This window comes from Gavia stellata, chromosome 22, assembly GCF_030936135.1.
Source record: "Gavia stellata isolate bGavSte3 chromosome 22, bGavSte3.hap2, whole genome shotgun sequence".
Lineage (NCBI taxonomy): Eukaryota > Metazoa > Chordata > Aves > Gaviiformes > Gaviidae > Gavia > Gavia stellata.
Window position 1 is genome coordinate 3,726,720 of NC_082615.1, and position 70,751 is coordinate 3,797,470.

General features: G+C 51.8%; 1 protein-coding gene across 1 annotated transcript; it reads left to right on the forward strand.

The window, feature by feature from the left end:
• Positions 1 to 10,007: 10,007 nt before the first annotated feature.
• Positions 10,008 to 46,016, forward strand: HS3ST3A1 (heparan sulfate-glucosamine 3-sulfotransferase 3A1). The gene is made up of 2 exons (XM_059828238.1): positions 10,008 to 10,579; positions 45,383 to 46,016. Exons 1-2 carry the CDS (start codon positions 10,008 to 10,010, stop codon positions 45,999 to 46,001), a joined length of 1,191 nt encoding a protein of 396 aa, XP_059684221.1. The 3' UTR covers positions 46,002 to 46,016.
• The last annotated feature ends 24,735 nt before the right edge of the window (positions 46,017 to 70,751 follow it).

Here is a 70,751-nt window from a genome sequence, read left to right on the forward strand (position 1 = left end):
GGAAACGGGGCTGATGGGAGAAGAAATCTGGTAGTGACACGGATGCACGATGATGCTCTGTCTTCTCTGCTGTTTTTCATCGTGGCTCTGTAACTACAGAGTTACTGCTGTCTGTCAGCATGGGATGCCCGTCCGGACATCGATGTGTCTTCAAAAATGTGTACGAGGCCCTTTTGCTGTGAACATCTATGCAGAGAAACCTATGAAGACACACAACCCTCAGTGAAAAATATGCATGACACGCAGATGCATAGAGCTTGCACATTGCAAACGTGCAGATGCCCCCCACAACCGTATGCATGCCCATACCTCCCTCTGCTCTCCTGCGCGTGCGTGCAATGCAAATGCTTATACACAGACCAGAGCATCCCTTTGCGCACACACACACTGGATTCTGAGCTTGACTTTTCCCTTCTTTATCTGTCTGGATACCTCTGAGCTGGGACACAAGCTCACAAAATGAAGGGGAACCTCAAGGCTGAGCTTTTCTCACCTTCAGCAGTGACTGAGCCCTCCCAGCATATGGCTGAAGGTGCCTCCGAGAGCTCCCCGGAGGGAGGGGAGGGCTCAGGGGTGAACATGGAGACCAGGAAGGGTGCAGAGAGAGTGGGAAGGGGGAGCCTGAGGACTGGGGGGGCTGAGAAATGGCAGATCTGGTTAATGCGTGGCAGATGTGGAGGCCAAGAAGAGCTGCTGTTGGTTATCAACATGTTCAGACTAACCTGACCTTGTCTCAGCCCTCTTCCCTGTGTAGAGGAGGTGACCACATCTCCCTGGGTTTGTCCAACTCAGGCTGGCCAGGTGGACCTGGCTAATCTCTACCCAACCCCACCGCTTCTCTTAGCTGAACCTCACACGTAGCTGCGTTGAGGGAACGGTGTCTGCTTATGTTTCGTGAAGCACTAAAGAGCATGTTTTGAAACAGCCGAGCTGATGACTGCCTGCGCAGCTCAGTAATTACACACTCGGTGCTGTGCTCTACATGCAAATTAGACCTAAAATGACACCGGGATGTTGTGCTCCCAGGTTGTCAAAAGCTCAGTCCTGGGATTGCCTCCAAAACCCCCCAATGCCTGGGATGCGCTCGCCGGCCAGGCGGTCCCCGGGGGGCTGTCTCTCAGGACCGTGAGTCGCACCCCACTCCGGCCATATCCAAACGTCATCCCAGCAGGGAGATGGGCTTATCTGTGAGCTGGCATGCGGGTGTGAATCCCAATAAACACGCCGGCCACACCGGCAGGTGGTTGTGGGCACAACGGGGCAGGTTCCCCCTCCCTGGGATTTTTCTGGTGGGTTTAGCGTGGCAGTTGCCGCTGCTCGGCCATCGCCCAGCCCTATCTCAAAGCCTCAGCGAGTTATCCAGGCGTGACTTCACCCACCGCTGAAGCAGAGCCATCTCAGAGCTGGCAGTGTTTTTTAGCATTGCCTAGCAGGAGCGCGGGCTGTCTGAGGATGGGATGCTAAGAATACAGTATTCAGCCCAAACTCCTGGGGTGATGCAAGCAGGCCAAATTTCCCATACAAGGCAGGAATGTGCGTCTCTCGTTCCCCCTTCCAGCAGGAACTAATGCTATGTTACTGCTTTGCTTCCTTTTAAAGTGCTCTCTTCAGCCCAGCAAAGCCAATAAGCGGAGCTGTCACCAGCTCCGCTCAGCCAGGACGGAGCGGGAGCGGGAACGCAGGGTCTCCCAGGGAGGGGGGCAAAGCCCGCACCCTTCCCCTTGGCAGCCCCCGGGGTTTTGCCAGCTCTGAGGCTGGTTTGCTGGGGGTGCATCATTGCCCCTCTCTGCCTGCTAGTTACACCTCAGGGCTCGGTGTTTTCCGGGAGTTGCAAACACCCCGGGAGCACCGTGGGGCTCTGGGTTCAGGTCCTGTTGCCGGACCAGTTGTTCCCAGCTGTGGTTTCAGCCCTCCTGAGGTGGGGGGGTGGGATATTTCAAAAGGATCGCATGGGAAGAGTAAGCCATGAGGCTAAAATCAGCGCCTCCCCTTTCAACCCCAACTTCTACCATCGCTGTACAAAGGACAAGTTATTCCTTAAAACCTGTTGTGAAGGCAGAAGCTCATAGGCTTTACACCCAGCCCTTCGTCAGCAGACCTCTGGCTCTTCTGTCCAGCACGGCTGCCCTGTCCCAGCCCTTCTGGAGCCTGATTCAGCCCTCGACGCTGTCCGAGCATTGCTTGATATGCCATAAAGTCAATGAAAAGACTGCCCTTAACTTCAGAGCCCCTGGTTAAGCGTTTGGAAAGAGCCAGGGCTTTGTATGCTCTCTCACGAGTTGCAAAGCAAACCAGGACGTGAGCACGAGCAGCTCCCATCTCGGCGTAGGGTGCACCTTGTCTCCAGACCGGTCCTTGGGATTGTTTTCCCCAGCTGGCATGTCAATCGTGGACCGGGGAAACCTTACCAAGTGTATCTTCATCAAAGCCAACCTTTCCCCACGAAACACGCCACTTTCCCCAAAAGCACATTTTTAACAGGAAAAAAAAAGTTTTATCAACAGTTTGAAACCAGCCTTCCCTGTGTGCTTAATATAGAACCATAAATGCAGATTTAGGGTTTAATTTTCCCTGTATTGTTTTCATTGTCTGGCTTGGCATTTTTTTTTAAAGTGGAGGATAATATTAAAAAGCACAAAAGGCCTGGAAGGTATTTATTGTTGTTCCAACCCGTAGCCCGTCACAACTGTATCAAACCCAGCACAATGAAGCATACAGCGCACAAATAAAACGAGGCACAAACAAAGGTAATAAAAGAGACAAGTATCTGTTTCAAAAGCACTGGAAGAGCAGCAGGAGTGTAACTACTTCATGTTCCAGCTAATATAGCTGTCTGGAGTGATCCTCAGAAAGCTATACCAGGGAGCAGTTTATGGGTTTCCCTTGGAGAGCTCTTGTAAATATTTGCCTGCAGTGGCTGAGGACCGTTGGGAATGCTGGGGAGGTGTTCATCATTTCGGTTTGCCAGCCCAGCTAACAAACCCACTGTTCGGGGTGCCTGCACAGCGCAGCCTGCACCGTGGGCTGTAGGCATGGACGTGTAGACAGGTCATCACGTCGTTATTCTTAGGATGTGCCCGATGCTGGGTTACTCTGCGAGTGATTTTTGCATGGATGAGAGCTGCTGATGCATAAGTGCACTTGGGTGTAACAGCTCGCTTCAGGCGTGCAGCTCCCCTGTGTGCAGAATTGTACTGAGCACAGCGCATCCCCATCTCTGCCGCCTGCCCCAGCTCTCCAGGTGGAAATCCATCACTTCCCGCAGCCCCTTGCTAGCTGGGGAGGGGTGGGTGTCATTCAAGCCAGTCCAGAATGACATAATGCCTTTCCCCACCTGATAAAAGCCAAGATGAGAGCTGGGCTCAGCACCCAGATCCCTCGACGTAGCACCTAGACCTCTCAATGTAGTTCTCAGACCCCTCACTGCAGCACCCAGACCCCTCATTGTTGCTCCCAGACCCCTCAATGTACCACCCAGACCCCTCAATGTACCACCCAGACCTCTCCATGCACTTGCTCTTCAGGCTCACAGCCCTTTGCAGCCAAGCGACTCCCACCATGGCCCCACAGTACTGGCCTGTCTGGTGTAAAGGGGTCCTTGCCTGCTCTTGGGGTGCACCGGGGACCCGCAGCCATTCTCATGGTGCAAATGAGTGTGTACCTGCAACAGCCTCCCATATGCGGCCAGGATGGGTGGTTGCTTGCCCGTGGAGTATGTTGCCCATGAGTAGCAACATACCCCACGTGCCTTGTGTGTTTTAGGTGGCTGAGGAGTCTAACAGATGCGGTGCCAGTCCCCGGAGGATGCTGGTTGCAGTGAGTGCCACTAGCTGAGGTCCGTGGGGCTGTTCCTCTGCCCAACCCGCCTGTGGCTGAGCACCAGAGGCGAGCTCGGTGCACCAGTGAGGCCCCTGCTCCCTTCATGGGCTGCAGAAGGAGCTGGGGTGATCAGGCACCTATCTGAGCATCTCAGTGAAGCACCAAGGCTGCCGAATTAGCCCTGCCTGGCTCTGCTGTCTCCCAGCCTGTCCCACCATCACAGCAGCCCGAAGCAGTGGTTGGCCACTGAAAACTCAACTGGGAGTTGTGGCTTCAGTAAACAGGGGAGAGGCGTCATTGGTCCCGCTGGCCCTGGAAGGGTCTATAGCCCACTCCGGTCTTTGGGAAACACTGATGCAGCTGTTTTCATGGGAGGCTGAGCCGTTAACGAGCTGCGGAGCCCTCCCGATAAATCATCAGCCCGTATATCTCAGGGAAGGACAAACAGGGGTCATTTAAACGTCAGCCCTTTTGCCCCCTAGATTATATTGCGCATGACGAAGCGCCCCGCTCCAGGCCATGCAGGCCATGCGCCCCTCCGTTATGGCAGAGGCATCACCCTGAGTGTGATGGCTGCGTTGGGAAGGGCAGGACCACAAATCGGGACCCTGCCCACAGCAGCCGGGCAGCCGCAGCTGGTAGCCCCGAGCTCCCGTCGGGGCTCTGAATCCCATGCAGTCTCCTCCTCTTACTGGTTCTTATTAATTCATGCTCCCGATCCAAGGCCTCCCAGATGTCCTCACATCTTGTGCCAGCTCTCTAATCAAGTTGGCCTGTTCTCCATCCCCACTGGGCAGGAGGTATCAGATACACGGTGGACACAGTGCCATGGCCACGGCATCAGGTACAGAGATACGTTGCCTCCTGCCTCAGCTAAAGCAGGACTAATATTTCATCTGCTTTCTGCTCACAGGTCTGTTTGCTTTCTGGGTACAGGCATTGCATACTCTGCAACAGGCCAAGTCATTTTGTCAGGTTAAGTGGGCGCAGGATGAAAATACTCCCTCCAAACTTTTTTTTTCTTTTTTTTTTTTTTTTCTGGTCTAGATGATATTTCCTGTGGACACTCTTGTCCTTCCAAAAAAAAAAAAAAAACCCAAAAGAAAAATTGCATCCCTACATTTTTAGTGTCTATGGCTCAATATTTCAGGATACCTTTTCAACAAAACCCCCAGCACTGGAGATGCTGCTGAGCTCTCCAACACGTCTCCAGCACCTGCCCCTACCCGCTTGGTCCCCGTGGTGATGCTCCGTGGGGATGCAGCTCCCATTCCCAGTGTTCGCATGGCTCTGCCGCTGCCCTGTGCACCCTCTGCACATGCTGCGCCTAATGAGGGCTCTGCAGATCCCGTAAGAGAAAGACCACAGTTCCTTTTGTAATAATACAGAAGCGTTCGGCTGGGACCTCGCTGCTCCAGGCTCTGTACATCCATGCGTAATCAGCCCCAAAAAGCTCGGTAGAGCCAGAACCCACCCGGGAGCCATAGAGCGCCGGGATGAGGCCAGCAGCCACGGTCCTTCTGCCACCACTGCCAGCCTGGGGCTGGACACATCCCAGGGCTGCCCGGGTGACAGCAGCGGCTCATCCCTGGCACCCCAGCCCCACCCCGGGGCACTTCCCACCAGCCTGCCCCACGGCACACCTCGCTGGCTGCCCTCCCGCCGGCTCTCGAGGACAATGCATGTCCCTACAATCCAAAGGCAAAAAGTCCTTGAACTTTCTGTGTGATTTCAAGGGGGGGAAAGCCCAGGAGATTACCGTGATCAATAGAGGATTTGGGTAAAACAGGACCCGCCATTGACTCCTCCCTCTCCTCCCGGCTCTCAAATCCCGGGCTGCTGCTGGCCTGTCCCCATTAGCTATTGTTCCCATTCATTTTAGATGAAGGGGCTTTTGTTGTAGGAGCCCATGCGGGGTCACATCGCCCCTCGGTTATCAATCTGTTTCTCGCTCCTCTGTCCCATACTCCATCTCCCTGGTACAATGGGATGTTTTCTTCGGCAGCAGCTTCCTGACAGCAGCGGTTCCCTTTGCCTTCAGACCTTATAATCACTTGTTAAGCCATGCTAGCCTCGGGCTCCCGGGTCCCTTTTCCACCATACTCCCAGTTTAACCCCTGATCCCATCTATGCTACGGGTCACCGGGAAAGAGGAAAAAATACAGCCATCCCAGTGGGGCTGGCGTGGGCTGAGCATGCACGAGGCAGCTAGGCTGGAAGCCTTCCACTTTCCCAATTGTACGGGAGCACCTGGAAGTCTCACATGGTGGAAGCGAAGTCTTTGGCTCTTGTTTGCCAAAGTGACAGAGGATTTGGGTTGGTGAGTTTAAGCCTTTGCAGACTCGCTTGCCAAAGGGCTCTCCTGGTAAGCAGGTCTCTTTCCTTGATGCTCCATGAAGGGACCTCAAAAGAAGGACATCCCATACCAGCCCATTTGGAGTAAGAACCCTTGTTCATGGGCTGCTGATGGCGGTGGAGGGGGATTTTGGCACCCGCCGTGCTGGGAGAAGAGCCCCGCTCACTCTCAGAAGTATCACCAGAAATGACTTGTGCAGCGGAGTGTTCCTCGGGGGGGGAGGCAGGAGGGGAGCAAGCAATACAATAATAAATAGATAAAAGGAGAAAGGAACAAGCGAGCAAGGTAAGGAACGAGTGCAAACAGGACCACGGAGGAGAGCCTGCCAGGACCATCCCCAGGCTGAGCCCACGCCAGCAGCGGGGCCGGTGCCAGGGAGCCGTGAGGGACGGGTACGATGCGCAGCCCTGTGAGCTGGGATGGCCGCGCTCGGCTCTGCCCCGACAGCTCACCGGGGAGGGTGATCGCACACCCACACACCCGCCACGGCACGTGGCACTCCCCTGGACCCCGGGGGATCCTGGCACCCCGCGGCACCCCGCTGCTGCCAGGCTTCGGGAAAGGCACGCTGGTGTCTGTGATGGGGTGTAGTGAAAGGCTTTGAAACAGGTAGATCGATCAATGCGGCCAAAATTTAAGGGGAAAAGAAAGAGGCTGCACTGGAAATTTTAAGTCAGTTGTGTAAGAGGCTGAGTAAAATGGAAAGTGCCTTTTGCTCCAAGCCTCTAAGTCATTAAAAAAACCCCACGTTGTCCCTGAGAAGGGTTATTTTTGCATTAGGGCTAAAACAGATAAGAGGTGTAAATTCTCAGAACTGGCTGTCATGACGTCAGCCACCCAATTTTTCTGGCTTTATAGTACAGCGTTCACCAAACTGTCTTTGTACCGAGAGAAACTCATCTAGAAATAAGGACAAAACCTGTCAGCTAATAAACCTCTATGGAATCTCATATTTGCAGCTGTACTAGCAGAGTCGGCAGCGATATGGGCTATAGACGGGTGAAATGATTCGCTATTTCATTTCCCTGTATTGCCCTTTCTACCAGGTAAGACGCCTTCCTTCTCAGCGAGCTGGTGCTGGCCGCCGGAGCCACCCGTGCCTTCAGCCCCAGCAGGCAGAAACGATGAGTCAGGTTCTGAAAAAAATCACAAGATTGCCTTAAATATCGTAAGGCTGTTTTAAATACAGCTATATTTGGCTTATTGCTTTCTAGACACCGAAACTTTTTAAATAGACTCTGGTCATATTTTCCCTAGGCAACTAGTGACTTTTTAAAGGAAAGCTGAGATTCTCACCAGTATTTCCAGGAAAAAAGCAACAAACGTGAGTCCTGCGGTATCATCACTGCAGGTACACACACATCATCCCTCTTCATTTCTCTGTTCTTCTTTTCTCTGCTTGAAATGCCCATTTATTCAAACAGAAAATGTAGCATTGTTCTAAGCGTCTAGGAAAAAAGTATCATAATAACCAGCATAAAGAAGTCAAACCACTTTGCATTGATCGCGCTCCTTCTGCAGGGCCCACTCCAAAGCCCATTGATGTCAGCAAAGTCTTTTCATTGACTTCAATGAGCTTCGGATCACAGCGCAGATTTATAAAGGCATTGAGGTTCCTAATGATGTAAGTAGTTGCCTAGAGGTGTTAGGGGCCTAACCTGCTTATAGCCTTTTGTAAATCACACCAGGCATCTACTTACATGTTGAAGCAGTGAAATACCTGAAACGCTACAGTATCCTGAAGTCACCAAACATACCGAGTTGGAATCACGCTCACTAATTTTAGATAAAGTGATCTGGCTGCGTTGCAGCTGGGGTGGGTACGGATTTGGAAATCCATGTATTCAAGATAAGTTTCTTTGTCAGAGAGGAAAAATATCATAAAGTTGGGAGAGGATCTAATAGAATAATTCATTGCAAATAACATTTGTTATTAATTCTTGGCCTGTTTACTATTTGGAAACACATTTTTATTAGCCAGCTCTGCAGATGGCTGATTATTATTCATTGCAATTTTTTCTCCCCTTTTCACTTAATGATTTGTGCATACACCAGCTTTATTTCCAAGTAGTTCAAGTTTAATTCCTCAGCTAGGTCCACACCAAACAGAGGGGGAGAAAAAAAAAAGATCTAAGTCAAGTGTTTCATGTGCAAGTTTGTTTAAAAATTCTGTAATCTATGACAAACATTTCAAATTAAAAGGACATTCCCACAGGCAATGAAATAATGAAGCCCTTAGAATCAGGCAGCCGAGGCATGAAGCTGATAGCTATTTCCACATTTTATGTACTCTCAAAGGAGAAGAGCAAATTCTGAGAGCAATATCGTGTTGTGTTTGTAGATGTTTCTTACCAACCGCGGGCCAGACTCTGCCGCCAGCCCAGGGGTAATTTGTCCAAGTGAGTGGGAAAAGTCTGATTTCAGGTCTTGCTGTGCTGTGTTCAGTACAGTGCTTAGTGCAACCGCGGGCTGCAATCCTGCAAATGTATTTGACACGTATGTCAGTGGTTTCACTGATTGTAAGGGGGACTGTTCTTCCATGTAAAGGTATTTTGTGTATGTAGGGGTGGATATGATCCTTGGGCAAATAAGGAATTTGTGCTCAGGTACCAAAGGGTTGGGGGGGGGTCGTTAAAAAATCTGAGTGGACGGACAGATAGGTGGCCAGAGTGCAGTCAGAGGGACATCACGGCCTCATCACGCTTAAGGGAAAAGTCCTGCCGAGTTCAGCTGACAAACGAGCCTGTCTGCGGGCAGAGGGGTGGATTTTCCTACCGCGGCTCCTGCGGCCGGCTGGAAAGTAAGTCAGCAGCTGGAGAGAAGCTGGGGAGAACTGGGAGCTCCTCTCTGCCCTGCGGGCCAGCCCCGCACCCCCCGGGACAGCCTCCCGGGTATCCCCCGGGACAGCCTCCTGGGCAACCTCCGGGACAGCCCCCAGGGCACCTCCGCACCCCCCGGGACAGCCTCCCGCGCACCCCAGGACAGCCCCCGGGGCTCCCCCGCACCCCCCGGGACAGCCTCCCGGACACCCCCCGGGACAGCCCCCAGGGCACCCCGCACCCCCCGGGACAGCGTCCCGGGTATCCCCCGGGACAGCCTCCTGGGCACCCTCCGGGACAGCCCCCGGGGCACCTCCCGGGACAGCCTCCCGGGCACCTCCACATCCCCCAGGACAGCCTCCCGGGTATCCCCCGGAACAGCCCCCAGGGCACCCCCGCACCCCCCGGGACAGCCTCCCGCGCGCCGCCGGGGCACCCCCGCACCCCCCGGGACAGCCTCCCGGACACCCCCCGGGACAGCCCCCGGGCCCCCCCCGCACCCCCCGGGACAGCCTCCCGCGCACCCCCGCGCCCCGCTCCACCCGAAGGAGCTCGGAAGCGGCTTCCCCGCGGGGGCCGCACCCCCACCCGCTCCCCGCGTCCCCGCCGGGGCCGGACCGGGGGCGGCTCTGCCCCCCGCCCCCGCCGCGCCATTGGCCCGCCGCGCCCGCCCCGCTCCGCCCCGCGCCCGGCGATGTCTCCGCCGAAGTTTGCCGCGGCGGGCGCCGCACGTGGGAGCCCCGCGCCGAGCCCGCAGCACCGGCGGGCTCCCGGCACCGCTTCGCCGCCCGGCCCCGGAGCGGCAGCGGGGGCGGCGGCTCCCCCCCCCCCCCCCCCCCCCCCCGCCCCGCCCGCGGGGGATGCCCCCCTGAAGCGCCGCCGCGGCCTGGCCCCCGCGCTGGGGATGCGGCAGCGCGCAGCCCCCCGCCACCGCTGAGCGCTGCGCGGAGGGGCCGCGCCGGGGGGCGGCCGCGGAGCATGGCCAAGGCGCCCGGCCGCCGCCTCGGGGTAGCATGGCCGTGAGCGCGGCGGCCGCCCCCGCCGCCGAGCCGCTGCCCCGCAGCATCTTCAAGAAGTTCCTGGTGATGCTCTGCTCCCTCCTCATGTCCCTCTACGTCTTCTACTGCCTGGCCGACCGCTGCCAGACCCTGCCCGGGCCCATCATCGCCGCCGGCGCCGCCTCGGAGGAGGAGGAGGGCGGCGGCGGCGGGTACCTGGGGGGCTCGGCCGAGCTGCCCCCCTGGCAGGCGGCGGCGGCGCGGCGGAAGCGGCTGCTGCAGCGGCTCAAGCAGCGGCGGCGGCGGCAGGAGGCGGCGCCGGGCGAGGAGGTGCCGGCCGGGGGCGGCGGGAGCCGGGCCGGCGGCTCGGGCGGCGGCGGGGGCAGCGCGGCGGGCACGCCCGGCACCCTGACGCTGCTGCTGGGCGAGGGCAGCAAGCGGCTGCCGCAGGCCATCATCATCGGCGTGAAGAAGGGGGGGACGCGGGCGCTGCTGGAGTTCCTGCGGGTGCACCCCGACGTCCGCGCGGTCGGCGCCGAGCCCCACTTCTTCGACCGCAACTACGAGCGGGGACTCGCCTGGTACAGGTACGGGACGGGCTGGGGCGGGCGGCGGCTCCGCGGCGGGGCCGGGGCCGGGGCCGGGGCCGGGGCCGTGGCCGAGCCGGCAGTGCCCCCCGCTGGCCGCGGAGCCCCGCCGCCGCCCGCCCGCGTCTCCCCGACCCGCTGCCCCAAGCCCGCCTCCCCCGGCCCCATCGCTGCTCCCCGCTGCCCGGACCCACCCGCCCATCCTCCTCTCGCTCCCCACATCCCCCAGCCTCGCTTCCCCCAGCCCCCGTCTCCGGTTCCCAATTCCCCAGGCACTCTTCCCCCCTCCCCATCCCCTCTCTCCACCCGTTCTCCCGTCCCTGCTCCCAAATCCCCCAGCCCCTCTCCCGCCCCACATCCCATTCCCGGTCCCTGGTCCCCCACCCCTCCTCTCCCCCGCTGCCCGCCGCATCCCCCGGCCCTCCTGCCCCGCTGCCGGCTCCCCCCGGGGGTGCCTCCCTGCAGCCCGGGGTGCCCCCTCCAGCTGGGGGGGAACAATGGGAAGAGCAATGGGTGCCCCATCGCCCTGGGGACTGCACGGGGCTGCTGAGGCAGAGCTAAGCCCCCCCCAAGGAGCACAGGCCCCCCAACATCTTGCTGCTCCCCAGCTTTTCTCAAGGGGGGAACGTGTTTTGCAAAACCTGTGGCTCATCCTAGCACCCAGCCAAGTCACCCGCAGCCCCGGCTGCCTCCCCTTGTAAAGAAAGCATCGTATCATCACCTCCCGCAACTCCCAGCCCAGAGATGCAGCCGTTAAAAGCAGCTTTCCTATATTCGGCGAGGAGAAAAAACATTATTTCCCATGCAGATGTTTCAGCAGCCCAGTAATGAGTAACCCAAAATGTTAGTGCCAGGAGCGCAACCCACGCGCTCACCTTACCTATGAACGAGCAAAAAGGTAGATGGGATTCTTCTTTCAATTAATTTGTGTTTCATTAAACCAAATAAAAGGTATCCCCTTTAAAACGAGACAGCAAACGTTAAAGCCAAGGGGCAGGATTCTCATTAACGTTGTTTAGATGTTTTCCTTGTGTGTATTAAAGTTAATAGAGGAGCGTCTTCTGGCAGATGCCTATGGGAAGGATGGGTTAGGGTGGGGGCGAAACTGTTCTTTCACAGAGTGGGTCTGTGTTTGTGGCTTTCTTGAATGAACAAGCAAAAAGGAGAGGATTTCGGGTACCCCCGGAGCTTGTTTTACTTTCATGTTAAGCCCAGCTATTAGCAGAGAGGATGATTTTGGCTCAGCTTGTGGTGACAGTATTGAAATGTGGAGTAGGATAGTATTGACAGTCCGAGTGTTTATGTAAAAATCTTAACACGTGGAAGTGATGAGCTTCCTTGTGTATCTGCCGGTGTCAAAAACACGCCGGGTTTTTGCAGGCAGCAGAGTGTGGGTTCTCCGAGAAGAAAGATTTCCTTTCGTGTGGGCTGAAGCTGTCTACAGAATTATATTTTTAGTGTGCGCTTATCCAATTTCCACATGCTGACCCTGTATCAGAAAGGAAACATTAACAACGAATCTGAAAAACCTCAAGAACTTTAATCAAGTCTTGACTTTGAAAAATAAACACATGGCTTTGGGGTGGCATCTGCTGAAATTTATGGTGGCTATGCAGAAAAGCTCATTTATCAAAGATGCTCTCGAAGCCTGGAGGAGCAGAAGGCAGTGGGATAGACCCGCTTCTGGAAACGGTGCCTGAGCGAGGAGTGCAGACCTAGGCAGAGCAGGAGCCACAGGCATTTAGGGCATCGTACGGTCCTTGGTGTCGGGGATTTAATTTTCCGGAGGTTTGGTCTTGATCTTGCAGCTCTTACTCATTCGAGGTGCTGCCCTGCAGGCTGTTTGTGTGATCATTACGTTTTAGCATTTGGTACATGAGCTCTCCCATTAATTGCTGCAGTTTGTTTGTTCTGGTATTTGATGTACTGAATTTCATCATTATTTTTTGTTATTAGCCCTGTGGAGCCTGAGGTACAGTGAATTCTTTGTACGGGATTATTCCTTTGAGACCTAATCTTGCTGGCTTTGCTTGTATGAGTAATCTTTACTAACACACAGAGTCCCAGCGTGGTGGCAGAGCTGCGGTGTCAGCTCGCTGGTAACCAGTTACCAGCCTGTTATAAATACTCACTTAAAAAAATATCTCTCTCTCTCCACGGGTTTGCTGTAATCTTTGATGAGGGTTCAGTGCCGGGGAAATGGCCAGATGTTTGCCAGGGGTCCTGATTTCTTATCTTTGGCATCAGAGGCTTAGGTTTCACGTGCATTTCTGTTTCCCAGCAGTCAGACTAAACAGCATCATTACAAGGTATAAACAGTTGGGTTTGCTTTCAGCGCCCGCAGGAAGCCAGCGCGGGCAGCGAGCGCCCCATCCAAGGGAACAAAAAGCTCTTGGCTGTTCGCAGCGACACCGGCTTGCAGACGGAGAAGAGCCAGCCAGCCCTCGCGGCTCATGGTCGGTGTCACTGCAGCGCGGAGGTGGGCCGTCACAAGGATGCCGCACCGGGACCGGGTGGCTGCGGGGTCTCGAGTGCGAGGGGGACCCCAGTTCCTCCTGGAAACAAAAGAGCCGCTCCGGTAACAGCTACGGTGTGAGGCTGGGTAGGGGCTGAGCCGTGGCTGCAGCAGCAGGATGGTGCTCCCGAAGCGGCCGGTTAGATGGTGGCACCTGTAGGGCAGCGGCTCGCAAGGCACGGGCTTGGCACGTGAAAGTCCCATCGCCTGCTGGGGTGCCACACAATGGACAAAAACACTGTCCGTTAAATCAAGTGGAATAATCGCTCGGCTCTTACAGCCTGCGCTGTGCCTGGGTAAGAAGGCAGCTGTCCTACCGAGGGACTGATTTTATAAAAAACAACTCGAGTGATTTAATTTAGTAAGTGTGACACCTCCGTGTGCGCTCGTGTGTGGGTTGAATATCAAGGGAAGTTGCCTGCCGAAAGCAGCTTTCTCCCTTTCGGGTTTGCAAGTCCTCTCTTGGTACGGGGACAAGAGGAGGGAGGGGGCAGCCCACAATGCTCGCATTGACTTCCCGGCACAGAAACCCCCGCCCCAGCCCTGAACGAGGCTATTTTGCTACCAGAGTTCAATAGCAGGTGAGCATGGGTGGTAATAGAGTTCAACTGCCGTCCCCCACCCCAAATACGGCCATATACAGCCTGGGGAAAACTCCCAAGAATAGGAGCTAAGCCAGTCAAGTAAAAAAAAAAAAAAGTCTGGATTAAAAAACTGTATCTGTATTTGTGGGCGATATTGCGAGTCTGGCTGGTTCCCTCTGATCCTTTGTTAGTCTCGCGCTGATTGAGCTGCCTGTTGGAATGTCATTATACTGTCAGTCACCCCAGGAACATTTATTTCATATGTTTTAATCTCCCTGCCTCTGTAGCACCGATGCCAATTTCACTAGAGCGAAGCCAAGCTAATGTCATTAGATTACACCCGATCCAGGGGAAGATGAAAGATGATTCAAAGTTACTCCGTCAGGTTGAGAGTTTAAATATCGCTCCTCCCCGATGCTTCCAGAGCTGGGGAGTTCTGTCTCCTAATTAATGTCCTCTTGGGATTTTTTTCCAAGGCTTTTTTTTTTTTCCCCTTCTTCTTTCTAATCTAGGCAACCACTGATGTTTCTGAGTCAAAGGGAACAGAGAACATCTCAGTTGCTGAAGAGGTCTGGGATGCAGAAAAAGGAGGTTTTTTTTTTTAGTGGGGGGACGTGCATGCGGCAGCTGCGTCCCACCTTGTGCCTTCCCAGCCTCTGTGCCTCAAAGCACGCCGAAATCGGAGCCCTGGGGATGGAGGAGTTGGGCCGCTCCTGTAGCAGCGGATGGCCTGGAGGTCTCCGGGGTTTTGTGGTCCCCGTAATTCAGCAGCGCAGTCCGCAAGTGCTTTGTAAGCATGGAAGTGGCGTGGGAGCGTAGGCGTGGGGGGCAGGAGTGTGTGGATGATGCTAGGGGAGACTTGGGGGGAGCGAGTACATTCATGAAAGGTGGAGCAGGACCAGGTGGCCATCAGGAGGAAAGACCTTGTTGCTGTAGCAGTAGTTGCCTTAAAGTGATCTTCTCCCCCACCTTTCTTCAACCATCCTCGCAACCTCTGCAAGAAACACCAGGTCTTTGACTGTGTTCAGGGTATGCCCAGCCCAGAACATGGGTTGTGCCATTGGACATCGACTTTGAGCCGGGTTGGGTTTTCCACTCCCTGCTGTGTGCCCGCCTGCTTGTAGGAAGGTCTGGTTTAGCAGCACCTGCTCCTCGTCCTGGGAACATCTCGTCTTCCAAACACATCTGAATTACTAATAGCATCAAGCACAGCCTGCAGCAGTTTCTCTGGAAATTGCAGCCTTGGACAACCACATGCTGAAGAGGCTCAAGGTCCTTGTTTATTTATTAGCTGTGTAATCAGATACCTCCCCGTACTGAGCTCATGGTGCCAGGTGCTGTATAAAAAGGGAACAAAAGATGGTCTTGGCCCCAAAGCGCAGGTAATTCACCGTAAACAACAGCTGGAGATAGGCTGAGACAGGCGCAAAGACGGTGGAGAGTGTCTTGGTTGGTTGGGCAGGGTGGGTCTCCTGGCCAAGGAGCCATTTGAGATGGAGGATGAAGTGGGTTTATGGGTGGTTGAAGGGGCCTCTCCTTGCTGGGGAAGAGCAGGGGGGAGAAGGAGCTCGTTGGAAATGCTGATGAGATCAGGACTGGGGTCATTGAGCCTGTTATAAAAAGGCAGTAAGTGGTTCTGGTGCTCACGTGTTTTGCTGCTGCCTTTGTGCGTGATCTGGACTCGGATAGTCCAAGGCATTTCGGTAAAGATTTGAAATAGTTTGAAGGCTGGCACCCTACTGCTGGGGAGATGTCTTGGTGTGCCTCAGTTTGCCGATCTGTAAAGTGGGAGGGAAGTCACTGCCCTGTGCTGCAGGGGTGGGACAGCAGGGTTGTGACTCTGCAGCATCCCTCTCCAGCGCAGAGATGAGGTGCTAGATGGACTCTGACCTTGTTGGGCTATGCTGCGAGTTAAATAACACCCAAAGCAGGTGAACCCACCAGAGCTGCTGGCAGAGGTCCTGCAGCCTTGGCACAGCTTCGGCTCTCTGTCCTCTCATGGCGAGGTAGAGTGCCGTCTAGCGTGCACACCTGATGGATGGCACCGTCCAGGGATGACACCGTCCAGGCACACACCCCTATTAAGATCTAACTGCCAAGAGCTGGGGCTGGGCTCTTTCCACTCTTACTCCTTAAATAAACCCCAAAGGGTTATTATTTTTGATGGTGCTTTTAAGCATTTTGCATCTATACGTACTGCTTCTGTTTTCTGGTCAATGGAGAAGTTCATGTCCAGGGTTTGTGTCCGTTCCTGATGATGCGGTGAGCTCCTGAGTTGGCATATAAGGAGACGCCAACCCCATTCCCATTAGAAACCATCAAAATAAGTACTTAGGGTTTTACTGGACTCTTCTCTCAGCAGATCCTGTGGTCTGCACAGGGATATACTGGGAAGGTTCAGAAGTCAATATACCCCATCATCCTCTTCAGTACTGCTTCATGCCCCAGTCCCTGGGGCGCGGGAGGCTGGAGGGGGATTGGCACCGTCCTCATCCACCCCACGGCTCTGCCTGGGTCTGGGGTGCTTGGAAACCGGGGCTCCCCTGGCCCTGCCTCCTGGTGCTGAGCAATCTTGAAAATATGGCCTCGACTGTCCAAGATTTTGTCAGTTAAATTCATAGAGCCGGGTCTTGTGAAAAGCAGCGCGAAGCTCCAGCTGGCTGGGGCGAGAGCCCATTTATGGCAAAAATTGTGTTACTCTTTAGCGAAGCAGCAGATTCACCCCGCTTAAACCACTAGTTCTCCTTTAAGGTCAGATCTTGCAAATCCCCACCTAGGTACGTAGCCCGTCCTCCTGCCATCGGCTCTGCTGCCTTCAGGGGGGCTCCTGCGAGTAACTACGTTGAGTCTGGGGTCCGGGGCCGTGCTCTGGCCGCACCATCACTACCAATATATCTGTTCACCGCAGCTGAGCTAGGATTTCACCCCGACCTTTCAAAGTCTATCATAAGAGCAGTTAGGTCTGGGGAGGGGGAAGGGAGCTGGTGCCTTTCCAAAGAGTTCAGAGCAAACAAGAAGTGATCAGAAAACCTGAGAATAACCCCCTGGGAGCCCCCTCCCTGACATAGGCATTAAAACTCCTGAGCTGCTAATTGTGCTTTTCCCCCGGAGAATATCGAGGTAACCCAAACTGCTTTCGCAGGGCAACAGCAGGGACTGGCGAGGGGGAGCAGGGGTGGTTGTCATGGCCGTAAATCTTTGCATATTCTCATTACGTGCAGGTATTATGGAAGGGAAGTGGATTAGGTTGCAGTTAAAGTTGCATTGCTGGGGGGTTGGATACTGGGGTCTTACCCCGTTACAAAGCCCCGTGTGGGTCAGTGGGGCTGTTCTTGCAGGGTCCGTAGGACCGGAACCATCCTGGGGACCCGGGCAGTGGCTGGTGTCTCTGTCTGTCTCCTGCATAACGCACCTCCTGGGAAATTCAGTTTTTCATGGTTTGGATTTAAATATGTTAACCTCCAAATTGCGCACTACCTGAGCCATTGCAACTCCCCGGGGCGGGTACGTGAGCAGGACGGTACTCAGAGTGAGAATATAAATAGAGTTGCTCAAGGAAGTGAATTATTCTTGGTGTTTCTTTCATCGAATGATGTGATTCTGCAGGAGGAAATCTTTCAGCAAAAGAAATGGCTGGTTCCCTTCGTGCATGGCAAGACCATCCTTCTTGCTTCCTGGAAGTGGAGATTCATAACATGTTCTTTCTGTTGCAACACCATCTGTTGCAGAGATCCAAAGATCCCTGCTCAAACTCCCTGAGGCTCGAGGCTGGTGCTGGGTGTGTCACTGGTGGGAGATAGAGGAGAAACTTCCCACCACTGCCCCGGGGGAGCTTTGGAAACCTTATGTGGTTGTTTTCCTCATTGTCAAGTAGCTGTGCTGAAGTGTCGCATAAGAAAATCCCACCTGGGCAACTCCAGGCATCCGGACACCTTCCTTGCACAAAGCTGTGCAGATCGTGGATGCCAGCACAGCAGCTTCAGCAGGATCCTGCCTAGCTCCCGGCTGTGAGCGGGAGATGGAGCGGCTTCCCCTGTCCTGGCCGCAGCGCTTGGCTCCAGTTCCTGAGCGCAGCCAATGGTGGGAAACTGGGATGTGAACAGTCGGATCAGGTCTGACCAACACTGCCCTTCCCACACCTTTCCCTGGTGAGAAATATTCAGGTTGAAGCGCAACATCGTGATGGGAAGCTGGCTATTTATTTATTTATTTCTATTTCTAGCGGGATCTCTTTTTTTTTGCTGAAGATTTCAAAAAGCCAGGCTGATTTGTTCTGACATCGCCCGTTGGAAAAGGGCTCCCTCCCGCAGCCCATGCTCTCTGGGGAAGCCTTTTATGGGAAAATATCAAATCCAATTGTTTTGACTTCCATGTTTATCTGATGGATTGTGTGTGTATCCATCCTCACGTGTGCATCTTTGGGCTCTCGAGTTGCCTTTTGTCGTTAACGTTTCATTTCGGCTTTCATCGTATTGTATTGTAACGTTGAGTACCATATACCAGCGTCTTTCGGCATTATTTAAACACTTTTGAGCTGTCTGAACTGGACTGCTTGGGAAGCCCTTTTGGGGAGGAATTCCCAAGTCCTGGCATGTTCCAGCTCAGTGTAAAACAAGTGAGGAAACATATGGATTTCCCGCCTGGGGGAAGCTCTGTGTCCGGACCCCTCCAGCACAGGGTTAGTGAGTGAAAGGCAGGAGCTGTGATGGCCAGGGAGAAGTGGTGTGCAGAGAGCCTGAGGAGGTGGCCTGTCTCAGCTGAGACCCCCAAAAACACGCTCCAGGATCAGCGACCCCATGGCGCTGACACGCTCCAAGCCCCTGTAACATGCCAGCTGGAGATGCCGCTTTCCCCATTTTGCATCTGGATTTTGTTGGCTCCAGAGTCCTTCCCCCAGCTGGAAATTTGCTCCTTAAATCCCTTTGGTCTCAAACGTTGCTGGACTCCAGGTTGTGCCTTGCCAAGTTTTGCTTTAAGCCTCAATAAAAAGGTGTTTGGGAGGACCCCAGTGCAGCAAGGCATGGCTTTTCCCCTGCTCCTGCTGGATCTGTGCCCACGGGGGTCCCCAGGTCTGGGCGGGGGGAGCAGTGGGTTACCCTGGGTGCAATTAGTCCTGTGCCATTACTGCGCTGTGATTTGCACAGGTAAAACTGGTGATGGCGGGAGGAGGCTGGCTGTGCCAAAGCCAGAAGCAGGGGAGACCTCCCTCCTCTGAGACACAAGCGCTGGGTCAGTGGCCTCAGCCGTGGCGTTTCTCGCTTTCCAACACCGTGCTGTTAGGAGGCGTTGGCAGAGCCACGGCACAGCCGTCTTCCCCGGCTCTGGCAGCCGGTCCCTGGGTTAGTGCGGTGCCATGGCCATCAGTAGCATTGGTGGGATGGAGGACGCTCCACGCTACCAGTGGGGAAACAGGCAGAAAAGCCCCCGGTGCCTCTGGCAGAGCAAGGCGTAGCACATGGGACCTCTTGGCATCTAGTTCCATGCTGCTGTTGATTTCCTCTAACCATGGGAGGAAGGGAGGCTGGCTGGTACAAACATTGGCAATGGGTGTTCAGCGTGTGCTGAGCTTCCCTCGGCATCAGCCGCATCCCCCCGGGTGCTGCTCTGCTCCTCAACATGCTCCTCATGCTGAAGGTCATCAAAAGTTCCCCTGACTCCTCTTACAACAGTTGAGGGTGCTAATCCCTGTGTCCGGGCTGACTTCCAGCTCAGGTAATTCTAGTCTCTGCCCCTAAAAATTAACTCTGCAGTTTCAACTGGCTCCAGCCGTCTTTGTTCCCCGTCCATGGACCTGCTGGGCACTGTGCTGCTGGCAGAGACCCATCACAGGGCTCAGGGCGGTTGGCTTTTGATGGCTGGGAAGCGGTCTTTCTTCTGGTCTGCAAGATCATTTGGGGTTTTTCTCTGTGCAAAAGCTGCGTGTCACAGCAAGGGATAAAGCTGCTGTTGTGCAATATTCCTGCCCTCTTGCCCTGCTGAACTGGGCTGTGTCAATATTAATACTTGCCTATAAATGTTTGCGTAGTATTTATCAGTCTTGTACCTGTGTGGCAATGGTTGTCAGCTCCTTCATCACCTCTGAAGATGGAAAAAACCAAAAGCCAGATCTCACTGCATGCAACAAGCGGAGCACAGGTAGAGCTGGGTGAGAGGAGCGTGGTTTGGGGTTGACAGCTGGTTCAGCCGCCTCCTGCGCCGGGCTTGGTGAGACCCGGCTTGTGCATGTTGGTTCCACCAACGTCTGGCTGCTCTGTGTGCCCTGTCCCAAGCAGCTTCCCCATCAGGGCAGGGCCACACGGAGGAAGAGGAGGAGGAAGATGCTGAGCACGGGCATGATGCACACAGAGGCACTCGCTCTTCCCCAGCCCGGCTGCATTAAGGGCAGCGGGGACAGTGACCAGCTCTCTCCACAGCCTTAGCTCATGGGAGGTTTACTGGGTTTCTTGCTCTGCCGACGTGTTAGAGATGACACAGCTTTCCCATGCGCTGGGAAAGTCCTTTCCACCTGCTTCTGGGCTGGGAACCTTCGCTCCTCCAGCTCCCTTGCTGTCGCTGGGTTGGCTGCGTCTGCAAGTCCGCTTAGTTGCATCTTTATCTCCTTGGGTCCTCACTGTCCCTCTTACATTTCCTCCTCCCCTGCACTCGTGCGCTGTGTTATCAAATAGCCGTGAGCTGTGAAACTCTCCCAGGAAGGGAGACTAAAGAGTCTCCCTGCAGCCTGGGTCCAGAAGCTGCTGAGAGGGAGATTTCATAGGGTGGCTGAGAAGGCAGCAGCCGTTCCTTTTGTGTCTCCAGCTGCACTACCAGCAACAGGTTGGAAAGAAGCAGAAATAGGGACTTTTTTCAGTGTGAGATTAAATTGTGAAACTGGCTGCCACGGGAGGTTTTTGGCTAAAAGATTCTAAAAGGGCTCCAGAATCACTAAGGTTGGAAAAGACCTGTAAGATCGTCAAGTCCAACCATCAACCCAACACCACCATGCCCACTAAACCATGTCCTGCAGTGCTTAACAAAGAAAGGTGCATCAGGAGCTGCTAAGCATGAGGGACCAGAAGCAAAGTCCAGCTGAGGGAGTCCCCGAGCCTTGGCTGAGAGTGACCCAGGGGTTTGCTCCTGCAGGAATTAGCTCTTGGGTCAGGGGGACCCCGCGGTGACCCAGGGAGGCTCATCTTCCCATAGCTGTTATCAGGGGAAAACATGATCGGTGTTATTTGGTTAGAAATACATTTTCTGAGAGGGGATGAATTTTTCTGGTTGGCATTGAATGGCTGGCGGTTGATAGCAGAAAAGAGAGCGTTGCCCTTTGCACCCACGGTCTGGGTCATTTCGGTATTAATGACCGTCGAACGCCTGCACCTCGCCAGCTTTTATGCTGAAGAGCCTGGCTGTGTGTGTAACCGTGTTAATTCACTCCAGATGCAAAGAAAAAAAGAAAGATATTTCCTATCACTTCCAGGCTAGTGAGAGCTGGGTAAGCATGGCTGAACTTTCTGAAGCATCCTTTCGGATTTGTGCACTTCCTAAGGTACCCGAGGCTGGTCCCGCCGTGCAGCGGCAGCAGGCAGGGGCTGGCAGTGACCCGGCCCCGTGGGCTAAGCTGCCGCAGCCCCGCTGGGACCGATGTTTGCTTTGCAAACATTTGGAGTGATTTAAGGTCTGACTGCCACCCCAGCTCTTCATTTCTGCCTGTCTGCCGGAGGGTTTTGCTGCCTGGATGGAGGGCGTGAGCCCCATTCCTCTGCCCTGTGCAAACCTGCCTGGGTTTAAAGGGCTGCTAGAGGTTTCTGAGCAAGCACAAAAAATCCAGCCCATCCATGGGTTTTGATGGCCGGAAGGCGATACGTGCCCTAGGAGAGATGCAGCGGGGATGGCTGCATCGCCCGGTCCTGCTTCCTGCGGCGTGAGGTCGTGTAGCAAAGGGGGAAACATGGTCCTGGGGAGCAGGCGCAGGGCAGGCTGGAGGGGAGGTAGGAGCGCAGAGCTGCATGCTGGGGCTGCTGGAAGGAAAAATTGCTGCCAACAGTCATCCTTCCAAGGAGACCACCAATGCCAGCTTGCCAGGAGCAATTTCTCTATTTCATAGCAAAGAGGTGAAGGTGTGAAAGCCTGGACATTAAATGCCTCGCACCAAACACCAAGGAGTTTCTTGTCTGGTTGCTCCTTGTTGGAGCTAGGGTGGCTGGTTCCCATCTCGCTGTTCCCAAGTGTAGCAGGGTCTGGCTCGGGCTGGACCCTCCTTAGGGCAGGAGATGGGATTTTGTTGTGCACCTGCGGTGACCAGAGAGCTGAGCTCCTGGGGACGGCATAGGCATTGCCATGGCAGGAACAGCACGTGCTGCCTGTCTCCTCTGTCATGTCTAGGGCAGCTGAGGAGGCTTTGGGATACACTCAGCCTGGCTGGGTGGTGGTGAGCAAGGGCCTGTTCTGTCCCATGCCTCAGTTTCCTCATCTGTGAAATGGGGTTATGCTAAATACTAAGGTCATTGCCAAAGGTGCTCCTAGGGGGGCTGGGACTTGGCTTTCCTGCAGTCCGTGAGCACCTGGATCCCTCCCTCCAGCATCGCCTTCTCCGGGTTGTTTGCTTCGACTGCAGGCAGATGCAGGGGATGCACAGAGAGTCGGACAACAGCATCACATGGGGTTTAAACGTGCACATGGTGAGATCCCTATCAGCCCCGCACAGGAGCTGGGCTCGGGGCAGAAGCCCTCAGCCCCCAGAGCTGCCTTCACAACGAATTGTGATGCCGCTCTGCTGCCTGCTTGCTCCCGCCTCTGCCGCCCTCCCTTCCAGCAGCAGAAGAGCCTCAGAAAGAAAGAATTTAATAGGACACACAAGCGGTTAGCCCAGGAGCCTCCGAAGGGGCCGAGACAGGGGGAAGGACTTCACGGCCTGACCCAGATGTAGTGCACAGTATCTAATTGAGTTTGACCGGCTCCAGTGCCACGGGTCGGGGTCAGTCCCGGGCGGCAAAGCTCGCCGAGGCGCCGGAGCCGCTTCGTTTGGCACTTGGACAGGTTGAGCTCTGCCCTGCCTGCGCGGGGGGTCGCAGCCCTCTGTCACATTGTGGGGACCCGCTGCCTCCGCGGCGCGATGCGGCAGGGTTGGCGAGCCAAGCCCTGAGCGGTGGGTTTCAAGGGAGCTGCGCCTCGGAGTTTTACAGCTTCATCTGCTCGTTGCTTCCTAATTGCAGTTGAGTTGTTTGGACAAGTGACAGCGAACTGTGGGGTCGCAGCTGATGCCTGGATGTGTCCCGGTTTCTGGCGCTCCCATCCCTGCAGCCTGGCTATTCAAGGGCCTTTATGACAGTAAAATCCAGCATTCATTGCCCTCCCTTCCAGCCTGCCCCAAAACGGAGGAGGGAGGAAGAAATTGGTGCTTCCCCATGGCCGCCTGCCTCTGCCGGGCCGTGCGGCAGGGCAGCAGCTCACCTCCCCGGCCACCGGAGCCGAGCACTGGCATCGCAGGCAGTTTCCTGCAGCAGCTAAGAAGAGAAGCCATGGGCTTGATTTATCCATCAGGACCCACCAGCCTTCCCGGGCCAGATGTAAAACCTCTGGTTTCCTAGTGTACCTCTGGATTCTTTGGTATATGAGAAATAGGCTATTGCAGCACTGGATTTTTAAATTATTATTTATTTTTGGACAATATAAGCATCTCCCCAGCACATGCTTCTGCTGCTTTCTCAGCTCTCACCCCAGAGCAATGCCCCCAGCCCCACTCTCACGCAGAAGCTGCCTGGGCTCAGTCACATTATAGCCCTGGGAAGGTAGATGCGAAAGGCATCGGGGTGGTGATCGCAGAGGCGAGGAAGGAATTTGGGTGTGTTTCCTCTGGAGTAAATCTGGCTTAAAATTATGAGCGACTCTGGATTTTATTAAAGCCCTGAAAGCAGCGCTTGGTTTTGTTGGCCAAATCGGGCAGCATTGTAAAAGCTGGTGTAAGCCCACACCCAGATGACGGAGCCCAAGCCTGGGTGACTTGCAGACGCATACTCAGCCCTGGCTGCTCCCAGGGCCTTTCCTGGCCATCGCCCCCCTGGGGACATCCAGGGATGAGTGGGGTGGAGGAGTCCGGACCCAGACTGGAGCCCACTGGGTGTTTAAGCATGGATGGGGCATGCATCCTTCTTTTCCCCTCCATCCCTGGGAGCTGCTGCTGAATAGCCCATGGTCAGCCCAGCGTGGGTGCGCTGGTGGGTCCGGCCTCTGCTCACGGTCACCTTCGCGGTCACCTTGGTTGCTGGGAGTCAGCTCTTCCTGGAGCCTCCCCTCTTCCTTACACATCCCCAGTATAAAGCCAGGTTTGTCAGACCAGTGAGTTTAGCACTGGCAGCTGAGCCTGCTCTCGCCGGAGTCTGTCTGTCTGTCTGTCTGAGCAGGCTGTGCTCCTGCCTGCCTGTGGCTGCTGGGGTTGCTCAGCATCCCTGGATCCGCAGGCAGCTCTGCCCAATGTGGGGAATACACTTAGGAGTTGCTTGAGCCTGTTGGCTTCCCAAAGATGCATCAGCAAAGAGATCCCAAGGAAGCTCTGTCCTGGCTGATCTCCTAAGCCAGGCATTAAATGCATGGCATACCCTAGGAAAGGGCTTGGAAGGGAAGTGCACCGCACACTGAAAGCCATCCCGTCCCTGCGCTGTCCTCAGGGAGGGGACACTTACCGCACCCCTGTACTTAGGAGTGGAGCCCTGAGATGGGCCTGCTCCTGCCCTGACCAACCTTTCCCAGCCCACTCCAAGCCCTCAGGTCCCCAGAGCTGTAAACAGGATTCCAGCAGGATCCTGGGGATGAGGGGAAGGGAGAGACCCCGGCGCTCTCCCTCCCTCCTCTCCCTGCAGGCCCCCCCGGCAGACCCGCAGTTGGGCAGAGCCGCAGCCGAGAGGCACATCCCGCACCGGGAGCCACGGGCTATGGGGTTGGGGGGGAAAAGAGTTGGGGGGGAGCTTTTAAGGAGTGATTAACGGCCTTAGCTGTGGCAGGGTCATGGGTCAAAGAGGCCCAATTATTTCCTGGTGATATTCCTGCTGGAGGGGGTGATAAGCTGACACGGCAGACGCAGGTCCACCTGACACCCCGGCTTTGGAGCAAAGTGAGGGTAGGGACAACGGGGACACCCCCTGAGCCCCGTTCACGCTCTCTACAGAAGGATTTTTAGACACAAGCCTGTAGGTCACCCCGACATTGCTGACTCAGGCATGATTCCCCCCCTCAGCACAGATTTCCAGGAATGCCCTCCTTAACATCTCCCGCTAGGCAAATCATAGCCATCATATGTTCAGGGGAAAAATTGGATTTGCCTTGTAATCTAATCAATGTTAAATAACAGTAATTCTAACTCCAAGGCTCTATGTTTAAAGTGCTGTTGGTCTCTGGGGATCATCGGAGTTATTTAATCTAATGAAATCACCATTACTGTCTAATGAGGGTGCACCACAGGGATGTCTTTCCTGGGAAGGAAAGCAATGGTTAAATAACTGGCAGTCAGGGCCAAATATTGAGAGGGGGTAAATGGGTGGAGTGCAGTAAGTGGAAGGTTTCACCTGGTTGGGACCCAGAGCTCTTTGGCTGCATCTCTCTGGCATCTTTCTAACGGTAACTGTCATTGCTGAAGACGAGTTGGTGTTGAGCGTGTGCCCGGGTCCCTCCCGTCACCTCCCTGGGACGCCTGGGCAGGCTGGGCCACACCGGTGCCACCTTTCCCCTTTTTCTGGCCCAGGCAGGAGTCGCTGGACTTAATGATCTTAAAGGTCTTTTCCAACCTGAATGATTCCATGATTCTATGTTTTTTAACCCATCTCAATACTTCATCCTGTGTCATGACTTGCTGTGCTACCTGTGCTCTCTGCGTTGGCTCTCCCTGTGGTGATCCGGGCTGTGTTGTCTGCCGGTTTTTAAGATGTTTTCCCCCAAACCTGCTGTACTTTTTCATTTTCATTAAGTGGTTTTTCCTTATCTCCTTTTTAGAGGGAGATAGGACCTGTTCCAGTTCACATTTCCCATGCTGGCTTCGCAGCAATTTCTGAGCCGCCAGTCGATTCAGTCGTTACGGAGCAAGCCGAGCCGTATTGAGCCGGTTGCTTTCCTACGCGCTGAACTTATTGTATTCAGATGTATTGGAGTTATATCAGCAGCAGGCAGGGACTCTGCTGCCATCAAATGCCAGCACAGCTGTATCCTGTGTAACCGGGGGAGTGTTCCTTCCCCGTAGCGCGTGCTCTAATTTCCCATTATTATTTCTTTAATAAGACTGATACTTACTGTACATCGCTCATTTGCTGCTAAAATTGGAGCCATTAGAGAAATAAGTGGCAATTACCTTCTGAGCGGCGTGGCGTGTGAGCCCGGCACGGTGCCTCTCTGAAGGAGGAGGCTGAAACTGGCCTTTCAGGAGCAAACGCCCGCGAGCAGCAGCGTAACGCCGAAGCGGCTTTGTAGGGACAGCTGGGTGGCTCTTGGGGGTGCCCGGCATCCTCCGGAGGGAGGATTGCACCCATGGGTGCTGGGGCAGGAGGCATCTGGCTTGATGTCTGTGGATGATGGGGATAAGGAGGAGTTGTGGCTCTGTGCGTGCTGCTGAGTTATCTCGGGACATGTTCCCTACCCGGCGGTTGGGCTCCTCTGAGCAGTCCGTCACCAGGGAGTGGCTTCTCCACTGGAAAACAATCTCTATGCTGGAAAAAAAATAAAAAAGGAACACGTCTGGTAATTTAATCATATTAAGTGCTCCTAAAAATCACGTCTGCACTGCACAACAGCATGCCAGAGGTCACTGGAGGAGCAGATGCAGCAGGACCAGTGAGGATTCGGTGCAGAGAGATGGGGCGAAGGAGGGATTTCTGGAGGAGGGAGGGTGAGACATGCCAGCAGGCAGGTCTGAGAGCCCTGTCCCCACACGCCACCCTGGCCTGCACGGCCGCAGCCCGGCCAGCGCTACAGGACACCAGCCCTTGCCCCCCCAGAGGCAGCACTCTGTCCTCTGTGCTGGCACGGATGAGCCCCACGGGCACGGTGCAGGTCCCCTCGGCGTGGCATGGGAGCACAGGCGATGCCCACGTGCTAACGAGGAGGTCCGGGAGCCGCCATCGGCGAGGACGGTCCCTATGGGCGGCTCCTCAGCGACAGCCGGGATGTCTGTGTTCATTATGCACATCCCTTTCATGCCGCCTTCATTATTCGCATGCTATCTAGTGTCATTAAGATATCAAGTTCATTTAGGTACATCCACATTGGCAGTTTAATTATGTCTGGGTACTATTCTGTATTTTATTCATGGACTATCTGGGGGCGGTTGTCAAACACAAGCCCAGGAGATAAAGATTCGGTGACTGCAGAATGCTAATGTCCTGCTGGTTTCCTTTTGACAAATACACATGCCAGTTATTACCAAACTGATTATTTCATTCATTAACACCACATACATCAGCTCCCTTCACCCAGTATTATTGTATACATTCATCTTTTCATAAACAATTACCTGACAAGGTTGGGAAAGGCAAGTGCTGGGGAATTAATGCTCTGATGGGAAGTTCCTGGTGTGTGTTAGTAACAAGGTGCTGGGGGGGGTGTGGAATGCCCTGTTAGCATGATCGCTTCATTAATCAAATTAGGGACAATAGCACATCACATGTGTGCCATGTTTCCAACAATACCGAACCCATTCGCATTGTGCCGGGGGCTCAGCGGATGGGGCTCCCTGTCCAGTTTGTGGTGACGGGGAAGATGAAATGAAAGCCAGGGGACCCGGTGGGAAGGCTTGGACAGCATTCACTGTGCCCAGCCCATGGTGGGCGTTTCTCATGTGCCCTTTTTTTTTTAATTATTAGTAGTATTATTATTATTGTCATGAGGAACATTTGCATGAGAACAGGTTCTTTGTTTATTGTTTGTGCCTTTTTCCTGGCTTCCTCATATTGCTTTCCTGGAGCTGTAACCCTCCACGATAGCATTAGCAGTGGTGGTGGGAATGATTAAGACACCGTGAACATGCAACCATCTGGGGAACAAAACCCCCCGGGTCTTCTTCCTACATTTTTTAACTGTAAAAGGCTGGCGATGGAGGGAAAAAAGTACAGGGAGACATGAACAGTGAAAAATAACCAAACTCATGACATAAGTGATTCCTGCAGCTTGCTTAGAGATGGAGGTGAAACCCAGCGGACTGGACCAGTGACGCTGCTCGCCCAGCTGAAGGTCGCTCTCGCAGTCTGGATCTGCTGCGAGCAGCATCTTCCAGCACATTACATCCAGCATTAACCCCTGTGGAAAGAATCAGACCTGGAGCTGCTCTCAGCGATTTCCCTTGAACACACAGCCCACATGGTTTCAGTGTGTTGTTGGTCCCTTATTTATGTCTTTAAATACATTATACCCTCAACTGTTTCCACCAGCAAGCTCACTCCCTCCGATACGGAGAAGGAGCAGCTGCAGAAGGCCACCAACACAGCCAGAATCAATTCAGCTTTTCACTCAAGCAGACACACTCGGAAAGTAATGCTTCAGGGGTCACACTTCTGCACTGCTCCAGCACAGGCTTTGCAAACTAAATAAAGGAGCCGAGCGAGATTTAAGTGCCTAACTCCCTTAGGCCCCTTTGAAATAAGCCCCACTGGAATAACGGAGAAGCTTTCCCTGTGCTTTTGCAAAAAGCATTAATCCTCCTTGCTATCTGCACGAGTCTCTTTGATCACACTTCAAAATCTTCGTTTTGGAGTGATTGAGAGAGCTGGGGTTGTTCAGTCTGGAGAAGAGGAGGCTGAGGGGAGACCTCATTGCTCTCTACAACTGCCTGAAAGGGGGTTGTGGTGAGGTGGGTGTTGGTCTCTTCTCCCAAGTGACAAGCGACAGGACAAGAGGAAATGGCCTCAAGTTGCACCAGGGGAGGTTCAGGCTGGATATTAGGAAAAATTTCTTCACCGAAAGGGTTGTCAGACATTGGAACAGGCTGCCCAGGGAGGTGGTTGAGTCACCGTCCCTGGAGGTATTTAAAAGATGTGTGGATGAGGCGCTTAGGGACATGGTTTAGTGGTGGACTTGGCAGGGTTAGGTTTACGCTTGGACTTGATGATCTTAAAGGTCTTTTCCAACCTAAATTATTCTGTGATTCTATGATTCATCTCCAGGCGTCCTGTCTGGGGTTTCCAAAGTGGTTGAAGAGCAGACGTCTCACTGCTTCTTGGGGAGACCTGGGCTCCCAAGACACAGAATCACTTTTCAAAGCCCACCCCCATGGCTCTCCATATTGGGATGGAAAGATCACACCATGCCAAGGGTCCTGGTGGTGCCGCTCCCCTGTGAGGTACGACCCCGTGCCCCAACCACGGGGTGATGCTCAACTGTTGTGGTAGGCCATGGTGTCAGCATGGATTTGAAATCCCTGCTGCTGTATCAGCGTGACCTTAGCCAGTTTTTCCTGGATTTTCTTACTTTTTTCCCAGGGGAGCGCAATGAAAGAGGGAGCATGCCCAGGCTGCGTTTTCTGCTCTTCGTGGATGCTGAGAAATGAAGGGGGAAGGAGGGTTGGTCTTTCTAGGCAGGGCAGCCCTGGAAAAAGAGAGGCTGGGGGTCATCTTCAGGAGCCAATCTGAAAGCCCCAGCCTATGCCAGTTTGGTGTTGAGTGAGGAAGATGAGGGCTCGTTGGCCTGGATCCAAATGACTCAAGTTGACTCATGAAGCTGAAGTCACTAATTGGGTTTTTTTTAATCCATTCATATTCTGGAGAGCACTTCCCTTTCTTTCCTTTTTTTTTTTTTTTGTTTTACCTTAATGAGCTGGATTCACTCTTAGAAACCTTGGTGTCACGCTAATGCCCGAGCAACAGCCTCTGCCTCCCCCCCGCCTCCCCGGTGCAGCGACATGAAGGTGAGTGGTACAAAGGTGGTACAAACCTACGGACCCGCTGGACCTGAGCTAGATGCTGTCCAATTTACTCATGAAATTTAGATCTGCTATCAACTAAAACTTCCTGAAATATGTCAGATGACTGTGTCTGATAGTGGGTTAGGCAGTGATGCATTCCCTGCGAGGAGGCGGAATAGCTGAGCACAGAAAAGAGCTCTTAACGCGCGACCTTGTGAGCTGTGGCTAAAATCCCTTAATAGACTGCAGGGCTGGAGGAGGCCAGGGTACGATTGCTTGGCACAGTTTCTTCGGCGCTAGCCTCTGCCTTGCCCAGAACTTGCAAATTAGGCTAGGAGGAATCTTTTTAAGCTTTCTATTTTCTGGAGACTTTTGTCCTCTTTGCACTTGACTGCATTGCTCCAGGAATGAAGGTAGGGAGCCCTTTCCCAGCCATTAAAGTTTCATTTAGCAAAAGGACAAAGAATTGGCACGGGAAGGATGAAGAATGACTGCAAGGGTAAACTTGTGTGACTCCATATATTTTAGATCATAGCCTGAGGTCAGGCTCCCTTTTTTGTAATACAGACAGAGAATTTTTTGGCCTTGCAGCAGGAGGAAATGTGTGGTGATATATAAAGAAGTCGCTTCTCAGCATAATTTAAGAAACAACCTCTGTTCTCAAAAGAGGGGTCCTTTGAGGTGTCTGGCTCTTTTGTAAAGCTCCCCGTTGATGGGCATGCACGCACACACACATGAAGCATCTCCGGCAGTATAGGGCATGTCACAGTATTTTTCCAAACTTAATAATCGCTGTTGAATTGTTTAGGACTCCTCAACAATATCTTAGAAGAGAGATCCCTTTATCTCTGCAGAGAAGGGAGAAAGTCCTTCTCCTCCCTCCCCACAAAGCCCAGCAGTTGGGCTGTTAACCCATAGGGACGCAGGGGTGTCCGAAACTCCCCGAGCACGGTTGTGGGGCCCAAGTGGGTCTCAGCCTGCTGCGTCCACTGCCCATTTCAGGTATTATCGCCCTACCTTGGGCTTCAGCTTCCTTAGTTTAGCTACTTTAGTTCCGGCACTCACTACGTCCTGATTTTTGGTCTCTGAGTTCTGGCAGGATTTCTCCTCTTCCAGAGGGAAAGAGGATGGAGGAACACCTCTTTTTCCCCAGTCACTTCCATTCAGTGGTTTTCTGTGTCCTTCCAATTTCCAGACAATATTTCATTCCCCTTCACGTTGCCTGCAGCTTCTCAACCACCGCCCCTCTCTCCTGCTCCGATTCCTGCCCTAGCTCCTCTCCCATCCCTCTCCTCTTCTTCCATGGGAAGAACGCATGCATTGCTCTGAGTGTGCGTGGCTGAAGGTGCGCCTGTGTTTGTGCCTAAGAAAAATGAGGCAGACATGGAAAACAAGCAAATCACATTATATATTGCAGGCAATAATGTAGCTCCCAGGGGACCGAGATAATATAGTGAGAGACAAAGGAACAATAGACTTTGCTGGCCTGAGCACTCACTTGATTGTGGCTTTTCTGGAATTATTCTTGACTTCCTCTGCGGGAGTGGTGAATCGAGCCTCAGAGCTGATAAGAGATCAGGATGCGGTCCGGGGCTGTGGCGGGGATGTGCATCGTTTGGTTTGGGAGCCCTTGTTGTACATATTGCTCTTAGCAGGAGACTCTTGCTCTGCACAGGAGCCCTGCAGCACAAGGGTTGGGGATTATTTTAAAGCTGGCTGTGATTTTTTGTGGTTTGGAAAAACACGCCGCTGTCTGAGGGACTTTGTCCGGAGAACTGTGTTGATTTGTGTCCCCGTTTAGGGCTGGGTGCCATTAGCAGTGGAGGGGGGAAGCAGCAGCGATTCCCTGAGTTTTGGGTGCAGAAGGAGGCATTAACCGTGCAGGGTGCTCCCCCCAGCACCGCATCTGGGGCTTGGGGTGCTTGCAGGACACGATGGGGCTGTTAGTCCCCAGGTTTGCAGGCGGCTGAGTGGGGGACGCAGGGCCAGGTGAGGGCAGAGGTTGTGGGGGTGCGTGATGGGGATGGCTTTCCTCAACAGCCCGGGCAGCGAGGAGCCTTCCAACCCAAAGCACCGCCGGGACACTCTCCTGGGGGTTCCCCAAAGTTCCCTCCACAGAGGCAGCCAATGCTTTGAGATGTGCTTCAGACTTTCCTTCTTTCCATCTTCTTTCCTTCCTTTCTCCATTTCTTCTTTTTCCTTCTTTCCTTCTCCTTCCTTCCTTCTTTTCTTTCTCTTCTCTATCTTCTTTCTTTTTTCTCTTCATTTTTTCTTCTTTTTTTCCTTTCCTTTCTCTGTCTTTCTCTTTCTTTCTCTCTTCTGCTTTTTCTTTCTGTCTGTCTGTCTGTCTTTCCACCTTTCTTAGACCTCAGCAAATTCCAGGAAGGCATCAGTTGTCTTTAACACCCAAAGGAAAAATCGAAGGGAAGGGTTCAATTACTCGCATGAAAAATGAGTCTCCTAACCGAGGTCTATCCATTTGCTAGTTGTGCTTGTTTTAAAACTGAATTATAGAGACTGCACATTTTTCTGGAGACAAATGCATTAATTTTTCTCAAAACAGACAAGAGGGAAGCAGAGGGAAAATAAGATAATAAGAGTTTCCCCAGTGATTTATATGCCTTTGTGAAAAATAATGGGGGCAGACGGCAGCATGCACCGGCAGCCCGTGGGGGAAGGGGCAGGGGGGTGGCAGGGATGACTGCAAGGAAAACTGCCAGAAGTCCAAGTATGATTGTTGGTTTTAGATGAAATAAGATCACTTTATGTCTCTGGCTGGCTTGAAAAATCTCTCTTTCTCTCTCTAGATATACCCACATAAAATATATGCCATATGATGCACTTAAAATCGGCACAGGCTATACTGTTTATACAGGAAAGGCTTGTGTTTCTCGCCGACCTCTCCCCAGCCTGCCTTCTTCTGCCGAAGGATAAACTGGGACCTTTAGAAAACAAAGTGGTGGCCACAGTTTTTAACAGTTTTTAACAGATTTGCTCTTGCATATATTTATATAGGGCAGGCGAGCCCTTCCCCAGGGTCAGCTGCCTGCGCTCTTGGGCAAAAATCGGGGTGGGGGGGGGAGTTTATTTTTTTTATCTGTTCACTTTGGTTTGATTTATATGCTAGAAGAGATATTTTTATTATAGTGCATAGTAAATTGGATTTCTTTATTGCTCATGAGAGCTGTTTTCCAAAATTAGACTATTTATATAGTACACTGATTGCAATGTATTTCTGATTTTAATGTCTAACTGTAGGATATAAAAAAAATTATACCGAATCGTATTTTTTAAAAACTACAGTCACTTTTTAAGTAAGATGAAATGAGTAACTTTTTCTCGAGAAGATGTTGTGGCACTCAGCCGCTCCCAGGAAATCATCTCGCTTGAGCAAGTAAAGGCTTTTGGTGGGAAGTGGAGACTCTGGAAGGGTTTGAAGCAGTTTTGCGGTTTGCCCATTGGTGTAATCCACGGGAAACACGTCCAGGAGGCCAAAGGCCGCCGGGGCTGTAGTGCCTATGCTGATGGTTCTCTCCAATTACTTAGAGGAATGATTCAGTGAATTTATTCCCCGTTGGTTTCCGAGTAGAAAATCCCGTGGTGTTCAAACGGATACGAGAGCAGAAGGAGGCTGGAAGTGATGCTTTAAAGCAAAACCTAAAGCTGTTCCAGGGCAGATGGTTAATTGTGTGGTTCAATTTATTTGCCTAATGCAAATCACGTCCCGTTTGCCCATGGCGCCGGGGGAACCGGATTCCTGTTTGTTTTGCTAAAAACCGGGCTGAGATTTCACTGCATCTTCTGCAGCTCCCACGGGAAGCTCCCCTGCAGCGAGAAGGCTTTGTGGTCCGCAGCAGAGGATCACCGTAACTCCAGGGCTGGTGGAGAGGAGAAACATCAGCTCCCACGGAGAAGGGCTGGGCTGGCGATGAGCCGCCAATACCGTGTTGGTTTGCAGGATTCAACCTCCCATCTTCACGGCTCCAGGCCCGTGAAGGTGCTTTGGTGGGTGGCAGCATCCCCTTCTCCCATCCCAAAACCAGGCACCGGGGTGTGTCTGTGGGTCTGGGCCCCCCGGCCCCTCCCAGTACCCTCCGGCCTGGGACCAGGAGGGCATTTCGGGGGGTTCCCAAATTCCCAAATGGGCCTAATGGAAGCCTAAAGAGATTTTTCACAGATTCATGGCTTTTCAAAGGAGAAATTTGCATATTAATAAGAAGCTGTTCAGACTGATTGGCTTAATGTGTTTGGGGTAAGTATAATTAAACGTCAAGGGAAATATATCATGAAGTAATGAAGCTGAAGCTAATTTATCAAAAAATGAGTCCTGGAGAGGGAGACATTTCCAATAATAAACAGTTCTTTAACCTTCCTCTTTAAGGTGATTTGTTTAGTCAGGGCTGAAATGTGTGGTCCTGAAGAGCTTCGAGTGAGAGACATGAGATGGTGACTGGTTTGGGGGTTGAGGTTTTTCCATGTTCTCCCCGGTACAAACCTCTCTGCCCTGGCACCCCAAGGCTGAGCCCATCAAGAGGGTTGACCCGGGTCCAGGTGGGGGAAGGTGCAGCTCTGGTCCCTCCAAGACCACCAGCAGTGCCTGGGAGGATGTCTGGGGGGATGTACAAGGGTAAGACTTCAGGGGTGCCCTTAGGGAAGAAGAACAAACTTGAGGTTTACTGATACCAGATGCTGGGTCACTTACGCCTTTTTTTTTTTCTCATCTCTCAGTCTCTTCTCTTTACTCCGTAAGCTTTTCAGAGCACGTACCATCTCCTGCTCTGCTGACGTACTAGCCAGGGATAAAGATCAGCCCATAGAGGCACAGCTTTAATACGAAGAAAAAATGTAGTGCACAGGCAGAATTCCGATACATGTCCCAAAACTGGTCATTTTAACATCAGAATTGAGGAGGGTGAGGTCCAGGCTGAAGGCCATGCCGGTTCCCTACGAAAGCTGTGACTCTTCCGCATCCTTCGGTGTGATGGGAGGAGGTTGTGAGCTCCCTCCCCATAGCGCAGCCATGCAGTGAGCAAATGGGCATGAGCTTTTCAGCAAACCTGCAGCTTTGGGTGAGTGCTGGGTTCACAGGGTTCATTTCCAGCCACGCACTGACTGTCCTCTGCCACCCGCTTCCAGTGGTGACTTACTTCCATGCGTGGTGGGATTGGGACCGGGAGCTCTTGATTTGCACTTTGTGCACTTGCAAGGGAGAAAGGCAGGGTGCAAGGCTGTAAAAGGATCGTGCCCATCCTCTCAGCTGGAAAATCCTCCTTTGGCATAATACGGCATAGAGGGGAATCACCAGGTTGCAGAATAATAGAGGCATCTGTAGAAGAGAGCAGAACTCGTGTCCATTTTCATTAAGAGGCACCACAGTTACAACAAAAAAACAGCACCAAAAAGCCAACAGAACCAGCCACCAGAAGCCTGAATTTACCCAAGCAAATCCATCCGGGAAATGAGGAATCACTTTTCATTTGAGAGCTACATTGGAAATATGATGAAATCACTGTGGGCCTGATTTACTCCCTTGTAAGAATTAGCTGGTGCTGCAGGGATTTGGCAGACAGCTCATGCCCTGCGCTTGGAGCCCCGACTGCTGCCGGGGTTAAGCTCTCACCAGGGAAGGTACATGGTGCTGGAGAGACCATTGAGGTGTAAAAAGACGGAGGATCAAAAAATGCATGTGGCCTCTGCCGGAGGTGATGAGCGCTGGGTCCAGGGTTGCTGGGGAAGGGCAGGGTTTGTGCTCCCCGGTGCATGGCATACCCCAAAACTGCACTCGCTAAAGCTGCTGGGGCTGCCTTGAGAGGAGCTCTAGGCTGGGTTGAAGAACGGGCTTGTGGCCGGGCCGAGGGGGAACCACTGCAGGGCTCCTCAGTGGCAGAGATGGCTGATGAAGCCATCCCCAAGCCCAGCAGAGAAAGCTCCTTTAGATGGTGCCTGGTGGTGTCTCCGTTCCCGCACGAAGGACAGAGACATCGTGAAGGGGTCTATGGCCAAGGGCTCCAGAGCTCTTCATCTGCTTCTGGTAGGCAGACGGCTGGGATTTACCAGCAACAGCACCGGGCAGGACCCAGCATCCTCCCAGACAGATGCAGAAATGCACCATGATGACTTGGCTTTTTAGCCATTGGAAAGAAAACAACTACAAAACGCCCCTTTTCCAAACCCCAGCTGGTCAGCCCAGAGGAAGCAGCAGTGCCACTCGTGATTGCTCAGCTCCGATGAGTTGCTTGTTCCAGCAAAGAAAATCAATGGCTTGCACGGCTAATGGCATCAGAGAGTTCCTGCCTGTCGATAGCACTTAGGCCCTGGCGGTCTCTGGGAGGTGCCCAGATGTGCTTCCCAGCACAGCGGCTTTTCGGGAGCCTCTCAGCACGGTTCCTTCTCCCGGACCAGTCATGGGATGCCGGGACAGCGGCATCACCTCTCACCACCAGCATCACCTTCGCTAGGAGCCAGGAGGCCACTGGGCACCTGCCTGAGCACAGGGCTCCCGCTTACCTGCTGCCTGCAAAGCAGCAGCTCTGCCCATCAATAATTAATCAGAGTAATTAGGCAGAGGGCTTGCACACCGTAATTAGCTCTGATCAGTGCAATCTCCCCTCCCAGGTGGGGGCAGCGAGGCAGGAGCTGAGCATTGAATGCACGGTGAGGGGACGGCATTTGTGGGCTGGGGAAGCTGATGCGAAGTTCCACGTGTGCCTGCTCATACGGGGGGGCTCTCGGGGGCCTTATCTTGGGGACACCGCCGCTTCCTGCCGGGTCGCCTCGGGCCCGGGTCTGCGGGGCAGCAGCCGCCCTGCCCTTGGCCAGGGATTGTTCCCGCTCTTCCTGAGCAAGGTCACGGCCCCAAGATCAGGGAGGAGAGCATCCACCTGCGGAGATATCAGCAACAGCCCATGCAAACAAACTACTTTCTCTGCAGCCTCTCTTTGATGGGTTTCCCAGCTCCTCGGGAAGGAGAAGGCTTCCTGGCTGGGACCTTGGGACGGGGTGACACCGGCTGTTACTCCCATGGACGTGGCGCTGACAGTTTAGTGTCCAAGTCCCTGTCTTGGAGGCAGTGAGATTGCTGGAGTGGTTTTTCTTAAATGCTGAAGCAGTTAAACTCGCTGGTGGCAGGGAGCAGAGCTGCCCGCCACGCTCGGCATGCAGCAGGGCTGCAATTGGGGGGGTGGAGGGGCTGTCTGCTGAGGACACCCCCCCCCGAGAGCCTGACACAGCCCCTGGGTTGGACTGGCTCATAGAGGCCTTTGCCGGGACGCCTGATGGCACGGCATGGATGCCCGGGTGGGCACGGCCGCCTGCCTCGTCCCTCTGTCTCACCCTGCCCCGGACAGACCCTGCCTTGGGGCTGGGACGATGGGCTTTGGTTGCTGCTGGGGGCTCGGATGGGGACCGGGCGAATGTCCTGTGGCCCTGTGAGCTGCACTTTAGGCAGAGGTTTGCACCACGGGTGCCGGCTGCATCCCGCGTTGGGCTGTCAGCCATCTCCTAAACTTCAGAGGGAGCTTAACGGGAAGGAGAGGAGGGAGGGATGGGAACGCAGCTCTGCTGATAAGATGCTACTTGACAGATACAGCGTGGAAACAGATGCTACCGGCTGCAGATGTAATGAGATACATAAATACCGAGACTTGCTCAAATAAACGCCGGCATCCGCTATAAGGATGAGCTCAGGAGCTCCTGACACCACTAACTGTGCGCCAGCAGCAAGCACAGAGCAGGCTGATTTGGGGGGTGAGGGGGGCAGAGGCCCTGCCTCTGTGAGAGCCTTCTATTCAGGAAGGTGGCATATTAATGGTGTGCCACGTTTATTCCCTGCAGCGATGCCTGCGGCCAGGGCTGTGCCTGCAGCACCCAGCAGTGACCGTCCCTGCAGCCCGGGCTCCGGCGCAGGTGAAGGTGCCCGCGCTCGGGGCCGGCTGCCTGCCGCCGGGTCTGGGTTTTGGGTATTTTCCAAGCGCCTAAAAGTAACGATACACCCCGTCTGCTTTGGGAATTACCCTTTCATCCCAGCACAGCTCAATGCAGCAAGGCCCTGCTTCCATGTATGCTTTGATTTTAAACCCCTCTGGAGTCTTGGGGATAGTAAAAAACCCTGTGTCCTGGGAGGGACCTCGCTGAGCTGGGCGCAGGGAGCGGGCCAAGGTGGCCGGAGGCTCTTCGGCACATCTCGGGGAGCAAATAACCCAGGCACCGTTTACCACTCGTTGAAATGAGGCAGTCCTGCCGGACGTCTTTCCGACCGCGGCCCAGGGAACGGAAGCACGATTATCCCAGCGGGTCATGCACTCATCCTGCACGGTTTGCCATGGTTCAGTGGGGATGGAAGAGCAGAGGCAGAAGAAAACCCAAGGCCCCTGACTCCACGGCAGTTGCTTCGCGAGGGTGCAGGGGTCCTCTGAGAGATGATGGTTGTGTTGTAGGTCCCCCCAGTAACACCTAAATTTTCCTGACTGTTATCTTTACCCAGAGAAAATGCCTCAGTAGCAGGATGGGTAGAGAGGGGAGAGACCCATGGGCTTCAGTGTCCCCTCCCAGGGCCATTCCTGCCTCTTACTTTGCTCCAACCCCAGCCCAATCCATCCTCCATTATAACCAATATGTCAAGAGTCTCCCTTTGATACAATGTCAGTTGGACTTGATTTTCCATCCCGCGACGCAGTGAGTGATTTTCTTTTTTCCTTCCAGACCTCTCTGATCTTTTGCCACTCTCCTTTCAGCTTCCTCAGTCCCACAGCTTTTCTTGGAGGTTTTTTTTAAATTTTTATCAGATTCTTGAAATGCGTCTTTCTATTTATTGATTTCACCTGACATCTAAAGGAAGGCAAAGCAGGAAGCTCAGCTAACTCTGACGTGCCCTCACGGCTCATCTAAGCAAATTTAGAGCCTTGCTAGAGCTGCCAGGGCAGCACAGCCCCTGGGCTGAGACACCAGCCTCATAGGAGGGACACATTCATCTCTTTAGGCAGCTTTTTTTAATTTATATATACATACATGCTACTGGTTACGTCAAGTTATTACTCTTGCCAGAGCATCTTTGTTTTCAGTCTCCTGTACATGCTGTAATGGTACTTCCGGGAGTGTGGCCTCGAGGGTGGGGGAAAAGCAACCGCTTGTAATAGCAGGGTTTGATTTTTTCAGAAATTTCTGTTGCAGTCACTGCTTAAAATGATCTGGAAGAAAAAGAGAAATGGTGGCGGGGAGAGAAGACAACTTGCTCCTGGCTGCAGTAGCACAGGGAGCAATGCACACCACTTCGGGGGTGTGAGGCTGCATCAAGCTGCAGTGCTTGCTGTGCCTCAGTTTCCCCATCCTCCTTGTTCGAGAGCTTCATGCTGGAGAAAGCTCCATGCTTCCTCCGGGACTGCCAGCTGTGTTACATCCACACTCCTGCCCCGTCTTGGAGACAGAAATTCTGGCAGCATTTCTTTAGAGAAGTGAGAGGTGAAATAACCCCCCTTGGACAGTTAATATTCCCTCTCTGCTTTATTCCCCTAGGCTTGCCGTAGCATCCATAACGCTTGACACATAAAAGGCAGCACAGAAGTGAGAGAGGCAGAAAACACCATCAAGTGGGAACTAAAGGGCACGAGAGTGCCAGCGTCCATCTCAGTTGCTGCTCGGTTTTTTGGGTGGTTGGTGGAGGGGGGGTGTTCCCCTCAACTCTTGAAGGCTGCTGGCTCCCAGAGAAGAAAGGGATGAATTTTTTCTCCTCCTTCTCTTCTTCTTCCCCTACACAAAGTCCAGATAATTTTGCACAAACAAGCCAAATTTCATTTTTAACCATGCTGTCACTTCGTGGTGCAAAGGCAGGACTCGGGACGGGTGTTTGCTGGTGGGAGAGTGTCCGATCCTTCCCATGAGCCCGTGTTACGTTTCTGGGAGCAGATTTGGCCCTTCCTTGCCAGATAGGCTCTTCCGCGGGATGCAAGGTCCCGCAGCTGACTGCAGAGCTGTTGGGCTCTTTTGGAAAGAGCAGCATTTCTTTGATACGGTTTTTCCTGCGATGACCTCTTTGGTGGCACTTCCTTAACAACACCACTTGCCACCACAAGACACTTCCTTTCCCACCGCTGCTGCAGGCTGGGCTGCTCCAAACCCCAGCCAGACCCCGGCCGTTGAATCGGGAGCAAAACCAAACTGCAGCTGGGTTAAGCTGAGCAGGGCAAAAAGTAACGGAGGGCAGGTTTCTTCTTTGAAAATTGCTCTAAGGTGTTTATTATCCTCGCATTCAGTGTCAACTCACCTCGAGCCATGGAAACATCCCCGTGAGTCTCCTTGGATTCTCCAATATTTGCCCCGGGGCTGTCCTTCCCCACCGTTTCTTTGCATGTATCCCACTGCTTGGACCTGTTGTTTAGACTTTTGGCTCAGATCGAAAAGGCAGCTGGAGGCTGGAGCAAGGTGCCCCCCAGCCCAGGCGGTCCAGGGAAGGTGTCTTGGGGTGCAGGGTGGGGGTAAGCAGTGCCCTTCTGCGTCTGCTGTGTCTCATAACCCCGCTGCAACTTGCAGGCTGTGTAATGGAAAGATCCTGATAGCTAAAATCACCCGCACCTTCATGACTTTGTACCTTTGGGAAAGCTCAGCTCCGTGTAAACAGGCTGTGCGAAACTCCGGCTTCACGTTTCTGCTTCATTCCCATCCTTTATCCAGCGGATAGTTCCCGGCCTGCGTGCCCTTTCGGGGCTGCGGCCAGGTCAGCGGGAACGCAGCCAAAGATAAGGGTAAACATCAGCGTGCCGGAGAAGGAGGCTCTGCAGCGGCAGCTCCTCCTTCACTGCCTCTGTGCCGCTGCAAACGGGTGGGGAGAGCACTAAGTCAGCCCGGCAGCACCCTGGAGGGGTGCAGGGGCTCGAGCAATGTCCCCGAGCTGTCACTGCCATGTGGATGCCCCGGCTGCAGGTGTTTCTACGTCTCAGGTCTTGGTTGATGGTGATTTTGCACTTTCGGGCTATACCTCTGCCATGTTTGCTGGGGTGCTTGCAGACCCGCTCCACTCACCTCTCCTGCACCGAGCGAAACTGTGAGTGCCCCGGGGATGGGCTGAGCGTGTGCCCACGTCTCAGCCACCCCCAGTTTGCTGGTGCTGGGAACCAGGACATCATTTGGTGAGCAGGGGACTGATCTTTCTCCTTGACTGCTCATTCGCCTTGGGTTGTTCCCTGCTCCAGCACCGAGGAGCTGCATTGGTGCAAGCTGCGAACCCCTGTGCTGGGCCAGACCTGTGCTCTGCATCCTCCTCCTCCTCAGTTATATTGCAATTGCCATTTCAGGCAGTGCACAAACTCACTTTTCTGCTGCAGATGAGCTTGAGGTAGACCTGGCCGTGCACTCAGATGGAGAAGGGTGTGAAGACCCTGCAGCTGAGGCGCTGCCTCGACGCAGGACAGCGCTGGCCCTGGCAGCACAGGGTGGGGCGAATGATGCCATCGTTCCTCTCTATGGCATCAGGCTGGCACACCTTGTTCTGGATTATTATTTCAATCCCTCTAGCCTGGATACCCAGGCTCTGATAGGCTGATTATTTAAAAAAAGTCGTACTAGGACTGCCAGGGAGAAGGCACTCACTTTCTGGGGTTAAGAGGAGATGAGTCCTGCCCTTAGCACAGGATTGGGGCAGGTTTTACTAGAGGCCAGAGAGCACGTGGGGCTGATCGCTGTAATCACAGCGGCTTTATTTATCGCTCTGGGTTGCGATGGCGTGGGGCCTGGTAAAGAGCTGCCCTTATCTGCCGACTTCAGCCTCCCTCCGGGAGCGAGCTGGACTAGATTTATGTGGGAAAGCCTTGCAGCAAGTCCATCCACGCTGCTTTTAATGCCTTGCACACTGCGAAGGAGCCCAGGAGGTCCCGAGCAGGACATGGCTTGGTCCAGCTGGGAGCAAAGCAGCAGGTGGGCTTCACACAGCGAGCTCTCCGTGAGTTTTTGGGGCCCAACACCAGGAGCAGCTCCCACCTCTGCGGGAAACACAGCAGCACGGGCCTCCCCTCCCCAAAATCTCCTTTCTGGAACAACCAATGCTTGTTTTCTCACTAACCAACAGCTTCTCTTGCTGCTTTGAGTTGGTGGGACAGCAGCACAAGTCAGCTGAGGCAAAACAGCTGCTTTAACCCATTTCCCAGCCCCTGACGGAGCTGAGGGGGGTACCCAGCGTGGGCTGGTGGCAAACATCATAGAATACCAGGGTGGCATTTGAGTCCCCCTACTCCCTCATAGAATATTTGAGGTTGGAAAAGACCTTTAAGCTCATCAAGTCCAAACACCACCAACACGTATCATTGCATCCATTCCTCCAAGCTGAATTTCCGGAAAGACTCAAACCTTGGGTGCTCAGTCTTGTAAGGAGGGAGCCCGAGATGTTATTCTGGTTTCTTGACATAAAGTGGTGCTTTCTTCCCCAGAGTTGTGCTCTTGCTAAGAACAAGGGACTTGAGATCAGATGGTGTCTCTGTGGACTCTGATCTCCAGGGTTGAGCCAACACCGTGCTTGCCCTCGGAAACTTAAAGTCAAGCTTTTTAAAGGCATTATTGTACCATCAATAAAGAGATACAAAAGCCACAATAAACATGACACCAAAGATCAGTTCCCACCCCAGGAGTGTCTGAGGGTTGGGAGACCATTACTGGGACGTCCTTATGCCACCCCAGCACTAAAGTGCCGGTGTCAAGGACTGGCACACTCGGGTGCATCAGGAAATCCCAGAGCAACACCGCGGTCGTCGCTGGAACCTGTAACTGCCTGGTGCTCAGCCCTTGCGCAACATCACCCCCAGCCCGGCCCTCCGAGGCGGCCGGCCCTGCAGCTGCGCCTCTCCCATCCCGGCCGGGTGCTGGAGGGTTTGCTGCAGTGGCTCCGAGGGAAGACAAATCCAAACCCTTGCATTACCAAAGTGAAGGCCTGCAAAGCCCATCGGGTTGGGAAGGGGGCACCGCCCCCGTGAGCAGCAGCCCTGAGAGCTACCTCCAGGGGCTTGGGCCGGACACGGGAACGGCCGTCTCGGACACGGCTGCTGGGAAGAAAGTACGGACCTGGAAGAGGCCAGATATGAATATGCATGCATAGCTGAAATGCTCCCTTTGAGGAAAGTCTTCCTCCCCTATTAAGTAATTAAATAAAGCCCCAAGCTCTACTAAAATTAAAATAACAGAATGCATTTATTCTGGCAGGGCCCACTGGTGGCTGCTCTTGCCAAAAACATTTTTGTGGTTCTTGTCTTTTCAAGTGGCTCTTTTGCAATAAAACCCAGATGCCATTAGTCCAGGGAGGCCTCCAGGCAACTGTTTATGTCCATGAAAGATGCCCTTTGTAATTAATTAATCTCCCAAAAGCTGTGGTAGCACATTCCCCGTGGCTCCTGGCATGTCCCTGCCCGCCGGCCCTGGCAGCGGAGGTGCGTGCTCATTCCTGGGCGCTGAAGAAAGCTTTTGTGTTGCAGCCTTGCCACGAAGGGGGTTAATATCCTCCTTGGGAAGACACAGCGGAGATTTCAACACTTACCAAAACACAAACAGAAGTCAGCTCGCCTTCCCGCTGCCCTCGCCTCGCTGCCGGTTCAGTGGCTCCTGCTCTTGCTCAACAGCAAATTGCAGTTGCAGGCGGCTGTGTTACAGGGGCAGGGATCAGCTGGGGGCTGAGCTGGCCGGTGGTGGGGAACAGGGGTACAACCTGGTTCCTGCGCCCTTTCGGGTGGTTCGGGTGCTTCCGGATGACTCGGTCGTTGCAGGGTTTCCAAACTGGCGGGCAACAACACAACACCTGAGAAATGTGGGCTTGGTGCATGTGGGGGGAAAAGGTGATTCATGAGACTGCCCTGAGCGAAAAACCATCTGAACATCTGCACTGGGCCAGAGCGAAGAGCTGGCCAGCCCGGTACTTTCATCCAGATGGTGGCTGGTATCAGGTGTCTACAGAAGAGTGTACGAAAGCTGGTGGTTTGTAGGGCTCCTTCTGTTATCTCTTCCCAGCTGAGGGCAATCGGGGCTGGGACTCGCTATGGCTGAAGTGGCACTGGGACTCTCACATTTCATTGCCACCAACTCATTTCATCCACGGTGAATTTGGCCAGTCTGTTTCTGAACCATTTACACTTTTGGCCTTTGCAGCATCGGGTGATGGCAAATCCCACGGTAGAATTATGTGTCTGCTCGGCAAAGGCCGTCCTCGTGCTGGTTTTCAACCCGTCTCCATCCTTAGTGTCAGCAGCAATTACCTTTATGTCTTCACATCCTTCAGGATGTGCAAGAGCTCTCTCATACGCCTTAGCTTGTTTCTTCTCCAGCCTGAATGTCCTTAATTCAGGGAGCTTCCCCTGAACAAAAACCCTCAGCAAAGACCAGCAAACATTTGGCTTCTCTAGGACTGTATCTTTGCTCAGCCTCCATGTAATGTGGTTGCAAATAGAAAGAATTGCTTTAGCAAGGGTCAATCCTCACTGCCTCATTTGTAACATAACGACTCAGCCTGGGGTTTGGTTGTTATTGGTGGTTTTAGCTGTTGTTGGCTTTTCATCGTTGCTTTTTTGATAGATGAGTTTAATTTTGCTGGCGTATTGCACAGGTTTGCAAACCAGATGTTGCTGCTGCAAGACGGTAACAGTAATGCAGGCAGGGAGCAGTTCATCACGGCACATGGGTGTCGCAACCGCGGCGAGGTCAAAGACGAGGGGTCAGGGAGTGGGGGGGATGCGGGTCCCTGCTCCTTGGGACCCGGGGCCGCAGTTGCCATGAGAACTGCTGGTGGCACGGCGGTGAACCTCGCCAGCACGGCAGCCACCTCCCATCCATCTCCCATTCCCCCTGGGAAGGACCAGACTGTTGGAAGGAGACCAAGCCTGGAAGGAGGGATGGGTTTGTGTAACCAAATGATGATGGTGTGAATCATTGGTGTTTTGCAGATGCTGATTTCTGTCTGGGGGTGATATACAGGGTGATGCAAATGTGAGGGGATGGGATGTGGTGTGGCAGGCAAGGGAGAGCAATGAGAGGAGCTGGGAGCTCCCAGGAGGAGCAGGCAAACGGCCACTCATGGCTCCTACACCTTCCTGGCTTGCCTTGTTTAACACGGAGGAGCTCAGGTTATTCTGAGGCCAAATCCTGCGGTCCTTTAGCAAATCACACCCAACAGCTCGCCCAGGAGGGCTTTGAACTCTCAAGGGCCCATGGAGCAGGATGGACCCTGGCCCGAGTCCCGAGCCCTTTCCCGCTCCCAGCTGGGAGAGCTTCCCAAAGCAGCCTGCGTGTAGGATTTCTTTGGGTGGAAGAAGGAAATTGCTGAGGTCAGGGGGCTGATATTGCACATTTTTATGTGACATCAGCTTGCTGCCACCTTGAAAATACCAAAAGATAGAGTCTTACATCCTGGCCCTTGAAAATCCCTTGTGCCCTGCAGGAAGGGAGTGTTGTTACTGCAGAAATTCACTGCTATTCCAGGGAATTCAAGCCGATGTGCACGAAGCCCCAGTGTGGGCAGGGAGGAATTTAAAGGGATAGGACATTAGAATTGTAGGGATGTGCTCTGTTCTTACAGTGCCATTGCAAGAAGGGAGGTGGGATCCCCCTCAAGAAGCCCCTTAGAAGCCTTGAATAGGTTTAGGTCTAATTCTAGGTAAATAGGGAGCCAAAGGAAGTGGAAAATCAGGAGTGTGTTTAGATGCTTTGCTGAATCAGAGCCTCCTGACTGTCCACGCAAGGAGGAAAGCAAGCTGGGCTGGAGGCGTGAGGCTGAGGAGCATCCTGCCCTTGGTACCCGGGACATCCCCGGAGCACTGCCTGCGGTCAGCTCCCCCCACCTCGCCCAGGGGCATTCAGCACTAACTTGTCCCTCTCTCCCCCTCTCTCAGGGACCTCATGCCCAGGACCCTGGAGGGGCAGATCACCATGGAGAAGACCCCCAGCTACTTCGTCACCAAGGAGGCCCCAGCCCGCATCTCCTCCATGTCCAAGGGCACAAAGCTCATCGTGGTGGTGCGGGACCCCGTGACCAGAGCCATCTCGGACTACACCCAGACTCTCTCCAAGAAGCCCGATATCCCCACCTTTGAGAGCCTGACCTTCAAAAACAGGACTACGGGCCTGATCGACACCTCGTGGAGCGCCATCCAGATTGGCATCTACGCCAAGCACCTGGAGAACTGGCTCCTCTACTTCCCCATCGGGCAGATCCTCTTTGTCAGCGGGGAGAGGCTGATCAGCGACCCCGCGGGGGAGCTGGGCAGGGTCCAGGACTTTCTGGGCCTCAAGAGGATCATCACCGACAAACACTTCTACTTCAACAAAACCAAGGGGTTCCCGTGCCTGAAGAAGGCGGAAGGCAGCAGCAAACCCCACTGCCTGGGGAAGACGAAAGGCAGGACCCACCCCGACATAGACCAGGAGGTGGTGCGGAGACTGCGGGACTTCTACCGGCCCTTCAACATGAAGTTCTACCAGATGACGGGGCAGGACTTCGGCTGGGACTGAGGCTGAAAAAAATAATTTAAGAAAAGGAAAATATAATATAATATATATTTTTTTTACATATCAGTAGAGGGGGGGAAATACAGAAAAAAAAAATAACAGTTGTGCTGAAACATGGTGATTTTTTTTTTCTTTTGACACTGCTTTGTTTTCTTTCTTCTCTCAGAGATGAGGTGATGTGTCCAACCACAAAAAGAGGTTGTGAACAGCAACCTGGTCCTATTGACATTGCCTACAGCTTGGCTGCTTCCTTCAATGGGCCCAAGGTTTAGCGCTGTCTCTGTAAAAAACAAAAAATGCAAGTGCAAAGTTTTTAGATGTCCTCAGGCCCACCTCCAGAAGTGACAGGGGTGCTTGTGGGAGCTCAGAGCCTCACTGGAAGGTCAGCCAGATTTTGGCTTGCAAATGCCATTTTAGACCAGACCTCATCACTTTTGACAATGAAACAAAAGAGCCTTAATATCTAATTTGGCTTTCAAAACCTTACCTTAGGGGATTTTTTTTATTGCATGAAACCTTTGGTGAAATTTTTTTTAATTTATGCAATTTATGTTTGACTCTTCCCCCCCCCATCAATCTCTTTTCATCAACCAAACTTATTTTTCATCTTATAGAAACCAAAACAAATATTCCTTTGTTTTGTTTTGAGACAAAACAATTTTGGTAGCCAAAAGTGAAAGAAAACAAATTATTTGACTCTGTGATGAATGTTACCAGGTAGTCAAAAGGCTTCATTCACAGGAGCTGGCTCTAAACCAGTGTTCTCCATTGCCAGCAACATGCACCCCTTCTGCTACGCTGACAGCAGAGCGCTTTTCCCGGGGGGGGGCCCATCTGAAGGGATTTGGGTGATGGCCAAGGAAGGTCCACACTGAGATGATGCTCATAGTACACCTGTCTTCAGGGTGATGGGGGACCCACCATCCCACCACTTGTATGCAGAAAGCAAGTTCACAGTGTCTGGTGGATGCTATTTAAGCCATAATGAAGAATGTTTTACGTTGGGCCAGTCTTAAAAGAAAAACAGTGGAGAAAGGGTTGTTTGGGAAAAAAAATGAACAAAAGTCATGTCCAGAAAGGGGAGAGAATGAGGAGAAGAAGATGAAGTTTTCTTGTCCTTTCCTAAAGGAGAACCAAGGGGGAAGCAGGAACAAGAGCATTGGTTCTGCAGGGCTTTAAAAATTGTCAGGCAAAACGAATCTCCTGTTTGCAATAACCAGGAGCTTTAAATTCTTTGCTTTGATCCTTATCAACTTTTTTGGCTGGTAGAAATGTCTCAGCAACAGAAATCTATTAGTGAAGCAGGATCTTGTATTACCGTGGACTCATTTATCTGCTGGCTCTTTATCTCCAGCATTTTCTGGACTATAGGAGCACCTAATTATTGCTTGGTGCTGTATAAACACAACACGATGATTCTCCCTGTCTTGAGTCTAACTTTAAAAAGCCCCGATGGGGTAAAACAAAGTGGGGGATCACCTGGTAATCTGGTTAGGAAGAAGCCTGGGCACCAAGCTCGCTGGCTGCCTGCACACCAGCCAAGATCTTAATAAAATCACAGCAGAGCAAAGATTTCAAGGAGTCCGAAGAGAACTGTATCTGAAATTACAATTTAAGCCAAGAGGGAGTCATCTCCTGCTTGGGCTGTCCTGCTTGACAGGTTAGGCAAACAGCTTGGTGCCTGCTCAACTTCACAGCAGCAAGTTCCACTGCAGGCATTGAGCCACATCCCCTCCTGGCTGCCTTGAGCCTCCTCCTTCCTACCCATCCCTACATGCCTCCCTCTGTTCCCGAGGATGCAGAATCCTGGGACCTTCCTATCTCCTGAAGACGCAAACCCACATGGTTTTGCATGCAAGGCCCATTTCCCAAGGTAATTAAAATAACTTCATTAGTGTTGTGAGGCCCCAGGACCTTCTCCCACCGTTGTCATCCCAAAGCCTGACCTGAGCTCAGGTTTCTGTGCCCCGGCTGGTGGAGCGGTGATGATGGGCTGGTGGCACCAAAGCCGGCTGTGCTCAGCAATCTGGCATGGCATGGCACGGCTCGGTGCCACCCTTGCTGCCTCCAGTGATACCTTCACCCCCTTCCCACCATTCTTGTTCCAGCATATCCCATTTTAAGCCCCTTTTTGGCAATGTCCTATGTCACATCTAGGTAAACATCTTACGTAATTGCCTTTTGCAAAGACCTTACAGCAGAAAGGCAGATGAACAATCACACGGACCCCCAACAGCCTTTTCTCTTACCCGCCTCTCTTCAGCCCCTCAATGTTCATGAGAAAATCAGAGATGGACAAGCAGCTTTGGCTTCATGGGGTCACGGACCCTCCCAGCATCTCTGCAGCTCATTACTGGAGCTCAAAGCTCCCACACCAGAAGAAGTTGGAAGAGTGTTGGGCTCTTGGGGAATGGGCTTAAGGTATAGCCAAAAGGATGGGGGTTAATTACTGGGAAAACCTTTCTAACAGCAAGGCTTGTTGGAGCAGGAATGGGAGATGACCACCATCCTTCCTGCACTGTGCTGTTCCATCCAAGTGCAAAAGCCGAGCTGGCGGTGAGGACAAGGCATCACTCACTCACGGGCACAACCAAACGGTGCCAGCACTACCAAGGCACAAAATTTGAGGTTTTCCAAGCGGAAAAGAAGATTTAAGCATGCTGTTTCTTTGGTATTTCAAGGAGACTTAAGGTTGGGCTAATCTGTACATGCCTTTGACAAGTATAAATATCACTTAAGAGTATGATTTAAAAAAATCAATATAATTATATTGCCATTGTCTCTCATACGGTCACATTCAGACTAGTATAAAGGAGCTTTATAGTGCTACAGATTGTTCTTCCCATATCGAACTAGCTATAGCAATATAAAGCACCTTCACATAAATGAGTTTCTACAACTGCCACCAAATCACTGTCATTAAATCAGCATAGCTTCGGTGCGTACACAAGCCTATCATACGTGCCTTTAAAAAACTCTTCCCAGCACAATGAACTCAGCTACAGAAGCATACTCTCCCCAAAACGCTTGAATGTTTTACTTCCACTAATTTCCGAGGGTTTGAATCCCTCAGTGCACACCTAGTAAAACTATTTAGGGATCTGAGACTGTAATTGATTTTTGTGTAAGTATTTTTGAAAATCCCTCCACGTGTGAACGATGGCTTTTAAAAAGAGGTCACGCAATCAAATTGCTTTGAACTCTAATAGCATTTAAGCCTCTAAACTCTTTAGGCTTATTTTAAAATCCAACCATGAAGTTTAGATTATTTTAACCTAAGAAGAATTGGAAGTAAACTCCTGAAAACTGCACCCCTCCTAGGCCTGCAATACTGAGCATGTGTATTAGGAGGGGAAAGAAAAAGTAGCTATAAATAAAAATGAAAGTGACCTGTAGAGTTTGATTTAAAAAAAAAAAGCGCAGAAAAATCAATACATTAATGATGAGAAACTGATTAGGTGTAATAAAATTCTTCTGCTTTCAATAATCAAATGTGCCATTAGGCACTGCTGAAGCTTAGGCTTATATGCCACGCAACATTTAGATTTTAGACCATTTGTTTTAAAAGAAAAGAAAAAAACCCCTTTATAAAGCGTCTGTCAACCTCAAGCATCAAATTAAACTTTCAGCAGATGGACACATCTCCTTCACCCCCCCATTTGCAGCGCTGCACGGGTGCCCCTTGCTCAACAGGCAGTAGGTCTGCTGAGGGTTTGCACAGCACCTTGCCCAGCTCAGCCCCGCAAACGGGGCACCGCATCCCCGGTGCACAGAAACCAGCATGAGCTTTGGCGCAGAGGTGCTGAGCACGAGTATTGCACTTACTCTGCAAAAATCAGGGTTTTTTTTCCACTGATGGTGACATGCTTTGGCGCAGGCTTGCAGAGCCCCATTCAGAAAGGCAGCTGAACGCGAGACCTCCCTTTAGCCCACTGCAGCGGCTGCTTTCAGCCAAACCCAAACTGTGGGAAGGCTCTTTGCACCCTGCTTCAACTGGCCACACCTGGAAAATTTCAGCGAAATGGGGTTTTCTTTACCAGTGCACTTTGGCAAGACAAAAACCGGCCCCTCTGCTGCTGCGATTCGCATCGCTGCAATTTCTGGAAGGGCAAGGACCGGGCTGCTGCGTCCACGTTGTAGTTGGCACTGATTTTGTGCCGTGGGGAATTTAATCAACTCCTAAGGAAATGCTGCCACCCAATAATTTACACAGTTAAAAGGAATATAAACACCAGTGTGCCATGTACGAGATTCCTCTACGTGGTATTTGGGGTGGTCTTTGGGGTGCAGCACTAAGTAGTTAAATTTCCAGCAATGATTTGGCTACGCCTACCCTGCACTGAGTTATTTTGACTAACACCGATCCTTTGCCTCCTCGGTTCTCCTGCATACACAATGTTAGGTCTCCAGATCAGGAAAAAAAATTGCCCATTTTCTTAACCATTAAAAAAATCCTTGTTCGTATATAACAGTTTCTGGGTTTTCTCTCCTCCCTCCCCTTTGCTTGGTGATACTGTCATCCTTCTCCCTTTGGTGCTATTTCAGTATGAAACAGACTGATTTTAATTTAATTTAAGAGTGAAAAAGCACACATTTAATAAAGTTTACGGGTACTGAGAGGCTGTGCTCTCTTTTTGCTGGCGGCAGCAACCTGGAAAGAGTGGGCAGGTTTATGAAAAAAGGGGAAAACACAGAATTACCCACTTGTGTCTGATTTTAGTCTCCTAAACCTAACGCACTTCACGGCAGCTGGGGGGCTCTGCCTGCTGTCAACTCCCCGGTGGCATCGTCAGCATCCTTTCCACGACCTCTTATCTTCCATGTCATGTTTCTCCAGCAAGCTTAATGTCACACTCCTTTCTTTAGATGGCAAAACCCTTGAAAAGTCAGGTCTTCACAGCTCCCCCCGCCATTCGGCCCCTTAGCTGTCGCTGGCCCTGCCACGTCCACAGCGTTTCGCCACCGAGTTTGATGAATCCCTGCTTTCCCCTGACCTGGTAGGAGAGGAACGGACCCAACTCACGGTGCCTTGCGTGAAACCCGAGGTGGAAGCAATTCACCAAGAAATATATACAGCGGAGCAGCCCCCATATATCAGGTTTTCTGTGTGGTCAAGTAAAGTGATATTCTATTTACTTTTTTAGATGTATAAACAGATTAAGTCCCAGGGAAAATATGCTCCCAAACTTCATAATATTTTATTAAACCACTGAAGTTTAATATAATCTTTTGGCTGCCACAGAAAAATGTTCCATTTCTTTTCTGAGCACCTTTGATTTTATTTTCTTTTAATTACTGTTATCCGGAGTTAACAATGTGGGTTTTGCACTCCACCCAGCAAGGACTATCCAGATTAGAAGTGGGGAATTTTGCTGAAATACAGAAATATCTATGTGGTGCTAAGGAGTCAATGACGCCTGGGTGGAAAACTCTGGAGAAGCCAATGTGCAGAATGAATTCCCCTCCGCCAGGCAATAACAAGGCTGCATTCCTCAATTCATAGCATTTATTACCTAAGACATTGGCCAGCCATGGCTTTTGAAAAAAATTATACCTCCTTCATCTTACGCCTGTCCACACTGTGCGCGGGGGCTGGCACGCTGCTCAAGATCCCTCCATCCTGGAGGCAGCGCAGCTCATTGCTCCGCGGGGAAAGCACTCATTAATTCAGGTCCGACGCTGCCCCCAGGCTCAGTACCGCACCGTGTGAACGCAGCTTTGGATGCGTTGTCTATCCGGGTGTGAAGCTGCTAGCGAAGGCCAACACCGTGCTGAGCCTCAAGCGCACCGCTCAGCCGGAGACCTGCCAAATCCGATGACCAAGAAATGCCCTGCGGACAGCCCGGCTCACAGCAAAAGCTGCTGGGAGCCAAGCAGAGCTCTTCAGGAAAGACTCAGCACCTGCATTTCAGTATTGTTAAATAGGAATAGTAATGGTAATAACCATCTCATGGTTCTTAAGACAACTGTGTAATTTCTGGAGGCCAAACTCGCTGGTGTGAGTGTTACCCAAGGGCCTCAGTGCAGCAGAGGAACTTCAGGCACAGCTTATCAGCCACAAACACATCTCCCTTGCCAAACCTCTTTGCTGTTTCCTCTCCTGCAACGCAGTACAGTCCTGGTAACGGAGGGTCCTTCTTCACAGACATACCAGCATCTGGCCTCTGCGGGTTCCTCCATTAACACTGGGGCAGTGTGATGTTGTAGACAGGATTAGACCTACTCGGCCACAGTTTCTCCAGCTCATTTCTTTTGTTCTTTCACCAACAGCTGTGATTTAGGGCATGTGAGCAACATCTAAAGGAACTGACTGAGAGCTATTGGCTGGGGAGCACTTACCTTCCCTTGTACAGGGCTTACGGAACAGAATCAATAGATTTTCTATACTGCTCACTGCTGGAGACCCCCCCATGGCTAGGCGCAGAAGAGATGGCAACGGAGTGAAAAAATTCTCCCGAGAAGGACAAGTTTAAGAGCACAGAGGAAAGTGGCCAAATGCATCGTATTGACAGGGCAAACGCAGTCACAAATCTTATTACCTGCCCCTCCACACGCCTGCAGCTGCACGCTGCCTCATCTGCAGCTCAGCGGGGCTTTGCTGGTGCCAAACAGCCTCAGCAGCTTGCCGGGACCCAGGGCTTTGGGGTGTGCGGAAGGGTTTGTGCTTTGACCACAGGCTCCCCCTGCGATCAGGGCAGGACCCAGCAAGGCGCAGGGCTGGGCAGGGCTGGTGGAGGCAGAACAGAGCATCCAGCCGGGGCCCTCCAAGCACATTATCAGTTCAACGGCATCACAGGATTTGCTGGATTGCCGGGAGCCATTTCCTACTTGTTTTTTTAATCAGCTCTTCTGACCAAAAGAGCATGTCTGCTAAACTCAGACAGGGTCTGTTGTCCAAAGTGAAGCCATGGGCCAAGGACCCTACTTCAGAGGCACATCCTATCCCACAGACATGTCTCTAGCTGCCTGCCATGGGAATTATAAAGATATAACCAATGGCATCACTACAGCATGATTTAAAAAAAAAACTTCACTGTGGTTCCCTGTAACTCAAAACCAGTATTGGCCTGAGACCAAACACCTCCGTTTTCCACAATGAAAAGATTCAAGGTTAAATAAAGAAATTATTTGTATGGCTACCCATATGAGTTGCTGGCCGGGCTGGGGCTCAGGACACGGCCAGCTCTGCCCCTATAAATTGAATATTGCCCCTGTATGTCTTGGTGAGCAAGAGGTGCCATATGAGCTCCCCCTGGTCTGCAGTTACTCCGGCTGGCACAAGCCACGTCATCCGGAGCAGATGCTCATGTAAGAGACGCCTGGAAGATGCTGCTGCTGTAGTAATGGACTGCCCATAGACATCATCACATCTGCCATCAGGATCAAATCTGGGCTTTCACTGCCTCAGAAAAGCTTATTAATGGAAGAGCTGACTGGTCTCCAGCCGGAGCCCAGTCCTGGCCGCAGCACCCCGCACCCCTGCGTGGCCAGATCCCGGGTGCAGATCCCACCTCGGTCAAACAGAAGCTGCGGCTCATCTTTCAGGCAGTGCGGGAGTGTCCGTCCGAAGTCGGAGCCTCACGTTTCAGTCACATAAACCTCTCTCAGACACAACGCACCCCGGAGCTGGGGAGCTCACGGGGAGAGCGCGGGGTTCATGGTGCACATTGGACCCTCAGCACCGGCGCTCCGGGGGGAAATGCCGCAGAGGAGCCTGCCTAGACACAACCACCACCTGGCTGGCCAAACTGGCCGGGGGAATTCGTCCTGGTTTGACACCCCGTATTTTACCAGCTTTACTAAAGAGGAAATTGTCATATGCTTCTACTTTTCGAGAAGCTGAGCTATCCTTTAGATAGCAGCTGCCAGCATAAATATACGAGGAACAGGTTTTTAGTTCCTGAAAAATGTCTAAAAATTGTAAACAATTCTCAAGTCATATGGGGATAAACATTCAGAATTTCAATATTGTTTATAGCTTTTAAAAAACAACAGTCATTTGAGTTCAATCAAGCCAAGCATTTTGGATAGATAATTTTTAAACATTTGGTTTCAATTCTCCCAAACCTTCAGCAAAGAAGCCCCATTCATGCTGTACTTAGCTTACAATTCAAAATGAAAAATATTATGGACTAGAAAACTGGATGTTTCTATTTCAAAAAAGAAATGGTCTCAGATATTGGACCATCTTGGAAGACCCTTTCAGAAAAAGAAAAACCAAAAACACTTGGTCAAGAAGTTTATCCAGGCTGATCTTCTCCTGCTTAAAGTTTCAGTTTTGTTGAATTAGTTGTTTGCTTTGCTTAACAAACAAGAACACTCTGTCAAAAAAAGAAAAAAATCCTGACAAGTACTGTTTGTCAGCCTGAGAGCAGAGACTTTCCTCCTCGGCCCAATCCTTCCCCTGTCAGCATGCACTACAGCGTTCCTCCCTGGCACCGGCCCCCGCTCCCCGCGCAGAGGCTTTGCAACTGGGCAGAGTGGAAAACAGAGTTCTTTAATTTCCTCTTTGCATTAGAGTTCATTAGGAAAAATCCAGAGGCCCCTCACTGTGCAAATGGCTGCATTTGCATGTCTTCTGTGGATGTTTAAATTATATTTTCCTGTAGGGTTTTTTTTTTTTTTTTCCCCCTTTTCTTGTGTCTTTCCTGCACCACTGACTCTGGACTCCTTCTCTGATCACAATTAATTCGTGAAATAATCTTTTTCACTTCTGTCACTGTCTCTCAGCTGGATGGCTCACAGGAACATAATTTCCTAGTTCTGTTGTTAGGAAATTATCTATTATTTAAGCTATTTGTTGATATTAGTGGTTACTCAGTCAAGTCACGTGGCAGTACCCATTCCCAGGCTAGATAACACATCTCTCAGGAAGAAAGAAGGAGAAAATAATTACTAACAAACTTTACTGGGTGCATTTTAGATGCTTAACTGCCCCTCCTAAAATTCATCAGATGTGGGGCATGTGCTCATTTCTTGAACCAGTATTTATTGTTAACAGCCTGCAATCAGCAATTTCTACTTTGTGTTTTCATTCATGAAAATATTTGCAGATCTGGACTTTTTAAAACTTTCTAGTCATCTCTGTAACCATTCCGAGTACAGCCACCAAAGGCTGGGATAAATAATGCAAAGTAAGACCAGGAACAGGAATAGCACCAATAAGAAATGCAAACGTCAAACCATGCAGCATCCAGATAGAGGTTTGCCACTGTTTGCCTCAAACCCTCTCACGAAATCCATGGCTGTGTTTGCCTGGTGGCAGAGGCCCACTGTTTCTGGTGCTTTCATGAGAGTAGAATTCAGAGACCATTACCAAAACTGAAGCCAAGTTTTGTATAAGCCCATCCTTGGCATCAAATCCTTGCCCTCCAAATGCATGAAGAAGGAATTCTGCACTTTTTCTTCCTGAATGTCCCAAAAGACAACAAAATTGGGCACCCGTAGCACTGCAAACCGCCCCGCAGGCAGCAAGGGAGCCCTGCGCGAGGCAGCCCTGTCCCTGCCCGACTAAGGAAGGTTCAGTCAACACTTTTATCACCAGACCAGTCTTTGGACAAGAAGCTTGTGGCTCCTGTTAAGGTACTTGATTTCCAACACAGAACAAGTGGGAACTAAATCATTTTTCGCTGCTATGTAGGGGGCAAATATGGCCCAAAATGCCCAGTTATGGGAGTGGGGCTCTATGGGCTCAGGAAGCCAACCCGTCTATCCTCGACCATGACGGCCAACTCTGTTGCCCTAAACATGCTCCATATCTTGAGCCTGCCCTGGCCTTTTCCTTCCCTTCCCATGGGCTGTTTTCCCTTTTGCTTCCCAGCAGCATCCTGCTTTCCTGCCTGAGCACTGGCTATCGGGAAGGTTTCTGCTTGTCTCCACCCCACCAAGGCCCTCAGTAGCTTGTACACACACCAGGAAAAACCATCACAAACAAACCGTTAAGACTGCACAACCCTTTAGCAATGCTGTTTCCAGACCAGAGCCACGCTGCTAGGCAAGGATTCATGGGGAGAGCCTGAGTGCAGATTCCCACTCCTTGCAAAGCTGTCTGCTGCCTGAGACCATCCAGGATGCAGATGGGAAAGCAAATTAATTGGCAGTCTGTGGGGCATCACTGACGAACAGCAAAGGAAGCCAGTTCCCCCTTGCCTGGATCCATTTCCTTCTCACAGGAGTATTTTGGCTCGTCTTCACCTACTAGCTGCAGTTTTAGACTCATAGGGAATGATGCAGGAGAAGCAGGAGAATGGAGAAGGACAGGTTCCCCAAATCGGTAGTCCCCGGCCCGTTCTGCCCTGAGGCAGCAGCACCGAGGCTGAATATAGAGCCAAACAGAACAGCCTACTCCTTGTTCCCTACAAAGGACCTCAGGGTCTCACAGGCAACATGTTACTCCAGAATATAGTCGCTGTCTTCTGATCCAGATTTCCTAGACAGACACGGGCGTGCGTTTGTGCACATGCAGGGGTGTTCGTGTGGGAGACCGGAGCATTCTGAGCTTTGGCAAGCCCTCCATGCACATCAGAGAGTTACTGCTCTGAAATACAGGGGAGGCAACAGAGAAAAAAGACTCCCAGATGTTGCACTTGACTTTCTATCAGGCTCTTCGCTACCTGTGTGGCCCTGGCAGAGCACCGGGGCTCTTGGATGCGAGCTCCCGTGCTCCTGCTGGATCCATCCCGAGATAGGGAGCTGGCTGGTGGTCAGGGAGGAGAAGCCAAGCTGCAGCTATTCCCTCCCTCCACTCCCAACCCGTGGGCTGTGCTCCAGTATCTCTACTGAGAGAAGTAAAGAAGATTTTTATTAATCAAATGAAATAAAGATTGAAAGGATGAAAGGGAAGGTTCAAGGGAGCTGCAGGTGGGGAGACACCAAGGAACTGGCGTGCAGCAGCTGTTTCCATAAGGCTCGCTCTTGCAGAAGCGTTATTTGTCCTTCACATCCCTTCTCTGCTCCATCCCCAGCTTGGCCTTGGACCAATGTCGCTTTTCCACCCCTCCTTCCTCCCAGTCCTTCTCCCCCCACGCACACCCACAGCGTCTCTGGGCACTGGCAAACACCAGCCATTGCGCTCGGCATATTGCTTGCTCAGAGCTGCCCGCACACACTACTCAGTAAAGAAAAGTGAATAATTCTCTCAGATATGGGTTTTGGGAATTTCCGTGCTCAGCCCTAGGCCACCACCCTTTCCTGTACCAACCACCCGAACCCAGAATTAAGCAAATGAATGAGCTTCAGAGCATAAGAATTATTCTCTGCCTTTGTAATCCCAGTTCCAATTTATCAGCATAAAAACTATCAGTTTCCTTTGGCTACTCCCTGTTGGAAACTCCTTTACCAAGCTTGCCTTCCTTTACAGCACCACCACACCCATCTCCAACCAGAAATGACACCAAGAACTCCTGCAACCATCCATACACACAGGGTGTAGCTCCATCCTCAGGCTTAGCTTTAGGCACTTTGCACCGCGGTCAATTGGAAACAGAAACACTCAATCATCCTCCTTTTCTTTTTATACTACATCCCACAAGCACTGAAATGCAGCCAAGTTTGGGAAGTATTGATAGTTTGGTGGACAGCTGATCTTTGTGAAGTGATATGCAAGCCAGCTCAGGAGGATACTGGATTCCAAGCATATTTCTGTTTTTACATCAAATTCTCTGCTACCTTTTGGCAGAAGGCTCTCTATACATAAAGTCTTGTTTGAAGATTCATGTACTTGGCATTCTTGCGCTCAGGTTAGGTGCTGCAAAACTCCTTCATGTCTGCAAGGGTTTGTATTTGTGCATCATCCACATCCACTCACATCAGGCACAGCAAGGTCCTGGTCGCTTCTGACCCCCTCTCCACCCTGTCAAGTGAGAGCTGAGCTAGCGTCCTGCAGACCAGCCAGACCTTTAGCAGTCACTGTAGCAGGTTCGGGATGAAAGGTTCAGTCTCCAAAGAGCCCGAGGAGACTGTGGATGGAGCTGGATTGGACTCGGAAGGCAGGGGAACTTCTCCTCCCAGTGCCCTGCACTGCATTTCCATGTTGAGCCAGTTGTAATGGGAAATGACAGCTGATGAAAGCTACTACTCATTACCCCCCTCCTCATCCCAGCCCCTCGATGAGATTCACTCTGGCTTGAGTCCAAGCCCAGAGACTGAAGCGGCTGGAGAACCCACCCCAGCCCCAGTGGACGGTGCTGTACCGGGTCAGGGGTTTTCCTGCTGTGCATCACAGCCGCCCGTGGAAAACAGCCGCAGGCTGCGTTCTGCCCCGCTGCAGAGCCGAGACCCACCTCAGCTCTCCTTCCATCCAGCTGATACTGTGTTTCAGGTGAGACACTGATAGTCACTGAAGCCCCATTTATGCATCTCTGTAAGTTTCTTCAGCATTTGAGTACCTCCCAAAATCAATCCAGATGGGTACACATCTGAGGACACACACACACAGAGCAGGCATAACATTTACCACTCTGCTGTTTATCCATATCCGGCCCCTTTGGTCCCTCCAGGACACATATTGATTATTTGCTACAGGAGTGCCATACCATACCACTTCAAACTTTAATTGTCTTCTCCAAGCCCAGGAGCTCCTAGACATCCCCCCTTTTCTCAACTTTGTCAGCTCTAAAAGACCTTTCATCACTAGCTAGCAGTGGTTTTCACCACTAACCACTGGGGTGGCTTCCTGCACAAGGTATCCAGAATTTAGGTCGGATCCTGTCTGTAAGGTCCTAGACAGCTCCACAGCTTGAGATGTAGGCTGAAAAGCTGGAGGAGGATTCAGAGAAGACCCATGAGAATGGCTGAAGTCCTAGAAAGCCCTGGAAATCCTGCCATGAGTGAAGGCGCCAAGCAAAATCTATCTGGCTAAACAGCAACTTTTTCTCAGTGTGCAAGAGAAGAGATCCAAGATGTACAATGATCTGAGCCTGGACCACAGCCTTTGGTCACTCCTTTAGGTACCTAAGTTTGATCATCTAAGTCTGGATTTAATCATCCTCTGTTGCGGATTGGCCAGCTGTGCTGTGGAGTATGAATTAGTTCTTCTATTTCTACCTCCGTTCTGAGACTTAATGGATGTAAATGATTTTACCCTCCAAAAACACATCATGGAGGTACCAGGAAAGTAATTCCTACCCACAGGCCCTAAGACTGCAAGGCAGGCAGTCAAATAAAAGGGTAAATACAGCTTTTTGGAAAGAGATCTCAAAAACTCAGCTCTCTCCTCTAAAGCTCTGACTGTGGCATCGTTTTATAAAGAAGGGATTCCTGTACGGGATACTTAAAGACAGACATTTCAGCAAGGATAACGTGGTAGATAATGAGATAGCAGCAGCGGGCCAGGGCCAGCCACTGGTGCTGTTCCTGCTGGCATCCTGTGATGGTGCCACAACCGCGACCAGTGGGGATGGACAGAATTTCGTTGTTGTAATCTAACCCTTCTGGGCTCGTCCATCTGCTGAGACAAGCCCTTCCTTCCTCGCCTTTGCACTCATTGAAAATGCTGTCCAGGATTGTACTCACCAAAGCTTTGGAGTTGAGGTCTGTTCCATGCCATGGATCACTAACGGGATGGTCTCTGCAGGAACACTTGTGCTCTATCAACTCTCAAAGCCAAGGGGATGACCTGAGAAGGGTGTATCAAATCAGTGTCATTAGCTTCCTAAAGCCAAGTGCCAAAACTTTATCAGCCTCCAACCTGAGAAGAACCAGGAATATTGAAAGACACCTGGTCACAGGGGAACACCGATTCACTCCCCAGGTCTCTGGGAACCCAATAAAGCTTCTTTTTGTGTCTGGTTGTGGAACAAGACAAATCCAACACGTCTGGCACACAGTAACCCTCATGTCTCTCATCATGGGGGGAGAGGCAGGGGGTCCCAAGCAACCATCACTAGGTTAAGCCAAATACTGTCTCAGTGTTTTCAAGCCTGCCTGTATCCATCTCCTACCCATCCTCCCTTTAGCTTTTTGAGGCTAAGGACCTACAGCAACTGGATTTTAGCCATCACTCTTTGGTGCTATCACAGTAGAAACCTTCATGCCCAGAGGAGCTCAGTGTTCAACTGCTCCATAGGAGCAGAATACGGTGCAGCTGGGATTTTCAGAGGGGCTGGTGGGACCATGAGCTGCTGCTATTGACTCTGAAGAGGAAGGACCAGGGGATCTGTGTCTCCCTGGAAGGATTTCCGCTTCCACAGCAAGCTTTCAAAAACATTAGCAGCCACAGCCCAAGAAGCAAAATGTCTGTTTGTGGGTAATAAACCCAGACAGATGCCTCCTGCACGCAAACAGCCAGTGCCTCCGAGACAAGAGGCTCTAAATAAATAATCAACAAATCCTAGAGCTGAATGCACAGTTGCTATTTGCATCATAAATAAATGAGGAGGCTTTTATTTACTCATTCTGGGGGCAGAGCACATAACAGCGGAGCTCCTCAGAGCTCCTACGCCAGAGATTGTCATTACTTCAGCACAACCGTTTGGTCCCCACCAGCTGCTTGCTCCTGCACTGCTCCTTGGGTGATGCACAGCTCGCCAGTGAGAAGGGAAAACAAACACAAGGTCTCCATCATCATGAAGCACTCGGCTCCCCGCTAACCTCTCTTAGCTGGTGGGGAGGACACAGAGCCAGCACCCAGGGACACGGCTGAGCTGCCCCAGCCCTGCTAGCCGGGGAGGTGGAGGTTGGAGGCTCCATCACACTGGGAAGGTCTCTAGATCCACCAAAAGACAGCCATGTTTGTCAACGTCGGAGAGATCTCACCTGGTGGTAAACCACCCTCCTCTCACAGCTCCACAAGAGCAGTTGTACAAGAAACGTGTAGGTCCTTCTCACAGCTGAAGCTGGAGGACATCATTTTTCACCAGGAAGCCATTACACAGTTTGAGGAGAAGGGCATGCTCTCGGCAGCACTTTGAGAAGGAGCAGCCCAAAGGAAAATTAGGTTTTTTGATCAAGAAAAATAGTCCCACAGTGGAGGAAGGAGGCCAGTCAGTGGCCCAAAACTCCATGAAAGGTTTCAAGAAATCGAAAAATTCTACCAAAAAATATCAAACTGGAAAATTTCAGTTTCTCATGATGCTTTCCCCAGAAGACACCTGCTCAATACCTCCTTTCTCCCCACAAATTTCATTTGGGAATGCAGTGAACCACCAGCTGTTCTTTCTGTGAGGCGAACAGGAAATCCTCTATCCACCATCACTCCTTGGGATCAAATTTGCTCTTGGACAAGCAACTACAGTGAAACTGCACCAGCTTTGCAACAGGGGCAAGTGCTGATATCCAGCGCTCAGGGTGTCATTCAACAAAAGCCAGATGAAACCACAAAGAAGAAGAGAACAGAAAAGTTCCCATTTCTTTCCCTTAATACCCACAAAACAGGCAGAACAGTTAGTGCCATTTCCAAGGACAAAAGCCACCTTTTCAGCCACAAAATATATCCCTGGAGATCCAGCAAGCTGGGGTCTGGCTTGGTTTTTTTTATTTAGTTATGTATCAAGTGTTATTGATCCGTTTGCTTCAAGCAAACCAGCAAGCAGTGAAACCTTTTCTGCTCTTTATGTCCTGAAAACTGTGTTTTTATCTCTTTGGGTTCGGGGATGACAACGGCCAGAGCTCACGGAGGCTCAGAGCATGCACACACACCCTGACCCCATCTGTCAGCTGCAACCACATCTGGAATCTGCAGCTCTCTTTTGGCTTATTAATAAAACACAACCGGGTCCAGGGAGGTCCCTCCCCTGGTCACCACAATGGCTCCATGCCTTGCTGGTGGCACAAGGAGACCAACACAGGCAAGAGAAACTGTAGTGTAGAGCCAGGAACTGAATTCAAGCCTTGCATCCAAAATGTAAGGTCACCCTTCCCCATAAATCACTGTCCTGCAACTCCACGTGCATCTTTGGTGACTGGAGGTGGCCAGTCCTGAGCAGATGCAACACAACATCATGTGGAAGCACAAACCAGACCCTTTAGGAACAATTTCTCTCCAAATGAGATTGTTATCTAATCCCATCACTAACCCAGCTGTCTATTCACACAACTATCGTATCGGCCATCTGATAGCCCAAATGCATTTCAATGCTTGAATGGTTCATTGCAGGATTTGTATTTCTAATATAGCTGTGAGAAGACCACAGCTTTGGGCACTGTTCCCACTGAGATGGTCTCTTCTCTTGCCGCCATATAGGGGTACCTTGGTCCACAGGGTCCCAGTGAGAAAGGTCCATTGCCAGCCTCAGATTTGGTGCTAGGATTTATACCTCTTTCCTACAGGAATGTGAGCTGCTCCAGCACTCATTGGGCTGGCACCAAACTGCTAATACTGTTCAAAATTAGGGCTGGTAGAAAAATGTGTCATAAATTTATTTTGCAAAGGAAAAGTCATTTTTAGGTGTTGGGGTTTTTTTTAAAGAAAGTTATTTCCTCTTCCCGCACCATCACCACTCAATCCTCCCTCACCCCACTGAAATCATGTCTCATCTTGCAGAGGAAATTTTGATTTTTCATCGGAAAAAAAAAGCCAAATAACCCTAAGTGAATTATTTTGGCATGAAGCCGATACGTTTCAGCTCCAACATATTGCCACAACACCTCCGGCGTTAAGTACCCCAAGCAGGGAACGGCAGCAGGAGTACAGGATGGGCGGCAGCACAGCCAAAGCAAACTGGTTTGGTTTTTCAGTAAAACATGCCACTTTCCAGCTCAAAAAAAGGATGGTTTACCTTCTTGTACACGTACATTAGTGTATAGCCTCTTGCTACAGAAGCAGGGTAGGTTTCCTATAGGACTTGGTGGGTTATTTATTGCCAGGGTTGAGTAGATAATTCCACATAGCATGGTTAAGACAAGATGCTGCTGGCCCTTGGGGATGGGGTCCTGCATCTGCCACTGCATCTCTTAGACGTGCCTTCGCCCCGGCATAGCTCAGCACAGCTCTTACTGACTGAGAGGGGCGGTGGGGTCCCGCAGGGAAAGCGGCACGTAACCACGTATTAAACCCGTACTCACATGCGCAGCATGGCACAAGTGAAGGTTGCTCAGGCAGGAGGAATGCTGGCTTGAACTCCTCCAGGGTGCAAGACTTTACAGCTTTATCAATTGCTATTTTTAACACAGCTGGGGTTTGTGAGGCTTCCCAGCTCATAAGAAAATTGAGAAAAATCAAAATTTCACCCAGTGGCACTACCTGTGTCATGGATGGCACATGGGTGATGCATTTCAACCTAAAAGATTCAAGTTTTGCAGTCCTATAAACAACTGTAAAGAAGCTCTGATAATGGGAAATGTCAGGAAACTTAATAACAACAGAGATTAGCGCCCTGCCTATAGCACATTGTTGCTGCATTCAGCCAGCTTTTTATATATAATGTCGACAGCTACATACAAGCTGTGAATAGTTTCCTATCTCCTCTAGCCTTGAGTCTCCAGGAACTTGACTGACTTCCCTAGAGCTGTTTTGGATTTACACTGGCTCTGTTGAAATCAGAATTGAGCAGCCAGAGCAGACTGAGGCAAGCCAGTCCCACTGCTCCGAAACCAGAGGAGCCGTGTTGCTTTACGCAATGGGAGGATGGAGGAAATGTGCTTTGGATCTCTCTCTCTTTCCTTGGCAGAAATCCGCATCTCTCTTCCAGCTCCAGTAGAGCTGTGCTGATTTACAGCGGTGGGAGATCGGGTCCTCTGCTTGTAGCTCTGCGGGGTGATGGAGACTGCTGATAGCAGAGACCTCTCCCGTTTCTAATCCCAGTAAGAATTAACTGCCCAGTTTAGGCAAGAGCAACAGGCAGGTTTTTCCACATTGGATGGAAGGTGAGCACACTGCAGGCGAGCGGGTCAGACAAGGAGCATCCTCTGCTAACAAACAGCCCCACCGGGCCCCCAGTCCCCACTAACCCGCTCTTAACACTGGTCTGGGAAAGCAGAGCTCAGCACCAGCTGCATCACTGCCTCTGCCACTCACCTTCCCACCGCCACGCCACATCCCTGCCCTTGGCTCCACAGCCCGGCTTTCCCCATCAGGCGTGGCATTCCCGAGGGCTCCTCAGGGCATTCCTTAAATCTCTGCTAATGGATGGGATTTTGACAGGAACATCCCCTTAAAGTCCTCCCTGGTCTCCAAATAATCTTCTACGGTGTTTAGGGCTGCTCTTTTCCATACGGTATCTCTAAAAATACACAAAGAAACAAAAGAAATCCCCTCCCCAAACTTTTCAAACCAAGAAATAAATGACGTGATTAATTATTCTGAAAAATGCTGTTTATAGTTTGGACTCCATAAAACAGAATGCCTGATTTAATACACTATCCGAGAATGTGCTGTTTTTCATTTCAGCACAATCAAGACCTAAATCTGTGTCTCCCTCTCCCTCATCTGAGCTGGAAATGGTTTTATATTCCATCTTGCTTTAAATTATACACATCAAGTTTATAATGGGACACGGTCTATTTTGTTGCCAAAACCTGCTCCGTAAGATCATCTATTAAACTGTATTTATTTTTTATGACAAACAAGAAAAATGACAAAAGAGCTACCGAGTGTCTCCTAATGAGGACCAAATGCCTCCCCAGGCACCATCCCTATTACAGGCGTCCGCACAGGAGCTGCGTTAATGTCCTCCCACCCACCAGTGATGGCCGAAGGAAGACACGGGACTTCATAAACCTCGATATCAGGTCCCAGGGGATTACGGCTCTTGCTCTCCGCACTTAAGTATGAGATCTGGGGTCAGGAGTTGTAACCCGGTGGGATGCAAGCAAGGAAACTCAGCCCTGGTAGAGGGGGAGAAACTCTATTTGAAATAAGGCAATGGGAGAGACCCCGACTGGCGTTCAGCCTCTTGCCTGGGATCAGGGTGTGGGAAAGCAAGACTGGTGGGAGATTAGTTAAACCTGAGGCTTTGGAGCTGGCGAGTGGGCAGCTGTAAGAGGTGCAGGCTCAATCCTCCTCCCAGCACCTCCAGCTCCTGGGGCTGAGACTCCCCCGAGTCTCGAGGAGGCTGTAGGGACACTCAGCTGGAGCAAGCCATGGCTTTGAGTTCTGATTCTGCCCCCTAAGAAAGGCTGGCCTAAAAAATGACCTTGAGGAGCACGCTGAGCTTGCCAGATGAGCACTGGGCATAGGAAAATGTCTTTCACTCCCCGGAGCCCCACAAGGCCGTCCAAACTCTTTTAGCAGCGCAGACTTTAGGAAACACCTTCTGCTATCCAACAAGTCTACCCAGGCTGGGTGAAATCAAGTCATGGCCCATATGTATCTCAAAATGTAGATCTTCAGCCAGCCAGCAGGATCTATTGGTCTGTAGACTGATACAAAGACAACACAACAGTGTCCAACCTGCCTTGGTGCCCTGAAGAAGAGCGTTAGAAAGCGGGGCCCCAGGAAGCCATGGAGGCAGAGCCATGCTGGGGTGAGTGGGCCCCCCAACATGCCCCAGCCCCTCAGGGCTCATTGACTGCCCTCCACCAGCAGCACCACCCCAGTGCAGCTCAGGAACGTAACGCCAGTGGGAGCCCATCTGAGCGAGGAGCATGGTGCACAAGGCTCGGTGGCAAAATTTCAGGATTTGGGGCTTTGTCAAAATTCTGAACCTTTCCCTGGAGGCTACCAGAGCAATGCAGGACTGGAAGGACCATCTCAGGGGTTCACTGTTTCCTCCGACACACCATATCATCCTTTCTCTTAACTCATCACTCTCCAAACCAGTTTTTATTTTTCTCTAAAACATGCCTGGACCCCTCCAGTTGCGACCAGCTTTCACTTCAACTGCTTTTTAGCAGAGCAGAAGCAAAGTGGTTCCTCTCCACGTGCCTGCTCCTCCTCCGTGCCAGCTCCTCCCTGCCTTCTGCGAGGCCCCAGCACCCACCTCCCCAGCCCCACAGCAGCATTGCACGCAGCCACAGAGCAAGGCATGGCCGAGACCATCCCCGGCAGGATATTTGTTCCTTCCTTCCCTGCCCTCAGCTTTTGCATGGCAAAGGAGGAAGACGCAGGTGAATGCAAACGCAGTGCTCCATTAACACGCTCCTCCGCAGGTCGCCAGTGGCGAGGATCTTGCTCTGACCCAACCACCCTTGACCCCGGGTCTGAAACCAAGCTGGGCATCAGGGCAGACTCATGCACATCCATGTCTAATGTCCATGTTTCATTCCTGGAGATGACAGCAACAAGAAGACCCTCCAGCAACCAGTATAAACAGGCCTCCAGTAGCATGGGGTGCATTATATATGTGCCAAGCTTTTCAGCTTTGAAGGAAAAAAGCAAACACTGTATGGAGAGTGGAAGACCTCTCGAAGAAATCCCTTCAGCCTGGTGTTTCATCTGCTCTGCCAGGCACCAAAACAGTCCTGGGATTTTCCTTATGAACGTTGACTTTGGAGGTTTCCCTTAGCTAAATGATTGCTTATTATGGCACTAAGCGACCGTCCTGCCTGGCTCTTAGCCACCACCACTGCGGTGGCCACATTCTGCAATGCTTTGGGTTCCCCCATTAGAGCAGAGCAAGGCTGCCCATGTTTCCTTGGCAGGAAAGCAGGCTATGACATGAGATCTGTGGCTAAAAATCATCATAAACTTAATGCTATTTCAGTTTAAACAACAGCTCCATTTATACTACAGTGGTAATGTAGAAAGTCCTTCCCCTACCATCCTATTTGTTTATTTTTGCCATGCTAGTTGCTAGTGAGCACAACAGCAAGTTTTTAATACTGGGCATGGCAACCCATCCCATTACAATAAATTCCTTATGTATTGTATGAATAGCTAGACACATGAATAATTTAACTATGGTTTAATCAACATTAAACTAATGGTTTAATCAAGACCAACTATGTCATCTTTCCTTAAAAGAATTACAGACCAAGGTTCTGGCTCTGGTTTCGCAGCATAGGAAGAACACACATATCCTCAGTGACGTTTGAAACAAATTAATCATGCATTTCTCCATGGCACCAGCAAGGCAAGGGCTGGAGCGTGTTAGCCATCCCTTCTCCTGCTCCACCCATAAAGCTTTCTACATCCTTTCTGCTGAAACCACAGAGCAAGTTGGATGCAACGGGAAGGAGGTCGTGGAAGCAAAGTCCATGCCAGCCCCATCCTGTGCCAGGTTTGCACATGTGTGCACATGTGTGTGTGTCTGTGTGTCCCTGTTCATGTCCACATGTGCTGAATCAGGTCTGCATCATGGACCTGGGAACATCACCCAGGCAGAGCAAGGGAAGAGCGGGGCAGGAGCTTGGTGCTCCTCTGCTGAGGTTGCTGCAAAGATGGAAAGACCATGGAAAATGCGAGGAAAAGGGACAGAGTAACTCAGCCAGCAGCTGAAAAGAGCATAACCACTTGGGCTAAGCAGAGAGCACTAGCATGAGCGACCACACGCAGGAGGCAGCAATATCACAGCCCTGGTGCAGTCCCCCAGGCAGTGGGAGAGACCCGATGAGCCAAACGCAGAAAGGATCATCCACAAACATCTGCTGGTCTCCAGAAAGGACCAGAGAACCACGGTCCTCTCGTTCTCCGCAGGAGCCCTCAGAGACTGGCAGAGCCACGGCTGCTGCTCGGCACTGAGCCCGCAGGAGCTGGACCCACTGGTTTCAAGGTTAGGTCAGGAGATGCTTGTCTGAAGAGCTGCTGTGATGGGCCACAGGAAGGGTCATTTGGGTGCTGGTCTCCGCTCCCCAGTCACGTCATCTGGGATGCACAAGGGCCCTTTCACTAACAAGGGTCAGCGGTGCTCCCCAGGGAACATTTCTGACCTAAGACAGGACACCTGACCTGGGACAACACCCATGAAGGTGCAGTATTTCAGGTTTCCATTTTCAGAGAACTAAAAGTCACCACAGAAAATACCGATGAAAGCAACATCTTGTACCATTGCACCTCCAACATCTGCAGCGCAAAACGTGTGGCACACACTGCACATTTCCAACACCATCAATAACAGGGGAGGCAGCTTCTGACATTCAGCTCCCCCCAACAAGCATCAGCCTCTTCAGCATTTGCATTTCTCAAGAGCCGATGAGACTTTTGAAGGAGAAAATCACTAGTTACAAGCTCAAAAGCAATGGCAGCCAGTCGAATCCTCCCTCTCCGGACCTTTCAAGACACTTTCTAAAGCCCTTGTGAAGCCCAGATCTCACTCTGCCCATGTCCTCTGATTTATTAACTGTTTTAAAGGGGTTTATGGCTGTTTCTGCAGTCGGAGATCACTGCGAACTCTCAGCCCGCACTGCTGGCTTGGAGCTGCACGTTTGTTCCTCTCCAAAATTCACAGCCACGCTGATTTTATTCCAAGAAGCTAGGGCATCCTACAGCCCAAATGGTTCATTATCTCTAGCTTTCTTTAAAAGGTCAAGAAATGCTCTCTGCTTGGCAGATGGACTAGTGCAGGAGTCGCGAAGTCTCAGGATTTGTAACATAACAAGGTTATTAAATTGCAAACTCTATCCTGAGCAGAGGCAACACCAAAAGTTTGTCTAAAGTTTTTTTTAAAAAAAAAAGGGGATATTTTGAGAACATTATTTCTTTTCCGTTTTCTTTAAAAAAAAAACAGAGAAAAAAAGAAGTTGGATCTCAAAGCAAATAATAACTCTGCTCTCCAAATAACTCCATTTCTCATTCTTCTGGTATTTGTTTTCTAACCTGTTGCCTCCAGGCCCTTCCTCCCTTGTCTTAAACTTTTTTTTTTCCCACTGCAGCTACTGGTGGAAAGAAGAAAAAGACAAGAAAAGAGGAGGAACTCCCTCCCCCAAATAAACTACCAATTCAGCAGCTTTTCAGTTCCCGCTGCCTTTATGTTATATTGAGAAATTGAAAGCTCATAAATTCAGATAGGACCGCCAGCTGTGAGGGCAGGCAGCTATTCCCAGTGCGCCAAGTGAGCACCTTCGGGGCCACAGCTATTTTGGGCTGGGTGGATGCAGGTCGGCACCCACACCCTGTGCTCACGTCCCACCTGGGCACCAGGAAGGGGAATGCACAAGCAGGGATGACAGTGCGGCATTAAAAATCCATACTCCCTCTTCGTCTCCAGAGCACTTTGCTACTGAGTCTTGCTGACCTTTTATGCTAGAAGAGATCAAATGAAGACAAATGCACCAGGCACTTAATAATAACGAGCCCCCAAAACAGAAAACCTCTGGGAGTTTGCAGTGCTGTCGCAAAACACGGATCCAATCGTTGTGAGATCCTGCTGCTTGCCAGTAACCAAAATCCTTGGCTGGCACGCAAGAATGGTTGTGCCTGTTTGGCTCCGACTTTCACGTGAACCAGGATGCTCAGGAGCTGTTCCCACACGACCCCCAGTTCTTGTTACCCTTTGCACCCCCACAGCTCTCCATGGAGTACTGGACAGTAATCACGAATGCCAGCCCCAAATTCCCAGCCTGGCAACACTCAGCAAAACTCAGGCTTTAAGCGCTACAGACCTTTACAGAGGCCAAGCTGAGTTTTATTAACTCCAGTAGCTGCCTGGACAAAGCATCCTTTGTAAACCCCGTTAAGCTCTTGCTTTTAGCAAACACTTTTTCCTTCCACACTGTAATTATCTGCCGACGAAGCAGAAACCACCAGATTGACAGGATCTACTCCCAGGGCTTATAACGCCTGTTCCTCTGTCGCAGGTACATGTGTCACAGCAGCACAACCAGCCTATTTTTGGAGGTGCAGGGGAAAGATGAGCGCAGTGGGAGGTTGCGAGCTGGAGGGAGAGGAGCAGGGGAGGAGATGCTCTCTGGGGTGACGTTCCCCACTCCGCTCCTCAATTGCTCTGCACTACTCCCAGCAGCAGAGGCACCAGCTTGCCCAAAGGCTCTGCTTCACCTGCTGCTGAAGCGGCTCAAAGGGTGAAGACAGTGGCTGCAGATCCAGAAGTGCTGCTGCCAGGCAGGGAAAGGAACAGACGGGTTTGCCAGCCTGGGTGGAAATTGCCGTGTGTGGATGCGCAGGCATTAGCAGCCCTATGCCTGTCTGCAAAGAGCGCTCGTGCCACGGGCCCAGCTGCGGTCTCAGCTTGGCAATTCAACCTCAGGCTTCCAGTCCCCAAAATGATGAGAGTCGGTGAGAGACAGCAACCGTGGCTGGCGCATCTGCACACCGCAAATGCACGTCCTGCCAAGCTCCAGGGCACGCAGGGCTTCGGGTGGCTCCAAGAATGGAGGCTCCCTCTTGGACCGAGAAATGATGCTCCTTAGCATGCCTTAAAGGATCCCCAAGCCCCTCTGCTCTGCCCCACGGCCAAGCTCCCTGCATCCACGTGAGGCCAACTTACACCAGGGGAGGATGGGTCCCTCCCAGCCCCTCAAGGCAGGACCCGTCCAAGGCTGCAGTTGTGATTCTGCCCTATTTTGTGTCACTCCCCGAAAGGCACCTGAACAGCCAGTACTGCTCAGCCTGATAAACCAAACCATTGTACCTTTAAGGCACCGCTCCAGAAAGAAAAGGCCTTTCAGCACAGTGAATAGCATCGCTTTTCCTCCACGCACCATCTGTTTGCCAAGATGAAGAGCTCCGGGCTGGTGGAGGCTTAGTCATTTGGACAAGAATAGGTCCCACTGTACTTACACTTCTCAGCTCCCAAAATAAAAACCACGGCAAGTCATTGACTTTGCTTACCCCGTAGCAAGCACAGAACTGGTGCGAGGAAACACCCGACTCAGCTGTTACCTCCTCCAAATGCAGAACCAAAAGACAAACACAGCCCTGGGACCCCCGCAGTCAACGGTCCCTTCGAGCAGCCTTATCAAGTCCTGTTATTTTTTCAGAGT

Excerpts from the sequence above, each read along its gene's own strand:
- HS3ST3A1 (XM_059828238.1), top strand. The coding sequence starts at position 10,008 with ATGGCCGTGAGCGCGGCGGCCGCCCCCGCCGCCGAGCCGCTGCCCCGC. Across the intron at positions 10,580-45,382 it reads CGGGGACTCGCCTGGTACAG|GGACCTCATGCCCAGGACCC; the intron begins GTACGGGACGGG and ends CCCCTCTCTCAG.